Source organism: Metopolophium dirhodum, chromosome 1, assembly GCF_019925205.1.
Source record: "Metopolophium dirhodum isolate CAU chromosome 1, ASM1992520v1, whole genome shotgun sequence".
NCBI lineage: Eukaryota > Metazoa > Arthropoda > Insecta > Hemiptera > Aphididae > Metopolophium > Metopolophium dirhodum.
Genome location: NC_083560.1, coordinates 152,847,103 through 152,911,466, shown reverse-complemented (window position 1 = coordinate 152,911,466; position 64,364 = coordinate 152,847,103). Strand labels below are relative to the sequence as shown.

General features: G+C 28.4%; 4 protein-coding genes across 4 annotated transcripts; 2 read left to right on the top strand and 2 right to left on the bottom strand.

Annotated features, from left to right (window-relative positions):
• Positions 1-10,447: 10,447 nt before the first annotated feature.
• Positions 10,448-15,619, top strand: LOC132933774 (uncharacterized). The gene is made up of 2 exons (XM_061000053.1): positions 10,448-11,014; positions 15,563-15,619. The coding sequence occupies exons 1-2, from the start codon at positions 10,448-10,450 to the stop codon at positions 15,617-15,619; spliced, it is 624 nt and encodes a 207-aa protein (XP_060856036.1).
• A 5,719-nt stretch (positions 15,620-21,338) lies between these two features.
• Positions 21,339-23,727, bottom strand: LOC132933404 (uncharacterized). Its single transcript, XM_060999696.1, has 8 exons — positions 23,694-23,727; positions 22,404-22,475; positions 22,271-22,315; positions 22,103-22,198; positions 21,963-22,001; positions 21,714-21,770; positions 21,413-21,440; positions 21,339-21,342 (listed from the first exon to the last, which is right to left on the bottom strand). Exons 1-8 carry the CDS (start codon positions 23,725-23,727, stop codon positions 21,339-21,341), a joined length of 375 nt encoding a protein of 124 aa, XP_060855679.1.
• Positions 23,728-30,913: 7,186 nt separating this feature from the next.
• Positions 30,914-33,537, bottom strand: LOC132933403 (zinc finger MYM-type protein 1-like). The gene is made up of 8 exons (XM_060999695.1): positions 33,388-33,537; positions 32,739-32,931; positions 32,437-32,660; positions 32,155-32,316; positions 31,919-32,077; positions 31,653-31,839; positions 31,099-31,418; positions 30,914-31,027 (listed from the first exon to the last, which is right to left on the bottom strand). Exons 1-8 carry the CDS (start codon positions 33,535-33,537, stop codon positions 30,914-30,916), a joined length of 1,509 nt encoding a protein of 502 aa, XP_060855678.1.
• A 6,358-nt stretch (positions 33,538-39,895) lies between these two features.
• LOC132933402 (uncharacterized) lies at positions 39,896-56,215 on the top strand. The gene is made up of 7 exons (XM_060999694.1): positions 39,896-40,615; positions 40,893-41,099; positions 41,316-41,642; positions 41,736-41,868; positions 41,998-42,176; positions 42,253-42,693; positions 55,951-56,215. The coding sequence occupies exons 1-7, from the start codon at positions 40,257-40,259 to the stop codon at positions 56,213-56,215; spliced, it is 1,911 nt and encodes a 636-aa protein (XP_060855677.1). The 5' UTR covers positions 39,896-40,256.
• Positions 56,216-64,364: the final 8,149 nt, after the last annotated feature.

Genomic DNA, 64,364 nt, shown 5'->3' with positions numbered 1-64,364 from the left:
TATGAGTTATAAAAAAACCTATTATAAATCACATGAAGAAAATCCATTAATGTATTTAGATAAACAAATGTTTAGAAAGAGACCATTTTTTGTTGTTAACATGAGTAGACACCAAAGTCAAATTGCGATCTCCAACTGTACAGTAATTTTAAACGTAGATTTCAGTCAAAATTTACCTGATAACACAATTTGTTATATTTGTTTAATTTCTAGTTCAGTGTATACGTTTGATATTGAAAGAGGAATAGTTGATGAAATTTTATAAAAAAATCGTTCCATACTTTAATTTTTCAAGATATTTTATCTTGAAAAAAAACTTTTTATATCTATCTTTTGATTAGATCAAGAACACCAATAAATTCTTCATCAAAATTAACAATATTACCTTTCAAATCTAAAATATAAATGTCTATTTTTTGAATCCGATTTTTACTCACTGGTCTATATATCATTTTATGAGGTTTAATCAAAGCACTATTAGAATTATATTGAAATAAAAATAAAACTTCATCATAATGATATACCTCATCAATATTATGTGTAATAGATTCTTCAATTATATTATAATGTACTTCTAGTATTTTGTTGTTATTATTTTGATGAATTTTCTCCATAATGTGTATGTATTGTATCAATCACTCCTAAACTTAAATTTAAATCTTTATTAAATGAAAAATAATCTTTTGTTGTTATTTTAATGTAATCACCATTATTTTCAAACTTCATAATCGAATTGAATAAACTATTTAAATGTTCAATTGAATAATTTCCTTTTAATTCTGTTTTACTATTTTCATTAAAAATAATGTCATTTATTTCTTTTAAGAAACCTTGAGTGTAAAATGTTGAAGTTTATTCCTATTACCGTATAAACAATATCTGGTGGTGTATAGTCAACACCTAATTCTATTTCTTTCCCTTTAGGCCATGTTTTATTAATAGGGATCAGACGTTTTATAAAATTAAAGCCTAAACAATTTGATAAATATTCATCAAAGCACAGACAAATTGAAGCAGTTATTTTTAATAAATTTTTATTTATTTCAATATTTATTTCAGGAAAATTTTCCACAAATTTAGTTCCGAATGAATTAAATAAATTTTCAATTTCGCCTATTGAATAAATACCTATAAATATTGTACCTAGTGGGATTTGACCATTTCGACCTAATCTAAATTCACATTCTTTTTCAATATTTATATAATATTCACCATCAATAGAATAGTACATTTTTTTCTCTCTTGTCATTGAAAAATCTATATTACTATTAAAACCTAAATAATTTTTTAATTGTTCATCTAATTTATAATAACAAGGAGATTTAATTGTAATTCTATTAGTTTCGTCAGAAAATGATATAATAAGTGGTTCTATTTCTTTGTTGAATTGTTCAATACTATATCTACCCGTTTATATATGTATTATATTCTGTTTAATTTTTATACAACAGTTTGATTCAATATTAATAAAATTGTTGCCTTTCAAAACTATTGAATAGAGACCTAAAAAATGATCACCATCATCATTGTGAATAGGTTTGTTTAAATGAATACAACCCTTTTTAACTTTTATAAATACCATTTATAAAAGTAAATTTATTTTTTTATTTAAAATTAAAATCATGTCTTATTTTCCCATTCTTTAAAATTAAAATCATGTCTTGTTTTCCCATTCTTTAAAATGTTTTCACAATTATAAATAAGATTCAATCTTGTTTCCGAATTTGTATTATACCAAGTTATTTTGTTTTCTGTAAATTCATTTTTATATCAATCTGGTAAATTTAACATATATTCATCGTTTAATCTTTTTCCAAACTTTGTATCAATCATTATGAACTTATTTACTTTGTATGGTTTTCCTTGTTCCAAATCATTAAATTTTATAAATGAATATCCATTGTTCATTTTATTTAAAGCATCTTTAAAGTTTTCCATTTCCATTTCTTATTTATATTAGAAAATATAAATTTTTTTTTATTTTCAATAATTTTTTTAAAAAAATTTCTATTATAATAGTATTTATTTTACGCTAGTGTGTCACTTATATTTTGATTAAGTTTAAAAATTATTATAAATTATTACTATTATTTTAACTAGAATCCTATATTTATTTAATTAAATTATTATGACTATTAATTAATGAGTCAAAAAGAAATTAATGTTAACCTAACTGAAAGCGAAACCGAAAGTGTTCAATTAATAGATCAGGTTAAAGTTTCCGTAAGCACTGAAGTAACAAGTGATAGTGAATTAAATAAGGGAACTGACAAAGAAAAAGATACAACAAATAGCGATAATAAGGATTTATTAATCGATTTAAGTACAGACGAAGGGTATCAATATTCTGTAGATTTCGATAGGGAAAAATATTTAACAGCTATCAGGGAAAAGAATTTGTTGAATACAAGTATAACACCGATATTAGTTAGCATGTAGCAAGATGTAGGTGCATATGCACGACGCGTAGAACAACTATTTTACAATTTATGCATAGCTAGTACCAAAAATAAGAGTACAGAACAGGCAACTACCATTCGCGATCAGTTAAAAGATCAGACATTAGTAGTATTTATTAAGGGATTAGTACCTAGTTTAAAGAACATAGTAAAACCTCAAAAGCCACCCACTTTAGAATTAGCTATACAGGTTGCTAAGGACGAAGATATTGAACTTAAATCTGAATCGGAAGCATACCAGTACTACGGAGGTGATAACCCCCGTAGACAAGCAAATAGTTCTAATCACAATAATTTCAATAGGCAGAATAATTATTCTAACAATAATAATCGTAACCACAATAATAATTATAATCCACCAAATAATAATAATAATAGACCGAGTACTAATACATATAATAGGCCACAATATAATCAGAATCCGAATTTTAATAGGCCACAATACAATAGAAATCCGAATTTTTATAGACCCGATATAAATCACGGTAATAGAAACAATCAATACCAGCCTCGAAATAGTAACAATGGTTTTAATAATAATCAAGGTAGTAATTATCGAAATAATGCCATACAGTGTTACCAGTGTGGAGGTAACCATATCGCGCGAAATTGTAATCAAAATTCGCGTCCGTCCAACAATAATTTTACGCGACAACCTACTAATTATAACGCACCGGTAAACCTTATGTGTAAATATTGTAAAGTTCCTGGACACGACGTCACCAAATGCTTTAGAAAGCAGAATAATGATAGGCGTAATAATAATTCGGGAAACTTGCCAAGATCGGACGACAGGAGTGGCGCTCGACCGATAAACTTAATAGCCACAGTAGAGGAGGGTTACTAAAACGATGTCTACACATCATGTCAGTCATAAACAAAAACCATATTACTTGTCAGTCTGCCAATGTAAAAAAAGAGTTCATGGAACTATTAATTGACACTGGAAGCGACGTTAATTTAATAAAATTTAGTACTTTAACTGGAGACACACTAGTGCAGGAAGATAAAAATATATATTTAAAGGGTATTAACGATAAGATCGTGCCAACAGTAGGATTAATAAAAATAACCTTAAGATTTAATGATGTTAATATAGAAACAGAATTTCAAGTAGTACGTGATTCGTTCCCTATACCTAAGGATGGTATTTTGGGACAACAATTTTTAATGGATAATAAGGCAGTAATAGATGTAGCAAACAACACATTAGTAATAAATAATAAGATAGTTAATAAGATAATTAAGGATAAGTTATGTTTTAAGTTGGAACCAAGAACTGAAACAGTTGTGACCGTGCCAATTGCCGATCCGGCTATGGAAAATAAAGATGTTATAGTTCTTAAACAAGAATTAATTAAGGACGTATACTGTGCCAATGTGGTAGGAACAGTAAGGTCGGGAAAGGTTTTAGTCAGTATATTAAATGTTTCTGAAGTAACTAAAGAAATTAACGAAGGTATTATGAATCGAATATTGTATGATACCGCTACGACCTATAGTATACATGCGGTACATACTGAGATTAATGATGACAATCGAGTCAATAGAATTTTAAATTTAATACGAAGTGACCATATGAGTATTGATGAGAGACAGTCCATATTTGAAATATGTGAACAATATGCGGAAATATTTCATTTAGAAGGCGATCGATTAACTTTTACAAATGCAGCCGAGCATGTTATAAATTTGAACGTTAACCAACAACCCATTTATCAAAGACCCTATAGGTTGCCACATTCGCAACAAGCCGAGATTAAACAACAGTTGGATAAGATGCAACAGGATGGAATTATAGAACCATCTAGTTCACCTTGGAATGCTTGGAATGCACTTGTTAAGAAAAAGATAGATGCCAGTGGAAAAGAAAAGTTTCGTATCGTGATAGACTTAAGAGCTTTAAATCAAGTAACATTAAATGAATTTCATCCCTTACCTAATATCACGGAAATACTTGATAATTTAGGACAATGCAAATTGTTTAGCGTAATTGACCTCGCTTCAGGTTTTTACCAAATTCCGTTATCAGAATCTTCACGAGAGCTTACAGCTTTTTCAGCTAACAATGCACACTACCACTTTAAACGAATGGCGATGGGGATGAAGACTAGCCCCTTCACATTCCAGAGACTTATGGATAATGTAATGTCAGGAATTATTGGGATAAAATGTCTAGTATATCTTGACGACATAATAATCTATGGGAAAAATTTGGATGATCACAACAATAAGCAATTTCGACCTTATCTTTATGGAAGGAAATTTACTATCTTGAGCGACCACAGACCATTAGCGTGGATATTTAATTTAAAGGACCCCTTATCAAAGTTGGCTAGATGGCGAATACAATTAGAACAATACGAATACGTCATTAAATACAAACCTGGAATTCAGAATGCTAATGTAGATGCTTTGACACGAATGTATACTATACAGGATATAAAAGAGGAAAGCTATAATAATTTCCTTGTAAAATTCGAAGGCACATTGATAACCAATGGTAACGTTAAGGAGGTACATGGAGAATTGTTGGAGTCACCTCCTGAGTATCATATAGTTACTGAAATAGAAAAGTATTATAACTTCAGGTCAGGAACCAACTACGAAATAAAACAGAAATTTGGGGATACCGTTATCTTGAAATCCAACAAACAAGTAGGAGAAGTAACAAAGGTTAAACATAAAGATAGGTATATAATATTCTTAATAACCAAAAGTAAGTCTAAGCAGAACACTACGTATGAAAATCTATATACAGCTTTATTGAATTAAAAACATTTTAGTGAAAAGCATTCTTTAAAGAAACTCATAATGAATCAGTTAGGTCGAAAGGATGGATTAGAATGGGACAAGGTTAGAGCTATGATTAGATATATATTTCGAAACACAGGAATAGAAATTGTAGTTTGTTCAAAAATGGAATATACAGAGCTAGAGAAATCGATTATATTTAAACAGTTTCACGACTCAGTACTTGGAGGAAATGCAGGAATACACAAAACCATTAGGAAGATTAAACGTCAGTTTAATTGGCCAGGGCTAAAGTTAGATGTAAAAAACTATATTACGAATTGTGAGTCCTGCCAAAAGAATAAAGTTACGAATAGGAAAATTAAGCAACCCATGGTAATAACCACCACAAGTTCAAAACCATTTGAAAATATATTTTTGGATATAGTAGGACCCTTAGTCATTACCGCATCTGGAAATACTTATATTTTAACAATGCAAGATGATTTAACTAAATATTCATTGGGAGTACCATTACCAAACCACACAGCCAATACTGTAGCTGAAGCCTTTGTAGTACATTTCGTTTGTATTCATGGAATACCAGAGACCATATTAACTGACCAAGGGACAGATTTTCTAAGTAAAACATTCGCAGAAGTATGCAAACTTTTAAAGATTAACAAGATAAACACCAGCCCTTATCACCCACAAACTAATGGGGGGTTGGAAAGATCACATAGACCATTAGCTGAGTATCTTAGGCATTATGTAGACAAGGATTTAAATACTTGGGATCAACTATTACCTTATGCCTTATTCGTTTATAATTCGACTGAACATTCAGCCACAAATTATCAACCATATACATTATTGTATGGGAAGGAACTAAATATTCCAGTAAATTTGAAAAGTAACCCCGAGCCTATATACAACTACAATGATTATCTATATGACCTGAAACAAAAAATGCAGGAGTCTCATAAAATAGCAAGAGAAAGGTTAATAAAGAAAAAGATTAAATCAAAAGCGAATTATGATAAAAACGCTCATAGTGAAGAGTTGCATGTTAAAGATTCAATACTGTTACGAGATAATACACAAAAGAATAAGTTAACACCATTATGGAAGGGACCATACGAAATATTAGAGGTGTTAGATACTGAGTATATTGTTATTCAAAGGGGAAGAAGGAAGGTCACGGTACATAGAAATGATGTGAAAAAATATCATGAAAGTTCCAGTTAGAGAATTAAATAAGATAACTAAGATAGATATAGTTGTAAATTATTGAGTAAATAACGTAGGTGATAAGAAAAATAATTTAATTTTAGGGAAAAGCAGAAAAATTTCCTGTTGGAATTAGAACGGGCTATCGGAAGTGAAACCCACTATTATAGCATATTACGCCCAGATGAATTACCCAAATGTTTAATAAAACATATAAGCACAGCAAATCATAATTTAACTGAACCATTCTCGAGATCCAAATTAAAGGAATACACTAAGAATATAGCAAAATTTTTATATGATATGACAGAAAATAGGGGATGGTTAGATGAGTGTTGTTGTGACACATTGATAGATTTCATAGAATTTATACCTGAACCAGGCGATTTGCTGGAATATAAAAGATTAGAAGCTAACGAAATGATTGCTTTATAGATTAATTGGTTTACTGGAGATTCATGGTCAATCAGGGATTCCGGAAGAAGCAAAGAGGGAAACTGAAATATTGTTTAATGAAACTACACCACTAGGAGGGCTCATGGTACAAAGTGTAACAAGTATCCAGGATAATAGAAAAGTTTACCCGAGATCTATGAACACAGATGTAATTTACGATTTATACGTATAAAATGTAATGGAATGATTGACAGCGATAAGGTATTCCGACAAGGACAGATTTCATTATCTGTGTATGTGGGAAAACATTGTTCAATAAATTTGCTAGGACCAGAAGGAATAGAATCCGAAGGGATAGTTTCCACACAATTCGGTTTGACAGGAGATCACGTATTATTCGAACAAAGATTGCTTATAGAACCCATACCTCTTCAAGATTTTCAAAATAAAGATAACACAACTAGTGCAACAGAGGTAGAAAGAAAAGCTGAGATAAGATCCTTACCTGATATGTTAGAAACAACCACCAAGTTGAATACCACAGAATATCCAATAACATTATCAACAACCCACTTAGATGCAGATGTAATCACTAATAATTCAGTTAATACAACCGTACTTTAGGAAACCACCAAGGCCAGTAATCTAAGGGAAATCACCGAAACCAGTGAATCAATAGGAACCAATACTAAAACAAATAATCAAAAAGGAAAGGAATTAGAATTAAACTATATATATGTAATATGTGTCATAATGGGAATAGTTATAATAGCCATAATTATACTAGTAATTAATATAAGTCAACATTACGAATTGGTGGAAAGAAACCGATTCAATTACTTAAACTCAGTAAACCTTAAATCTTATACATGTGACGATATAGAGTTAGCAGAAACTAAAATGTAATCAAAAGTAAAGTAGATAATTAATAACGTAATATTGTATATTTAGTAAGATAATAAGATAAGTATATTAAATGATAGAAAATAATAAGAATTCAAAGAAGTAATTAATAGATATACTGAAAGGATACGAAGTTCCAATAGTCATTAATTTAAGATATTTAGTTAGTATTATTGAACCGTTATTATGATATTAAACACTTATCTGTGAACAGAACCGGAAACAGACCTGTGGGAATGGCGACTATGGTAACGAAATATACAGACCCACCGCAACTCACGGGAAGGGAGAATAAGAAGGAATTGATTGCCATGAGAAATTTAGCATTACGAGTGTTAGACTACGCAGACCATGCAAAGATAACGAAGAGCCCTTGGGAAGTCTTCATGGTTAGGTGTATGACGAGGATGACAAACAAGAAACGAGATTAATTAGAAAATGCCAGTTCAATTGTTGGTGTATTATAATTTAAATTTGAAACATATTTACTTGACCTTTAGTAAACTGTAACTTGTGACAAAAGTAAATTGTAAATTAACATTGGAAAGACAATAAACGTAGCAATGAAGTAATTTTGATGATTATGATCGATTTTGTTCTTTGTATAGGTTGTTATGCATTCCCATCATTCAAGGACAACTACCGAATTATAATGAAGAATTTAAAAATGAAACAGCTATATTTTTTGAAAATCAAGGTGAATTAAGAATTGTAGGAGCACAATGGGAACTAGTAACATACATACCGTTAGAGAATTATGATAATAGATATGGCGCTTTATTAAATGAAATTAATAATATGACAAACCATTGTAAGGATATATTATCTGATTATGAGATATGTTCAAGGTTCGCACATGTATTAAAAACAATGTTTATGGAAATAGCTTCACAAAGGGAACAAATGTATGAATCTATAGGTAGATATATAAATACCGATGATAAGGAAACAGTTATTAGAAAAAGAAGAGGGTTAATAAATATTGTAGGGACTGCGATGAAAACTTTATTCGGGGTGTGCGATGATGATTGCACCAAAGAAGCAAATAAAAATATCGAAAAAATGGAAACTAGTAATGTAAACATGTTACATATTTTAAAGAGCCAAACTACAGTAGTAAAATCAGTTGTACAAGGAATAGGGAACACGACCATAGAAATGAATAAGTTATATGTCGAGTTAGGAGAAAAACAGGGGGAAATATACAAAAAATTAAATGAAGCAGCAAATCATACTCATACGTTAGAAACCTTGATACTTAGCAATAGAATACACAGCATATTCACTGCATTAATTACACAATTTTCTTATGAAACCACCACTATAAGTGCTATAATAACAGCAGCTAGAACAGGGATTCTGCATCCAAGTCTAGTGACTCCAAGAGAATTAGGTAGGCAATTGACCCAGATTAAATTAAACTTACCAGTTAATTTGAATTTACCCATGGGAACTAAAGCAAATGAAATATATGAGTTAAGTAAAATAACTAAGATGGCCGTGTATTACAGTGGAAATCAGATAGTGTTCTTAATTAAAATACCATTGATAACAGAACTAGAACTAACATTATTCAAAATTATACCAATTCCACATAGATTTGACTACAGACATAGTGTAATATTAAAGCCAGAATTTCAGTATGTAGGAATAACTAAGAATAGGAGATAGTTTACAACCTTCACAGAAACACAATTGTTAAGCTGTATAGCTACCGAAATTTTCAATATATGTCCAGAATTTCAACCTATTCAACATGAATCCGTTAGACAACCATGCGAAATTTCATTATTTAAGAATCCTGATGTGTTACCAAGCAACTGCGAAGCAGGAATCATAGTGATAGCAAAGAATATTTATCATAAGTTAAAGTATGCAAATACACGGATTTATACCACTAACAATGATACATTAACCATAACATGTCAAGGGGAACAAGAGCCACATATAGTACAATTAAGGAATCAGGGTTTAGTCAACTTAAATCAAGAATGTAGGGCTTATGCTAGTGATATAGTTTTAAACCCCACGCGGGAAGTAAAATCCAAATATTATTTGAACTTTATACCTAAACTAGGAATAGGTAGTTTGAATCTTAATATTCTAAAACTAAACACATTAGCAATTCCTAAATATACCCAAGGTCATGATTTACTAAGGCTAGATAACGTTCACGAATTAGCTCATTCCCTGAATGAAATACAATCAATGGTCGAAAAAGAAGAAGATAGGCAGGGCGGAAAGGCCGACCAAGCTAAACATTATTTGACATATGTTTTAATAGGATTACTATCATGTTCTTTAATATTAATTTTATTGATATACGTAATGTATCTATACACTAGGACTCTAAAAAGAAATAATAATGCTATGGTGGTCAGAACAATTAAAAAACCACTTGGTAAAGGTAAGTTCTGTAAACAAACAATTTATGAACCAATGAGGAAAAATATATCATACAACGAGCATGGACCTATAGTAAACCGTAAGTTGTATGAGAGTAAAGAGGAATAAATTACAGGAAACCTCATTTTCAGATACTAATGACAGGAATATAGGTATCAATAATACTACTGCTAGTAATTTACCAGCAATAATAAGTAATTAAAAAAAAAAAAAAATTTTTATTAATTAATATAAAATAAATGTAATGTAGATATTATAGTATAAGTAAGGAACTAATTATTATATTTGTATATAGAGGAAATACCCACAAGTTCGTTATAATGGATTTCGAGTTTACTAACATTCATAGAACGAGTAAGGTCCTTATATCTGGAGCGATATCGAACAGTTTGGACCGGTTTAAGATAAGGAAGCTAGAAGGACGACCGTTATATCTGCCAGAAAACGGAGAAGTAAGACCGATGAAGGATCGAGAGGTACTAGTAGCACAAAAGGCATTAGCACGAATTTTTAAGGCAAAACCCGAACTCAGGGACCTATGTCTAGACCAACTGAATCAGAGTCTTAGAGCACCAGTAAATAGTTTGAATGCGACCTATATAAAAAACTATATACTGCGTGACAATAAGATTAATGTGATTGTGGTGTTTGGAGGTAGTTCCGACAGAGAAATTTTAAAGAGATTAGGAATTAATTTTCCATTATTAGATATGCGCTGTTACGATAAAAATTTAAACCGACAATTTTATTTACAATTAGAGGACGTATCAAACAAAAGAATTATTTTTGAAATAGAAGTAGGGTATTATGACAAATCGGGAAGGATATTAAACCTTACCGAGTCACACAATTTAATATGTAAAAAGAAACACAGTCGCTACGCGAATGTCGTCCGTTACACATGTACTTTATCTGTTGAACCTAAATCGTTTTCTTTCTTAAACCCGAGTTTACGGAAAAATTTGATTTTACTACAGCTGGATGCAGGTGGGAAATCTGATTCAACCCGAATTTTCCTCGTGTGAATATATCACTTCTCGACTAGAAATCTACAAAAAACTGGTAATTATAATTAATCTGCCACACACACACGGTTTCCCTGACTGTCACAGTCGGCGGCAGCCGTAATCTCTTCTCTTACGTAACCCGATAACGAACAATGTCTAAAATTGGTAATGCTAATCTTAATCGTAATAATAACAGTTCAAACCATACCAAATCCAATACATCTCGTATACAGAGTGCTTCAAGTGACGATGTATTTTCGAACTCCAACGAAAACAACATAAATATTTCTGAATATAAAATAGTACAGTCCAAAACTAAACGTAATCTATCCACTGATAGAGTTCATCGTCAAATTTAAATAAAAAAAATATCAAATCTATTTTTGCATCAACAAATAGATACGCTATTCTCGACAATGAAAATAATGAAAATAATAATACTGATTCAAATAAGACTAAATCTGATGAAAATTCCAATGCTAACATAGACATGGACGAAATAAAAATCAAACCACCCCCATCCATTTTCGTCCGCGGATTGTTGGACTTTGCCGCATTTCGTACTGTTTTAATCAAGTTAGTTGGAATCAACAACTTTTTTGTCAAATCAACTTCCAAAAACCTAAAGATACAATCCAGCAACTCTGACACTTACAGATTGATTATAAAATACTTAAAAGAGTCTAAAGCTGAATATCACACATTCCAAGCCCAGGAAGACAAATCATTCCGTATAGTTGTTAGAAATTTGCATCCGTCTACCCCAACAGTTGACATAGGTATTGCAATTCAGGAAATTGGATACACAGTTCGTAGTGTTACAAACGTTTTACACAAAACCACAAAAAGTAAACTTCCGATATTCTTCGTTGACTTAGAACCAACTGAGATCAACCAAGACATTTTTCATCTAAACTCGATACTTAACACAAAGATTAAAATAGAAAAACCATACAAAAGACGGGAGATTATCCAGTGTATAAACTGCCAAGAGTACGGTCACTCTAAAACTTATTGTGCATATCCCTCAAGATGTGTTCGCTGTAACTCCAACCACTCAACTTCAGCTTGTAACAAGACCAGCGATCAGCCACCTGTATGTGTACTCTGTGGTGGCGCTCATACTGCAAACTATCGTGGATGTCAAGTTCACAAGAACCTGCAGAAACTCCATCACAGCAAATCCAATTCAAACAATAAATTCAACAAAAAAAGTAATATTAACTATAGTAATATTGTAAAGGGGAGGGAAGGCGTTAAAAGTGATAGCACCCATATTTATCCTCCTGATTTAACAGACACCTCGTCATTCCCTCAATTAAGTCAAAAACCTCCTCAAATTAAATCCAAAAATAATACCTCTCAAAATAGCAATGAGAATTCACATGAATCTATAGCAATCCAATTATCCTCGTTCATTTCTGAATTTAAATTGATAATTAATCCTCTCATATCACTCCTCACAACAGTTATAGATAAACTCTTAAAATGATGGTCAGTCATCAACTTAACTCTAACGTAATTAAGGTATTACTTTGGAATGCCAATGGTATAAAACAAAATGAAGCAGAATTTTTAAATTTATTACAAGAAAAACAAATTGATTTAGCACTCATCTCGGAGACACACTGTAAACCATACACTTAACTATTTTTCCCGGCCTATACGGTTTATAGAACTGATCATCCTGATAAAACAGCTCATGCAGGATCTGCTATAATAATTTCATCTAAAATCAAGCACCTTCTTCTTCCGGCTAGCCAAACGCCTACTATACAAGTAACTAACATCCAAATATCGTTGAATCATATACCAATTAATATTTCATCTGTATATCTTCCTCCATATCCTGCTATTAACTCAAAACAATTAGAAGAATTTTTTAAATCCCTCGGTCAAAAGTTTTTGATTGGTGGTGACCTAAATGCCAAACACTCCCAGTGGGGCTGCATATCTAATAACTCAAGAGGTAAAATATTACAAAAAATAATTAACAATAACAATTATACACACATATCCCCAATTGGTCCCACCTACTGGCCCCAACACCTAAATAGACACCCAGACATTTTAGATTTCTTCATCTCAACATTACCCAGTTATATTAATTTCTCTGTCACCAACTTAAACGATCTTAACTCTGATCACACTCCTGTCCTGCTCCAACTAAATGTAGCTCCAGATCTAAACCCTATGCATCCTTCTTTATTACAAGGTCCAATAAAATGGAACGAGTTCGCTGAGATCATGCAAAATACCACCAATTTAAAAATCTCTCTTAAATCAAAAACTGACATAGAAAACGCTGCCCAAGTCCTCACAACCTCGATACAATCAGCTATATACAAATCATCACTCCCATATACTCCAAGGAGTATGAATCAAACAAATAATCAAATCTTACCCATCCACATAAGAACTTTAATCTCTGATAAACGTCGTGTTCGTTCTAGATGGCAAAAGTATCGATACCCATCTGATAAACAAATATTTAATCACTTGACAAACACCATCAAAAAATTAATATCAAAACATAAATCAGAGTTTTTTGAAAAAAAATATCAATCCCTTAACACAAATGACGGCTCACTATGGTAAACCACAAAAAACTTACTTAATATAAGACAGCAAATGCCGCCGATAATTGGCCCTAACAGATCCATAGCTATTTCTGATGATGAAAAAGCAAACCTTTTTGGCGAACATTTCTCTAACATTTTCAAACCTCATACTGATATACATCCCAGTAATGAACACCTTGAAAGAATCAACTAATTTATAGACAGTCCTCTTCCAATGTCACTTCCAGCAAAACATACCTCACCAAGTGAAATCAAATTTCTAATAAGTAAATTAAAAGAAAAAAAAGCACCCGGTTATGATCTTATTACCAACAAAATTCTAAATAATCTACCGAAAAAGACAATCATCCTTATAACTTACATATTTAATTCCATGTTACGGATTTCTTACATTCCATCGATATGGAAATTATCAACAATAATTGTTATTCCTAAGCCCAACAAACCCAAGAATGAAATCACGTCTTATAGACCTATAAGTTTACTGCCAACTCTTGCCAAATTATTTGAAAAAATCATAAGACTAAGAATAAGACCAATACTCCAAACCTTCAACATAATTCCACATTCCCAATTTGGCTTCAGAACGGGTCACTCCACTGTACACCAAATTCACAGACTAACTGATCAAATTTCATCCACATTTGAAAAAAAGCAATATTGCCCGGGAGTGTTTTTAGATGTAGCCCAGGCGTTCGACAGGGTATGGCACAAGGGTCTACTCTTTAAATTAAAAATGTTCTTACCTGCCCCGTACTTTTTGATAATATGTTCATATTTAGAAAACCGTACTTACACAGTCCGGTATGGTAACTCTGTCTCGTCATTCTATCCAATTGAAGCAGGAGTTCCCCAAGGTAGTGACCTTTCCCCTGATTTATTTAATGTCTACACGGCTGATATTCCTAAAACCCCAAATACTATTATGGCCACCTATGCTGACGACACTGCAATTCTCTCACCTGGTAATGATCCTGTAGAAACTGTACATTTTTTACAAACACATTTAGACTTAATAGACAAATGGTCATCCAACTGGAAAATCAAAATTAATCCTGACAAATCAATTTATGTTCCATTTACACTAAAAAAGTCCATACCCCTTCCCCTCTATTCTCAAGGAATACAAATCCCAATATCCTCAGAAGTAAAATACCTCGGCGTCCTAATTGACAAAAGACTGACCTGGGGTCCTCATATCAAGTCAAAAAGAAAAATTCTTAATAGTCGACTCCACTTACTTCGGCCAATTCTGAAATCAAAATTACCCTTCCACACAAAAATAATCATCTACAAATCCTTATTACGGCCTATCTGGGCTTATGCTATCCAAATCTGGGGATGCGCTAAACCATCTCAATTACGTACCCTCCAAGCCTTCCAATGTATCACTCTCCGAATTATCTCTTCCGCAACTTGGTACGTATCAAACTCCACTCTCCAAAATGACTTCCAAATAGAAACAGTAAATCAATTAGCAAAACATAACAAAACATTATAAAAAATTCCACTCTAAATTACAATGTCACTCTAACCCTTTAATCGCTGAACTTGCTTCCAACTCACTTCCTAGTAATCCTCCTCGTCGGCTAAAGAGAAATTAGTGTCGTGACTTATTAAATGATTGATGGCTCATACCATCTAAGTTTAATTTATTCATATTAAGTCAATAATTGATAAATAATTAAAATAACTTTGGGTTCTATCACTGGATGGCCTCCCTCCTCATGTGTTCATGTTGTAAAATAAAAAAAAAAATTGTATGTATGTGTTCAAATTTGCTTATTATGCCTATTGTAGCATAGATTGTAAATATTCTATTAAAATAAAAAAAAAAAAAAAAAAGAAACACAAAATAACTTATGCACATGATCCACGCACAGACGTCATATACACAAAATGAATATTTGACTATGCCATCAGGAACTACAGATACGAAAATTTGATTAAACATTTCACTTAAATTTACAAGTAATACGAATTTATAATTATAGGAACCACTAATCTAAAATGAATAGGAATGAACAACTATTGCAGGAAATAAACATAAATATAGCAATTGAAAAGCACACTAATACAGAACTCGGAGAATGGTATAATTTTACGGAATGTTTTGATTATCATATAGTTTCAGCCAATAATTCAATATTAGTACCTTACGAAAGTAGAGAAATTCTAGAAATAATTAAATGTGTAAAACGTTTCATGACAGATATGGTTGTAGAAAGAGATTTGGCAAATCCAATTTGTTTGGATTTGGCCAGATATATTAATATTGTACCTAGTGCAAAAGATTTACTGTTTTACGAAAGATAATTAATAATATAATATAATCCAATATAAACAAATTAAAATATACACTGGTCCCATATATACCAATGGAGATTTTAAATACTAATTATTATTTTATTGTAATCAAATATATATATGTATACTAACATAATTTAATATATTGTAATTGTATAATCATTGTACTATTATTTTAATCATCATTTTATCATTTTATCAATTACAAAATACATTATTCATACTATTTTAATCAAATTACTAATAACAATTTTTATTGTATTTAAATTATATAATATTATGTTAACTAACAAAAATATCAATCGAATCAATTGTAATACTCTATTCGAGTAATAATAAAAAAAAATATAATACAAAAAAAATATGTAACTAATAATGATTATCATGTAAATTATCGTAATAAGACAATAATTAACCATTTTATCTATATACTATTGAATTATGTAACTATGTATAATGTAAACAAATTGTAAACCTTATCAATGTAAGATGTATTGTCTGTGTAAAGTTTTCAAATTTTAAAGCTTTTTGTAGTTCTACAAATTGTAGCCCTACAAAAACCTTTGAAAGGGCGGTGAGGTGTAGCGAGCTGTGACATTTTAACTATTTATCTAAAAATAAAACCTACTAGGCGGTAGATCAAAGTAATCGTATATAGTAAGCACCGCGTAATAATTACGTTAATAATAAAACTAGCAGATGCGCTGCCATATTACCTAATATATAACACTAATTTAGGCGGTGTAAATGTGTATACATACAGTACGCATCACGAAAACGTGCGGATGACCGCCGCGCGCCCAGTGGCAATTTCTCGTTGGTGGTGGCCAAACTGTTTCGCGCCAAATATAAAATTTAAAACTCGTATTTTTATATTAATAAATTATGTGTATGTATTTAATGATATTAAAGTCAACAAAAGACAGGGACTGTTGGGTACACAACGATAATTCAAAAATTGCGCGGTCGTATGCGATAGGCATATGTTGCAATGTTGTCACCCTGCTGTGCCGCCACCGAAACACTGTGCGAGTGAACTTTGTACCTCCGAAGAAGGGGACGGTACCGTCGCGGTCAAGCCGACGGCCGCCAGCACCCGCCGCTATACTCGTCGTCGTTCTTTCCGAGCCGTCTAGGCAAGCTCATGTTCATGTTGCGATCCGGTGCGCCGCCGCCGTTAAAACGCCATCTTGGTTATTTTGTTCCGTGCACCCGAGCCTCGCTGCTCTTTAACTCGTCGCAAACGCCCGTTTTCGCGTTACGAGTATCGGCCCGTTTGCCGACACCACGGCTCCTTGTCTTTTGTCCGTCGCCCGCCCGATTCGATCGCTGCGCGACCCCGAGCCGTGGTCACCCACGTATCCACGTGTTTTGTCGTCAAAGCGGTTCGCGCTTTCGACGCTTTCGTGTCGCACCGCCCGATTGTGCACACGAATTTGTGTAATTCGATCTCCCGTGGTCAGTACACTTATCGCACATCGTCACCTACGCAGTGCGATTTTGCCGTGTTCCCACGTGTTCACGCGCCTGACCGTTCATCCGCCGGTTCCTTTGATTGTGTGCGCCGCATTTACGCCGCGTCGCCACCGAGGTATTGGTGCGATTCGAACCTCGCTATTTTGTCACCCGCTCGACGATCGCCGTGCGATTCGAGTTCCACTCGCCCACGCATCCACGTGTTTTCCCGTCCGCCCGCCCTACATCGTGCGAACGGGTCAGCCGTGACGTGGTCCAGTTTTGTCGTTTGTGCCGCGACAACGGGCACGTCCAGTGCCGATCGTAATTTGGCCCGCGCCGGCCTATTCGATCTTATTCCAACGCCTCCACACCATCGTCGACCACCGGCCGCCAATACGCGGTGTCGTATGATTCTTAATTTTTATATTATGTGCACTCTGCAGCAGCCTTCTACTGAAACATTAAGTTAAACTAAAATATAAAGTTGATTAAGTTAATAATCTTTTCCCAATAAAAAAAGCCTATTAATTATATTTATACAATTAATTAATCACCCAAGTACAAGAAATATAAATACTAAAATATCATAATTATACCTAACAAAAGTATATTATTGATTGATTTGTAAATTTATTAGATAAAAACACTAATTAGTAATAAAACATTTTAAAACATAATTTCTTTATTATCTGATTTATGTAAATAATAATAATATTAACATTAATAACAACAAAAGTAGTGATTAGATACTGACTTGTATCAAGATATAAAGGTAGATTAACAAAATATTGTTATAACATAGGTTAGTGGATATAATAAAAAAGTTAATAACAATAAAAACACTAAATAGTGACTAGATACTGACTTGTATCAATATAGAAAGATAGGTAGATTTATATAAATATAAAATATTGTTACAACATAGATAGATTAATAAAATATTGTTTTAACAGGATAGTGATTAGATACTGACTTGTATCGAGATCCATAAGTTAGTTAATAATAATATTATAATCACATATTTTTACAATTATTAGAAACTGATCAATTGCTATTTATTGATGGTAACTTTTTCCAGAATGGTTTTCGATTTTCTGGCAAAACCTGTTTTAATTGATCAAGGATATCTGTTTTCTTAGTGATCGGAATACCACATGGTTCATTTTTGTGTTCTGGCATGGCAGTCTTTTTAACAAATTATTTTGGAATGTTGGTAAAATCGTTTTAATTAAGTAATACAATAAAACAATTACCTAGTTTTTCTAACTGTACACTTTTTTTTGATATTGGTTTTGGTTCATCAACTGTTGTAAGAATTTGTATAGCATCATACTTTAATTTTCTTCTAGGCACGACTTTATTTAACATTTTTAAAACGCGTTGTCTAGAAGTCATTTTAGTTATTAAAATTTAAGCAATAAATCAGTCAATATATTATTTAAAACCAACTTCATTAGAAGATGTTCAGGAAGTGTGGAACTCGTGTAACGACGACTCGTCACTCGTGTTGTTTTGTTATCAACCGCCAAAACAGTGAGATAGTATCATATTTGTCAGTTGTTACTTGTTAGATTAGAAATAATCAATCTTATCTAATCAAATACAATATTATTATGAAGTATAACCATGGTTAGAACTTAGAATTATCTAAATTCAAAGATCCTGAAGCCTATGTTATGTCAAAAAGTTATTTTATGGAGTTACGGCAAAGAAGCCATTTGAACACACAATATTACTAAGACAATATACAGTAAGAGCATGTAAAACTTCTAGAAATCCGATTCCTAAGAAATTATGCAGTAAATCCATGGACTTGCTGCTTTTGTTCTTAGTATATGGCGTTACTGCACTTTTGCTTAGTATTTTACCTGAATTCCAGAATATCTTTGAAATAATAATCGATTTTCAAAGAGTTTATAGTGGTTTTTAGTGCATTTTACCTTAGTAAAAAAAAGACGCGGGATAGTTCAATTAATAAGAATATTATATAACCTCACTTTTCACAATTTTGGAGTTACTGCAATTCATGGTAGCAGGGCAGTACTGTATTCGTATATTATAGTACGCGCCGTAATAGTAATAGCGTCCGCGCTGCGTGTGTAGTAGTACAAACGAATAACGATCGCGCGACCATGAACGGCGTGCGTCAATCTATATACGACTACTTATATAAATAACTCGCATAAAATGTCCATATAAATCGTGAGAATAAAGCACCGCGCGTGTACAATAATAGCATATATATATGTTCAACTTCGTGCCGGGTGCGAGCGCGTGACGAGGCCACAGATGACCATATACGGTTATCCAGAATAAGTAATGACAGGGACAGACCCATCGAGGAGAGCTCATGGACAAGCGTTCATCAGACGAGCAACCGACGAGCTTAGGAACAGTCATCAGTACTATTGTCACATCTCGCTAGCTTCATTCATTATTTTTGGACTTAGAGTAATTTTGTTATAGTCAGACACAGTTGAATAAGTTAAATAAATCAAACATATTATACTAAAAACTCGAGATTTACATTTATTCCATCATCCTTCAATCCTATTGACTGGGGCACGTTACAGTACTCACAATATTTTTAATATTTTGTACACTGTATTTCGCTGAACTACTTGATTGATTTATATTGTATTAATGGTTGAGACATTACTTAATTTTATTAACGTATTGACATATTTTTATTAATTGATTTACTCATGATTGAGATTGTATTACTATTAGATTTTATTACTATTTACTTACTATATATAAATGTAGTTATTTCAATATTTATATAATTGACATTGTATTAATTGTTTTGCTCAGTAAAAGAGTATTTGTTTTGTGTTAAACACCATTTGTTCAATAATAATTTTTTTTAAATACACAGTAAATTCATAAATTAAATACTTTATTTTGATAACAAATGCTATAAGCACAACAGTTTTGTCCTATTTGGTACATGAGTAGAACCTAACCTAACCTAACTAATATAACTAAAATAACAATTTAAAAAACCATTGATACTGTACACACAAGTGGATATCTTAATAACAATATTTAATAGACAATAATGCATTATAATTTATTATTTAAGATAATGTGTAATGCAACATTTTGTACACGTTACAACACTGTGAATTGCTGTTGATAATTTTTTTTTATATTATTATTTCTGTTTTACATATTAAAACACCATTGATGATACTATTTTATTCACTAAAAACTATAATATTATGTAGTGTGCTACTACATACTAGGTCACCGTGAATTGATATAATTTATTTTGCCACTGGATCAATTGCTATGAAAAGTAACCCTCGGATGAGACGAAAACACATATATTATTTACTTTTTTAAGTACCATTCAATAGTTGTACATATAGTGACTTGGTACACTGCTAATTTATTTATTTTATTGGAGTAATGTAATTGTACAAATATTCAATTAGTTTTATATTATTATTACACATGAAATTAAATTACTTTAACAATGGAAATATTTATACAATTTAGGTTGTATTTGTTTTACTCATTATAGTATATTGATTCTAAAATCTTTAATTTTGTTACATGCAAATCTTTAGACATCCCATGTCATTAACTTCACTGACATCCTTACAACCATTATAACTATTTATAACTCTTGTTTGATCCACACACCACACATATAATTAATTATTGTGTTGTAATAGTATGAACTAAATTATGTATTGGTAACTAATAGAAATTTATAAAAATCCTTCATACTGTACCCAAAGTACACACATAGTAATTTAAAAATATCCAGTAGGAGAGGAAAAGGAAAATAAAATATAATTTTAAATGATATAGTCATGTTTTTGTCATAAATGTCATTATTTTATTGATCATCTGAAAAAAACATAACGAATAAACATAGAAAAATTTTTGTTGAGAAAAAATGTTCCTGTTAAAAACTCACTTCTTTTTTGGGTGTCTGCTATCGGTACCTGAAAATGATATGTTTGATTAGAATTATTAATTTCAAAAACTAAAGTATTTATATTATATCCTTACATCTTTTTGCCCCGGCAATATAGGAGACATCACTCATTTCCTGAAAATTATGTGTTCAATTAGAATTATCAATATCAAAAACTTAAATATATAAATATATCCTTACGACGTTTGGCGGTGGTGTCTCACTCGCAGTGACGTAGAGCTCCTGTAAATAATGTGTTTGATTAGACAAAACTTGAAGTTTTTTTAAATATATTATATACTAATATATCCCTTACGTTTGGCGGCTGCGGAGTTCCGGCGGTCGTCTGATTGAGGTCCTGAAAAATTTGTTTAATTAGATTTATAAATTTCAAAAACTTGATAATTATTTTTAATATATTAATATATCATTACGTTCGACGGCCTCCGAATTTCCGTCTGCCTACGGTCCTGAAAAATTTGTTTAATTAGATTTATCAATTTCGAAAACTTGAACGCTTTTTTTAAATATACTAAATATATATCCTTACCTTCTTCGGCCGCGGCGAGGCCGTCTTCATTAGACCGTCCTGAAAATAATTTGTTTAATTAGATTTTTTGATTTCGAAAACTTGAATGTCTTTTTAAATATACTAATATATCCTTACGCTTGACGACGGCCGCCGCCTACCACCATCACCACCCCTATTACCACCCCTCCGCCTACCACCATCACGACCCCTGCCACCGCCACCGCCCCTTTTGGACGGGCCACCTCTGGACTTGGCTACAATATAAATTACAATTATATACATAATATTAAGACTGTTATTAAGGAATATGTAAAGTAAACACTCACCGCAATCCCGGGACATATGCCCATGTTTTCCACAGTTATAACATTCTGAAACGGGTAGATATCATTTTAATCGTTTCTAATTGTATACAATATATATATATTAACCAATAATCTTATACAAATTTATGCTTACGTCGGTCGCGACCTCCACCGCTATCACCATCACCACCACCGGCCCCTTTCGATGGGCCACCTCTGGGCTTGGCTACAATATAAATTACAATTATATACATAATATACATAACAGTTATAACATTCTGAAACGGGTAGATAATATTTTAATCGTTTCTAATTTTATTATAAAATATAATATATATATTAACCAATGATCTTATACAAATTTATACTTACGTAGTTACGTCGAGCGCGGTCTTGCCCGTTGTCAATATAGACGGTGCAGCTCCGACTAATGTTGAAGACGCTCGTTCTAAATTTAAAAAGACAGTTGAAAAGAACAATTGATTGGTCTGCATTATTATGTTTGTGGCATTATAAAATATTCAGTTCGTCTAACGAAATGCATAATATGGTGCACACTAAAACTAAGCCAGGGTTCGAAAATTTATATGGTATAACAATATACATTACATTAATTGATAAATACGATCGGCGGTTACCGTGTTAAAGAACAATCTAAGAAATCTTAGAAAAATATTTAGTTTCACAGAAAGCATGTGTTGCAGACAAAACTAAGGCTCGATTTTCTTCGCAAATTTATATTATTATTTTATTATTAATTCATAAATACGATCCGCGTTGAGCGTGTTAAAAAACAATCTAATGTATCTTATTATACTCATTCGATTAAAGTCGATAAATAAAAAAAAAAATAGAGAATGTGTATAGTAAAACACTTATATTATTATTATAATAATATCAATTAATAAATTATTATATACGATTCGCGTTGAACGTGTTAAAAAAACAAGGCCCTGGTGTACGCTTGGCAATTGCCGTTAATGTTTTAGACTTTGTTACTCATTCTGAAGTTGACAAATAAAAAGCAATAAAGAAAGTGTATAGTAAAACAAACAATAAGTGATCTGTCGGTATTATTGTATATGTCGATGGTATGATAAAATATTAAATTCGTTGAACGGAAAGCATGTGTTACATTATATTGATTGATTCATACCTACGATCTGCGGTCAACGTTTCCAAAAGCAACAAATTAAATTAATAATACAATATTACATTGTATACTCACGTGTTTTCCGTTAGTCGATCACGGCTGTCGGATGTTTAATAACGGTTATAGTCGGACGTCGGCGCAGTCCATTGTCTTAGAACGGCGACAATAACAAGAGTCAAGGCAGGTAACCCACGTGGGTGACGATATCGCACGGCTGATTAATTAATTTATTGAATTAACATATTATATCGATATTTTATATTTTTATTATTCATTCGAACACAGCATTACACCTTACACTTTTGACCATCATTCTTTTTTTCATTTTTGCAAAAAATTTTCATATAGTCATAATAATGCCAGGGTAATATACGATTGCGAATGGAACGATTGCGAACGGATCTTTTCTGGTAACACGATTGCGAACGTTTTTACCTGCCTTTAATCATGCGGTGTTGTCAATAACAAATTTTTAAAATTTTTAAAATTTTAAAAATAATCATATAAGGATTTTCTGCTATTACGCCGGGCGATAAGATAGATAGGTACGATGTAGAATATCTATAATATTATATCTTTATTACCAACTGAATTCGTGTAGTCTGATAGTCGTGCAGTATTATTTGTAATTCAGTCGTATCGTGATCGTTTCGTTTCGTTCTCTTCAATATGGAAATTCAAATAATTATGTCCGAAAAAGGCAAGGAGTTGGTTCTCTTAAATAAATTTAAATACTGTTTTGTTAGAAAACGTAAAGATGGGTATATTAAATGGATCTGTACAAACAAAAATTGCACTGCAAATATTCTAACAACTGCAGATAAGAAGTCTCTACATCAGTCAACTGGTGAGCATAAACATTTAGTCAACAAAAAATTGAACGACAAATCTTGAGAGAGAATTGTAAGAGAAAAGCCGACGATAATATTTCTACCAGGCCATTAAAAATTATACGAAATGAATTAATTAAAAATAAGCCGACTGACATAATATATAGTGATATACAATCTGTGCGTAAAGCGATGTACGATAAGCGTCGTAAAATGTACCCTGTTTTTCCCATATCATTAAACGAAGCAATTTCTCAACTAAAACTGGTGGAATATAATTGTTGTTTATTTAACGGAGATCAATTTGTTTTTGTTCCGGAAAATGACGAATTTGTTTGTATAACTACAAAAGAAAATTTAAAATTTATGACAACACAAAATGAGTTTTTAGGAGATGGTACATTTGATTTCGCACCAAAATTTTTTTTACAACTTTATACCATACATTCTTACACAAATGGTTTTTATGTGCCTATTGTATATTTTTTTCTTGCAAATAAAACAAAAGAAACTTATTTGAATATGTGGAAATATCTTTTGGAACTATGTCAACGATTTTTTACTTTAACTTTCGATGTTCAAAAACTGCATTTGGATTTCGAATCTGGAGCTCATGAAGCTGCAAAAGAAATATTTCCGAACGTGATGATTGTAACATGCCGTTTTCATTTAGGCCAAGCTTGGTGGAGAAAGGTAATATTTAAAATCTAATCTTATTTATAAATTAATACTATTTACGACTTTGAAACATTTTTTTTAATAAAATAAAATATCTACAGATTAATGGAGATTCAAATTTGAGAAATGCATACAAAGATAAAAACAATGAATTAGGTCAATGGCTAAAATTATTTTTTGGCTTACCGTTTTTACCCAGTGACGAAATTGAAGATGCATTTTTAGCATTAATAGCCGAATGCCCCAGCCTAGAAGAAGGTCATGTTTTTACAGACTATTTAGTATCAACATATATTGAACCTGATTCATTATTTCCCCCATATCTTTGGGCACAACAACCCTCAGTAAATCCAAGGTATGATTTAAAAAAAATTTAAATTAAATTCTTGTTCCTTCCTACTTTAATTTTGAGTGTATTATTATGTATAATATTATTTTTTCATTCAGAACTCAGATCTATGTATGTATGTATTATTTTATTTATTTTTAAGTTTCTAACGTAAAATGAACACGTACATTTTGTAACAGTATTATTAATATTTATACAACGAAAACAGTTTTAATTAATCAACATTTTAAACATAACTTATTATTTTGTATAATTTTATTTTAGTTTGTAACGAAGAGTTGTTGTCTTAATTGTATTATTAATACCAATAGTTTATATTTAAAAAAAAAAAAATGTTTTAATTGAACTCCCGAACAAAACATATTCAGAAATATAAACTTGGCAACGTAGTCTATAAAAACGTTCGCAATCGTTCGTTTTTCGGCTAAAAAAACAAATTCTCTGATAAGCGTCATTCGTTCGCAATCGTGTTATAAAAAAGGTAAAACGTTCGCAATCGTGTTGTACCCATAATGCCATAGGATCATCACTCGAATTCATTGATACACACGCAAACATGGTTTTCAAACATTCCCGCCTTTGACAGAATACCGCAATAAGGGTTGGTCTTATCACCGACCGTTTATCTTCGGGTTGGGGGCAGTTGTCCGAAAAATGATAAGGCAGTATTCCTCTCGCTATCAGCGAATGACTTACAGTTGTAGGCGCAACTTTTAACAAGCCGACCCCGCATAACGTATCCCCAGATTACACGATACGGGAGACCTCGGGTCTAACATCATGTTGGTGCGCGGAAACGTTTATACATAATATTTCCAATATATAATACGCATGGAAATGTTTAATGTTTTTGTAGATCGTATTGGTTATTATAATATTATATGGGTTTGCTTATTATGTACCTAAAGTTTATTTACATATATACATGGTATACATAGTACCTATATACATTATACTGCATATATATAATTATCCGGATAACTGAGATGACTGACCTAGTGACCTGCTAGACACCCTAAAAAGATGGTGGCTATATGACTTGCATAGAAGCCCGAAATTTTTTAAATTTTTTTTCACGTAATTTATTACTTAATTTTGCGTTTTCTGCGACAGTAATGAACGCTGTCCACGATTCGACGCAGTCGGTATTGCATACCTGACGACGTGATCCGGCCGCCTCACATTGTCCGCTATCCGAGGAAGTTGGATAGCCTACCCTTATTACTACGGCGAACGTCAACCAAGGTAACTGACCTGCTAGACACTCAAAAAAAGACGGCGGCTGTATGATTTGCATGGACGCCCGAAATGTTTTTTATTTTTTATCACGTAATTTATTACTCAATTTAAAGTTTCTGCAGCACTAATGAACGTTGCATAGTGCATACCTGTTGCCGAGACATATAAGTCCAACGTCGAGGTAGGTGACTGACCTGCTAGACCCCAAATAAATCGAGGTGGATATACGATTAGTTGGACCGTCTGAATTATTTGAATTTTATTACTTAATTTGGCGTTATTGACGGCAGCTATCCGGTTAACTAATCCACCATCCTTATCAGTAATCCACTATTCTTATCATTAATCTAGAATCCTTATCAGTTATCAAAAATCCTTATCACTTATCCACCATCCTTGTCACAAATCCACTATTCTGATCATTAATCCAGAATCCTTATCCGTAATCAAAATTCCTTATCATTAATCCACTTTTCATATCAAAATCCACCGTTCTTATCATAAATCCAAAATCCTTACCTTTAATTTTTTTCACAGATCCTTATCCTTGAAAAAATCCATCATCATAATCACAAATCCACTTTTCTTATCATTATCCAAAATTCTTATCATTAATCCAACATCCTTATCATTAATCCACTTTTCTTATCAAAATTCACCGTTCTTATCATAAATCCAAAATCCTTATCACTAATTTTTTTGAAAATATAGATGATGGCAAATCTTGATATGTCAAAAACCAAAACTGATAAGTCATTATTTAAAAATAAACATGATGGCAAAACTTGATATGTTTACTACTACTACTAATATAGTTATTTGTTAGCTGATTTTAACTGTGTTAGTTTATTCTGTGGTGTTACTTTTTTTACAATGTTCAACTCAAGATCATCTTTTTTAAAATCTTTAAAAAGTGGGCACACAACAGAAACTAATGTAAACCCTGAAGTAAGTACAGCATAAATGAATCTATTTTAGTATTTTATAGTATAAATGAAAGTTAACAGTTAACATTATTAAAAATTTAATAATATTATAATATTATTGTAGAGATATTCCACTAGAAAAAAAGTAAAACCAGTATATTATAAAAATGATCATCACAAAGTGCATGAGTGGCTAAATTCCACACAAAATGAATTTCATCAGGTAAAATACAATTAATGCTGTTTTTTCATTTATTTGTAATAAGTTGTGTTAAAATTTTTTTTCAGAATAATTCATTACTAATTAATAGTAGTTCAGATGAGGATAATGATGATGATGTTTTGGACAAAACATATAACATCAATACAGAGCTGATATGCTCAGATTCAGAATCTGAACCTGGTACTGTTTGTTTTAAATAATATAAATAAATATAAATTATGCTGTATAAAATATTTTATTTTACCTATTTTAGTATGTCATAATACAAATGAATTTGAAGTGCACGATGACACAATATCTCCTGAAGAAGTACCAACCCTTTCTAATTTAGGTAAATATGATAAAATAGTATTAAAATATTTTTTCAAAAGTATATTATACTAATTTATACAATATTTTTTCATTATATTATTATAATTATTTATTTTTTACCATAAGATACTAATAACAGTCCCAAATCTGTAACTTTCAATAAAATTGATGATGACGATATTATTATAATATCTCCTGAAGATATACCAGCAGTTTTTAATTTAGGTAAATACATAATAATAAACTTTTTGAAAATAGATATTATATAATATTTAATTGTTTTCTTATGTTTTTAATTTTATTTTTACTATAAGAGAGCAATAATGGTCCTAACACTGAGAATACCTATGAAATAGATATCCATGATGAAAATATTATAACATTGTGTGAAGAACAACCACCAGTTTCTAATTTAGGTACACAAATAAAATTTCATTAAACTAATTAATTAAAAGTACATAATATTTTATTATTTTCTCTAGTTAATATTATTTATTTTTTAATTTATTGTATCACATAAAGGTAACAATGGTGTTAATACTGAAGTTATGGATGAAACAGACATACATGAACCACCAAAAAAGAAAAAAAGAATTGAACAGAAATATTTGAAAGATCATGGGATGGAGCATATCAATCGCAAAGGAGTAACAATTCCTCAAAATAAATTTAAGGAGTTAATTAATTGCTGTCGTAGAAAATGTGACAATATCTGTCCACCAGATAAACAAAAAATAATATTTGAAAGTTTTTATAAATTGGAAAAAGAAATTCAGTATCAAATTATGTCTTGTGGAATAACTTTGACTGACAAAAAAAGCACAAGACTAGGAAGAGGTGGTAAGTATGGAATAAGTCATGATCATTTAGTAACTGTTTTATATGTGATACAAATAGAAAATCAAAATATAACAGTATGTAAAAAGATGTTTCAAAGTGTGTATGGAGTAAATAGAGGTAAAATTGATTTACTGATACAGAAAAAAAAATTCAGTGATTCAGGTACATTACAACAGGTTGATAATCGTGGTCGCCATGAACCACATAATAAAATGACAGAAGAAAAAGAAGAAATGAGAAATCATATTGAAAAATATCCTAAATACCAGAGTCACTATTCTCGAAGGCACACAAATAAATTTTATCTTCAATGTCATTTAAATATTAAAAAGTTATATGAAGAATATAAACTAGAGAAAAATGGTAACAAATGTGGATCATATGATTTGTTTAAAGAAGTTTTTAATAAAACTGGTTATAAATTTAAAAAACCAAAACTGGATACATGTAAGACTTGTGATACTTTTGTACTACAGATTAAACAATGTAATGATAACCAACAAAAGATATTACTCCAACAACAACATGAATCCCATAAAAAACTCGCAGATTTAGGTTATATGCAAAAAAAAGAAGATAAAATTAATGCTTTAGCTTCTAACAATATTAGAGTTTTAGTATTTGATTTAGAACAAGTTCTAGATACTCCTGCTCTCTCTACAAATGTTTCATTCTACAAAAGGCTTTTGTCAACGTTTAACTTGACCATTAGAGATTGTTCTGAAAATGAAGGTACTGAATGTTATATGTGGCATGAGGCAATCGGAGGAAGAGGATCAAACGACATAGAATCTTGTCTTTACCAAAAAATATTAAATTTGCCCAATAATGTAACCCATATTATCACTTACTCTGACACATGTGGAGGACAAAACAGAAATATTAATATGGCTGCTATGTTAAGTCTAGTTACTGCAAGTTCTTCAACGTTGCAAATAATTGACCAAACATGTTTACTGCCAGGCCACACTCACTTGGAGTGTGATGTAGATCATGCGAAAATAGAAAGAGCGAAAAAATTTTCAGACATTCCTATAATGATACCAAGAGATTGGTATCAATTTGTTAGAACGGTAAAAGGAAAGAAACCATTTAAAGTAATTGAAATGAAACAAGAGCAGTTTTTTTCATTTTCAAATTTAGTAAGCACTTCACTGACTAAAAAAACAGTAGATACTGATGGGAATAAAGTAAATTGGTTTCATATAAGGTGGATTCGATATGAAAAAGTTTATGGTGAGTTGCAGTTTAAGTATAGCCTCGATCCAGAAGAACCATTTAGAGTGTTAGATCTTACACAACGTGGTAAAAGAGGAAGGCCAAAAAATATAACATCATTATATTCCATAGCGTTAACCAATTGTTATAAAAGTCCTTTACCTATCAACCCAAAAAAAAAAACAAGATTTGTTAAGTTTATTGCCGCTGATACATGAAGACTGCCATAGCTTCTACCAAAACTTAAAAACGTCCAAAGAAGCTGCTGAACTGCCTTCAATCAATAGTGATTTTTCATCAGATGAAGGCTAAAATTATAATAATATATTACTAATTAAAACCATAAGTTGTTTTATTTTTTACTTTTATTGTATTTTATTTAAAATTTTTAACTCATTGTTATTTTGTTAAGTTTTATAAAAGGCTAATTTCATTTTTTTTATTTATTGACCAAGATTTAAAAGATCAATTTTATGTTTTTACATTTATTTAATGAACTTTGTTGTTTTATTCTAAAATTGTTTTGAATGCTATAATGCTGTGTTTTAAAAAAGGTTACTTTTATAATTTTTATTTTGTTGATATGTTGAAAATTTAAAAAAATAAATGTTGGCAAAAAATGATATGTCTTTATTTTCTACTTAAAAACTTTTTGAACAATAATTTATTTATTATAGCTTAATATTTTAATTCATGAAAGGTTATTGATTACAATGATAAATGAATAAAGGCATTTCATATCAAATTGTATTTTTTATTCCATTCTAAACCTTTAAACTCGTTTTTCCGAAAGTTTACAAAATGTACATATCAGCTTCTGCCATAATACCACAGATTTATAAGACAATTTACAATTTTTGAGTATTTAATTATTTATTTATTGTGATAAAACATGATTATAAAACAAAATCTAATTTCCTAGGGGTAAGTGCCATTTCATCAATAATTGCATCCACGTTGATGGGTATGTCCCGATGAATGGACATCAATGCCAGTCCAATTAGCCTATCCTAAATACAAAACAAATTACAAATATAGTAATGTTATAACTTTTATAATAAATATTTCTTAAATACATTACTTCATTCATAGTTGATCTTAAATAACTTTTCAACCTTTTTAAGGTTGAAAATGATCTTTCTGGAGTGGCTGTAGATACTGGCAATGTACAAAATATTTTAATCAAAAAATGTATGTTTGGAAAATCTGTCTTCGAACAGTTCATAAGTGCTTCTAATCCAGTTTTGGTATTGACATCTCCGTTGCTTATTTTAACTTTCCATATTTTTAATTCTACAAAAGAATTATCCTTTTCAACTGGTTGTATATAAAACTCAACTAATTTCTCAAATGCCAATCTTTCTTCATCAGTAAAAGATGAACTAAACAAACATTCAAAACCTATAACATATAAAATAAAACATCTTCAATTCTTGTTTTAACATGAAAATATTTTTACGCTAGAGAAACTTCTAAAAATTATATATCCAATACATTATAGTTTAATTAATCATATTGTGTAATTATTTATTTATATAGTTTTCTGCTAGCCGCTAGGAACTAGATACTAAATACTGATTACTGATTACTGATTAGAGTTTTGAGATAAACTTAGATAACAAAAAATAGCTTTACCTTCAAAAACATTTTTATGATTTAAAAATCTAGAAGTTAGTTGGCAGATAAAATTATCTATAAACGGCACAAACACTGTAACTCTGTAATACTCTTCTACCGAAGATACTTGGGGATTTGCTCTATTTATTTGTTTTCCAGCAGTGCGTTTCTTTGATATTTCAGTGCCAATAACATCTGCCAAATTCTATTTCAATATTGTAAGTTTATTTATTATTATGTATACCCTACATTGAATTACTTTAATTAAAACTCAAATTACTTACTTTTACTTTTTCAAATAAAATTTGAAATTCTTTTTCAGCATTTTCTCTAATTTCTTTTAAAGACTGAAGTAATGTTTTTATAATATTTATAGTGTGCTTTAAATCTATTCGTTCTTTTTGTAATTGTTTGCATACAGGTAGTCCAAAGGCAAAAAAAATCTAAAATATGTTTATTATTTAGGTAATTAGGTGCAGAAGCAGTACATATTTATTTAAATTTTCAATTAAGAATGTACCTTAGTAACATATAATGAAATAAGGAACTCTGAATCCAATGCACTTTTTAATAGGACTTCAGCATCTACAGAAGACGGTACACCCCACGTAGAAGAAATGTTTTCAAGTGTTTTAATCACAAATGGTAATAATTCAACAAAATCATTCAATGATTCGTATTTCTGTACCCATCTTGTTGCACATTGCCTTTTCAGTGTCCTAGCGTTAGAACTAGGTATGGAGTCACTATTTTCAATTTTGTTGATGAATTCATTTTTTCTTATTGGTGTGTTGAAAAATACATAAAGCCGTTCAACGATTCCCAAACAATTTCTAACAGATTTTATATCACTGGATGTACATACTGCTAAATTGAAAGAATGTGCAGAGCAATGAATGTATAGTGCCTTTGGATAGCTATCTCTAATTACAGCTTGGACACCATTGAATTTCCCTGCCATGTTACTGGCCCCATCATAGCCTTGGCCATACAAGTGTTCACAATCAATACCGCAAGCATTTAAACCTGAAATAAAAATTAAAACATATCATAACTTTAAATAGTCAACAATGATTTATAATAATTTATACTACCAATAATTACCATCTAATATAGATGAAGCTAAACTTGAACCAGTCAAACTGTTTATTTCAAAAAATTGAAGAAAATCTTCATGTAATATATCATCATTATCCACATAACGCACGCTTATTGATAATTGTTCCTTCGTAGCTACATCAGTCGTTTCATCAGCTAAGATTGAGAAGCATTTTGAAGAATTTACTTTATCAACAATCTGTTTGAGAATAATTTTATTGCACGCCTCAATAATTTGGTTTTGAATTATAGGACTTGTATATTTGTTCCTTTTACCACAACCTTCCAACATATTTTTTAAATGTTCATCGCCTATTGCTCGATATTTTAAAATGGCACGAAATTTACCTTCTCTTGAATTTATATCTGTTGATTATTGAAATAAATCATCATGGGAGCAGCACCATGGACAGAATCTACATTTGTTTGGACTTCAATAATATCACATTCATTCTCATGTTCATTAGACAACTTGTCCCATGAAAATATATTTATAATAAAATGATACAGATGTGGTATTAATAAACATTAACAAATACAAATCTAAACTAACTACATGTTATAAAACCAAGGTTGGGTTTTGTGACCAGTCAATTGACATTATGCCTACACTAAATAAAACATTTAGATAAATAATAACAAAAGTAAAACTTACCAAATTTAACGAAGTAGTAGAGGTAATACTTTTTGACACAAAGCATAATTTTTTTTGATTCGGGTGGCTAGCTGATGCCTTTAACTCAGCATTTCTTTTGAGTCGAAGTTTCTCCGCTCCTCCCTTAACTTTTTTTTTGTTTGTATTCATTGTCAAAAATGAATAGATTTATGTTTTAAAACTATGATTTTCAAAACTAATAATTACTGTCATAAAAATAACTACACACACTAGTACACTACACAGGCACACAGCACAGAACTACCTACTCAGCTGACTGCTGAGTTTCAACTACACAAGGTAATTTACTAAGTCTTAGTCTATAGGCCGATAAATTATTTATTTTACATTAGCGGTGTTGCTGACTGTCTTTTAGGGAAAACCCGTGATTTTTATTTTTATAATAGACAACATGAACAGCTACGTATTACCACGAGCTGGTCATTACGGTTTATTTACAAACTGTCGGAGGCGACGGAGGCCATCGAATGAAGTAAAGGCCCGCATTATCTAAATTAAAATAAGTGATATACTGATATCTACAAAATTTATCGATTTGTAAAAATACATTTACTATTGTCTATACGACTATACTCTATCGTATATAAACCTAATGTTCTTGTCCAGTAACTTTTCTGTAATCTGTTACTATAAATACCGTATTATAAGTAAGGTATATTTAGTTTAAATTATAAGCGTGCTGTTTTTATCTTTCACCACTTACATAATATCCAAATAATCCAATAACAAAAAATATACAATAAATACACAGAGCGGCCCAGTGGGCATTTGCCCACCTGCCCACCGGCCCAGTCCGCCCCTGTCTATGACTAGACAATACAATTTGATTTGACTAGCAAATGTTTCATAACTGTACCAGTACACTGATATTTGATATTTATGTAAATTATTATGGAATCAAATATATTTCTGTAATATAATATAGTCTCTGAACAAACTACTCAATTAATTGTGTATGTATGAATATTTTGAATTATTAAATAAATACATTTTTTAAAATTATTTTATTTTATTTCCAGATTGTAAAGTTAATTTTTACGAATAGGGAAATATTAAGTCAGCCTACTTAAAGGTTATGTTATTAAATTGTAATACGATTCCTCATAAGTAGCATTATGAGGTTGTTAAAATAGAAAATTTTACATTTTTAAAAAAAATTAATCAGACATTTCCAATTTTTAATTAACTTATTTTCAAAAAATGTAAGATGAAAAATTAACTATGTTTGTACTAATTGTATTTGTTGTATTTGAAGTCCGTAGCCCTTAAATAAGTTTAAATGTAGAGTAGTTAATATATTATGTACATTTAATTTTTATAATTTTATCAAGTGTAGTGTGTGTGTCAAGTGTTAATATTTTTTGTTGGTTTATGACCTTACCCAAATTCTGCAAAAACTTGCATTACGGAAATTAGGCCATACTCCAGTAGAATTATTGATAACTAATGCACTTATTATTTTTGATAATTTAATATTAAATTAGTGTCCATTAGTGTGGCTTATTCACACACAAGATAGTTTTTACATTAAATGCATATTATGTGTATTAGGTTTTAATACAATAGCAATTATTTATTAAAAGCATACATTTCTTAAAAAATTATTTTATTTCATATTTTTAGTATTAATTATTATAATCACATTCTGTTTTGGAATATAAAATTCTTATGGATAAAAAATATTTAAAAACATGTTTTAATAAAAATGTTGTATTGTAAACGACTTGAAATAAATGTATGGCTGCTCTATTCTAAATACTGTTATGTAAAAAAAATGTTATTAATTTCTAGCTTCTCCCCTACAAACGGCCTTGTGTGTGATTTGACTTATAACTACTCTTAGAATTATGTTGGGTTATGGACTTTTAGACAAATGAATAAAATTATTTTATAACTTTTATTAAAATTTTTTAATGTAAACATTTATTCATAATTTTCAAAATGTCCTCCATTTCTCGCTACACATTTCTCATGCCTCGTCATAATGGAATTAGTTAGCAGTACCATATTCGCTATAAACTCTAATCGCCTCTCTGGGTCAGAAGGTTTTAAACCTTGTACATAGTGTATTTTATACGGGTGATACAAATTTGTCTTTAAAATACGGTGTACAGAGGTATGGCTTATGTTTGTTTGCCTGGATATTGACCTTGTAGAAGCATGCGGATCAACACTAAACGCAGCCAAGATACTAACCGAATGTCGCTCATCAGATGTGACATTATTTTTTGATTTATGAAGACCATTTGGAAAGCTACCTAGAGTTAAAAATAAGAGAATTTAATTTTTTTTAATGTTGATTGTGATTGTGTATGTACTATTGACTTATAATTTTGACAAATATATTTTTTAATTTTAAGTGTTATATTTTATATATTTATATTGCCAACGTCCAACGCTTAATAAGTTAGTGATGGCAACTTGTTATCAATTACGGCAACTGTTACAAACTGTTCTCAAAAAATAACAGTTAAAATCATAAATATTTATGGTGAAAATAACAGTTACCTACTGTTGTAGACTTATTAGTGTTATTAGAAAAGAACAAATAGAACAATTAAAAAATATCAATAACATGACCAGTAACAGCTAACAACAACGCAATACTATTGATAACAGGGTAACAGAGAATAACGCCAGTAACCTGTAACAGTTTATAACCAACGAACCAGTCGCTAATCAGTAAGACCAAATTATCAGAATAACCGTAACAGCTTGTTATTGTTACTAGTGTAGTACCTGTTATCAATCAATGTCCTTGATATTTTTTATCATCACTAAATAAGTGCAAGTGTACAAATACACAACAAGCGCCTCGTATAATTCAGTTTTTAATTGGGTATATTGGATCAACGACTGAATGAAAATAAAAAATTTAAACGCTGCAATCCTTAAAAATAATAATCTTAAAAAATGGAAATTCTGAATATGTTATAAAAATATTTAATTTAATTTAAATTTTTTTATTTTCAGTACTAAAAAATAAACAAAAGAAAAAATAAATTATATATGTAGCGCTAGGGTCTATAAATGATAAATAAAAAAAAAAATAAGAAAAAATTGATCAGAAAAAATGTTATTCCATAAATACCATAGTCCATCCAAATTCCACATATTATATAGTATACAATATAAGACATAAGTAAAAGCATTTAGCAAAATATACAACTATGGTCTATGAGGAAAGCAAATTAATAAAATTAATAAAATTTTACGTTTGTCATTCTTAACATACAATCCCATGCAAATCCTGGTGTTGTAAAATACCACATAGGATCTAATTTATAATTTTTTAAAGAAATATCTCTAAAATTTTCTATTATGTCTGTTAATAATAAAACATCGATCTTATTATATAAACTAGTGAATTCACGCATATTTTGTATATTAAACACTTTCCAAATTTTCTGTGAGTTTTCATATTCCTCTTTAGTTATATTTTTATCAGTGAGAGAACTATAAAATTTTTCAATAGGAGGTAAACATGTTTCATTAAATTTTTCTTCACAATCCATATACTCATAGGGATAAGCTAACTTTCTAGTAACTAAATCTAAATGTTCTTCAGGAAAATATTTACTAAGTTCTTTAAATTTATTTTTTAAATTTAATTTCGAATCATTTCTTAAATTATTTGTTAACTTGTCTAAAGAACTGGGTAAAAATTTGAATGAATCTATAAATCTTAATTCTGTAGATATTTTTATGTCTTTGCCATTCCTAGTTACTACACGTGGTATAATTTTTGAAAAAGAAATATATTTTTCCTCATTATTTGCGAGCATTTTTATTTGTTCATTATCGTTCCCAAATTCTTTTATAAATAGATGGGCATCATAACCTGAAAGATTATGAAAAACAATTGGAATAAAACGTGGATTTTGGTAGTTAAGATTACAGATAGAATGTGCTGCTCCTCTATATTCTCCAGTTAAGTGGTCATGATCCCGAACTTTTCTCATATTTTTATTTTTATTTTCTAATTCATTTTTAAGCTTATCTTCATACAATTTTAATTCTTTAACATCATCAGTATTTTTATAATATTTAATAGTGGCTTTAATTATTTTAAGATCATCTTCATGCAATTTTAATTTTTTAACATCATCAGTATTTTTATAATATTTAATAGTGTCTTTAATTATTTTAAGTTTATCTTCATGCAATTTTAATTTTTTAACATCATCAGTATTTTTATAATATTCAATATTATCATTAATTATTTTAAGATCATCTTCATACAATTTAATTTTTTTAACATCATCAGTATTTTTATAATATTCAATAGTGTTTTTATATATTTTAAATTTTTTCTCTAACATTGGAGGTATTTCACTTAAATATCTTTCACAAATATGACATTTATTAGATTTATTATAATAATTATTTAATTGTTCTGCATTCAATGATTTCATAGGAACTATTTTATCATATATTTCAGAAATACTTATTTCTTCATTTTTCATACATTCATAAAATACTTGAGCTACGTTTGGACCAGAATATGTTACAGGAGGCTTATAATCACCATTACTATATTTAATATAATAACAAATATTATTGGGTATATGTTTCTGATAACAATTAGTAAAAGACTCTGTATCATTTGGTTGACAAGTATATATTGGTTTAAGAGTACATTCATAGTCAGCAAAAACCACAAAAGGTACTCTTAAGGAATTATTATATTTTTCAAATACTAAAGTTTTATTATAGGGTTCTGGTAGAACTATTTTAGCAGCTTTATTATTAGCACAATAATGTTTATGTTCATTTAACTTATTTTCTGTATCAAAACTATTTAAACACATTTTACATAAAAATCTTTTATGACCATCTTTTGTCATTTGACTTCCACAAAGTTTCCATAAATCCTTAATCCAACAATAATGACCTTTATTCTCATTATCCTCTCTTAAATACAACAAATCTATATGATTTGTTTTTTCATTTGTAGTTACTTCTAATGATACAATTATATGATTATTTTTACTTTTTTCTTCTAGACAGTAAATATTAACAGATAAATTGTTAATTAATTTAACAAATTTTGGAACATCTTTGGTACTTACTGGAAATTCTATTTTAGATTTTTTAATTACATCATCATATTCATTTTCCCATTTTTTATATTTTGTAACTCTTTGTCCATCTTTTTTAGCAGGATGTAAAGCTGAGAGTATTGCCCAAAGAAAACATTTATCATCTTCATTTTTAACATTTATAATAGCATGTTTATCTCCAATGTTTTTAGGTAATTCAATATATGAAGAACCCTTAAAAGGAACATATTTATTTATATTTATTCCCAAACTTAAAATTTGATGAAGTCTCCATTGAGAATTTTTTATTATAAAATCTTCTTCTTCTTTTACAATTTTAATTTTTTCATTTGTATAATAAACATTTAAGTCAGAATTTGTAGTTAAAATTTTATTTGTTGTTTTAAAATTTTTTTCCTCATATTCCATATTTTCTTTATTAGTACCTCTCTTATATATAGCAAGAAACATAATATTAACTTTTAAATTTTGATTCTTTAATAAATGTTTAAGTCGTCCTATTACTGGTTTATCTAAACGATTTAAAAATGTTTGTATATCTTTAATACCCATATTATTTTTAATAATATAAGTTTTTAACAAAGCTGGGCACTAACTAGTTAGAAAGTTAAAATTAAGTTAGAAAGTTACTTTTTAAGTAACTTTCTAACTTAACTAGTTAGTTTTAAATCATATTAACTTTGTAACTTAACTAGTTGAATTTAATGTGTAAAATAGTCTTATCTAACTCGTTAGAAAAAAAAGTAACTAGTTATTATTATAATTTTTTTTTCATTCCAAAATTCCAAAAGCTGTTCATTAATCATAACATTACGGCTAGGTTATATAGATTATTGGCTCATATAATATAATATTATTAAATATTAGTATTTACTATTTATAATAATGTACGCACAGAAACCACGGTTTTTCCGCGTAGTCTGTAGAATGTAGATATCTACTAGATGTCTAGATATAAATAGTATCTATACGGGTGGCTTAACCAATTAGTATAGACACAATATCGTATAAATCGTATAATATCAAATAATATTTACGACTGTCGCGACGCGCGATTATTCTAGAATCCTACACACATGCACATGACGACTGAGAACCAAGACACTTTTGTGACACTTTACGATCGTGATTCATACGCGCTGTTGCCTGTTGTTGTTTTCTTTTTTTAAACAGTTTTCAGTACCAATACGTCTCGTGCCTACTTTCGTTGTTGTGCAAATTGTTCATTATAAAATTGAAATGAGTGTTATCGTTGCTGATTCGGCTGTTGCCGATAGTAATTATAATTTAAAATGGCCACAGTTACAACAGTTTTTTGAACAACAAGGAAAGATTGAGGATAAAAATATTGAATTTAAATGTGTATTATGTAAACCTAAACATAAAACATTATCCACTTCAAGTACAAAGTATTCAAACTTGAGAGCACATATTAAGGTAAATTTAATCTTGGAATATATTTAATTATTTTTAATAAATAAATTTTTTTCTTCTACTTACTGGCATGGTTGTATGGTTATTATTTGTCCAATTAAAGTATACATTTGCTGATTATTATTTAAAAAAATTAATAACATATACTTGAAAAATGAATAAATAATCACCCGCCTACCAGCAAATTAGTTACTATGACTAGATATGGCCTAAGCTATTTAGCCATTAAAATAAAAGGTGGTTCTTTATTATTTTTGTTAATGGTTAAATCTGAAAAATTACTAATTAATAATTATAGATTATATATTTATACTTGTCATTGTTTGATTTTTTTAGAGTACACATAAATCTATGTTAGATAAGTTTAATGATATGGTTAAAAAAAGATCACTTAATCAAGATAAACCGAGTACATTGAAACAATTAAATTTACATGAATTTAAAAAACAAAAAACTAAGTTGTCTCAAGCTACTTTTGATAGAGCCAACATGGAATTAATAATTAGTACGGTGTCCCCTTTTTCATTCATTGAACATCCTGCATTCCTCAAATATACTAATACTGTGGCACAAATGGTACCAGTATCTAGAAGAACATTGATGAGAAATATTAATTCAAGTTTTGAAGAAATGAAAAATTCAATTATCAAAAAGTTTAATGATTTGGAATATGTATGTGTTACTGCAGATTGCTGGACTGCATTCAGAAGGTAAATGTTTTAGTACATATAAAAATATTTCCTGTTTGATTTATCAGCTTTTTCTCTAGTTTTTACTATATTAATGCAACAGTTTTAAATAAAATTACTTTTTAATAATACCTACCTACCAGTCCTATCATCATGTCTTTTTTCAACTACTTAGGTACCTTCGTATTATAATATATATATATTTTAAATTAATCACAATCTATTCAAACTATTCACAAATCATTGTTACTTACACACTTCTAATGCTTGTAATTTATTTTATTTCATTATTTGGTAGGTCTTATATGGGCTTTACTGCACACTGGATTGATCCATTCACCTTTGAACGCAAGTCGAATGCCATTGCTTGTAGGCGTATAATTGGTAAACATACATATGATGTTCTAGCTGATATGATTGAACTTGTGTTGAATGAATACAAAATAAATACAAAAGTAACCTATATGGTTACAGATAATGCATCAAACTTTGCTAAGGCATTCAGGTATAATAAATATTTATTATTAAAAGAATAAAAGAAGAGAATCGGCTAACCATTTGTATTATTTGGTATTTTAATTTTTAAACAAATAGTGAACTGACATCTTCTAAATATTGTATTGTGAGACAATTGTTTTACTCATACCTACTTAAAGTAGTATTTTTCTTTTTACATGCCTACTTACTTATATCATAATTACAATTACAATTTTTTCATTAGACTTTATAGCACTACTGAAGATGAAATAGAAACTCCAGAAAATGATTCACTTATATATTCAACGGATATTTTTGAAATTTTAAGTGAAGGGGAAGAAAGACATTTTAGGCTGCCTAAACAACTGCGCTGTGCTTCGCATACATTCAATTTGCTGGCCACGAATGATGTGAATAAATTACAAATCAAAGATGGACCATATAAAACATTAAGTAGAAGGGCTTTTGGAAAGTGTAATGCACTTTTCAATAAACAAAATATGAGTACATTGGTGGCAGATAAAATTAAAAATCATCTAGGTCGATATTTAATCACACCAAATGATACACGGTATTTAAAATGACTAACTATCATAGTATACATCTATATAATTAATATCTTTATTTTGAATATGCCTATTAGTTATTCTTTTTGTTTTTGTAGTTGGAATGCTTTGTATGACTCTTTGAGTTTTATTATAAGCCACTTTGATGAAGTAGAGAATATTTGTACTGATATTCAGTTGCCTTGCCTAAGTAAACCACAAGAAACAGATTTTTTGACTGAATATTGCAAAGTAACTTTTAATTATAATATAAATGTTGATAGTATTATTAACCCCTAAAGCAGTAATGATTTAACCAATAGACAATCTCAATATGCTTTGATAAATAAACTATTATATTTTGATCTTTAATTTTTCTAGGTTATGAAACCTATTGCAAAAGCTTTAGATATACTGCAAGGAGAAAAATATATTTCTATTGGTTATCTTCTCCCTACATTAACAGCTGTAAAAAAATCATTAAATCAACTTATATTGCATGGAAACCTAAAATATTGCAAGCCATTAGTTGAAGTGCTGATCAGTGGATTAAAAAAACGGTGATTAATGATTTTGAAATTGATTAATGAAATTTTATTAATTTTAAATATAATTTATAAAATATTTCATTTATAGGTTTGATACAAATTTTGAATCTTCAGACATGAAATTAGCTGCTACTTTAGAACCAAAGTTTAAGTGGAATTGGGCTGAAGTAGAAATGGTCAATGAGTTGAAAGAATGTTTAAAAGCAAGATTGTCTGAGCTAATTGCAGAAAATACTAAATGTATTATGAATGATAAAACCAATGAAGTCACATATGATGATTTTTTACATTTCGATGCTTTAGAAAATCCAGAAACAGATAAACTTCAAAATTTATTTAATGAATATTCAAACTCTTCTCCTAAACTACCATTAAACACATTTTCTGAAGAAATACAAAAATTATATATTAAGTATAATACAAGTATTCCCTCTAGTGCTCACGTCGAGAGACTTTTTAGTGCAGGAGGCCAATTGTTCGATGAAAGGCGTGGATCTATGTCCGATGATACTTTTGAAATGTCACTTCTGTTAAAATTTAACAAATATTTTGAATAAAATATACTAGCATATAGTCATATAAATTATATTATGTATTATTATTAAATATTAACTTATTATTTACATTTTAACAAAAAATTTTTTTAATTTTTATAAACTAACTTCTAACTTCTACTCTAACTTAGTTACTATTTTCACCAAACTAACTTCTAACTAACTAAGTTAGAAATTTTTACAGTTTCAGAAACTAACTTATATTCTAACTTAGTTAGTTTTTTTATTGAAGTAACTTAACTTCAACTAGTTGAAAAAAATGACTAACTTGCCCAGCTTTGGTTTTTAATCTACTTTGAAATGCTGTTTCTTCATTTTTTAAAACAGGTCTAATCGTGTTGTTATTTTCAAACATTTTTGCATTAAAATTGAAAACTTTATGTGGTTTGGGTATTCTCTCTTGTATTGGTCTTATACCATTATTTTGATGACGAATAGACTGCAAATGTTTAGACCAACTGTTGTATTTAACTGTTACATTACAAATATCACAAGTTTTATCTGCAGATCTTTGTATTCTCTCTTGTTTTGTTCTTACATTTTTTGTTGTTGTACCTCTGTATGTTCCTCTACATCGAGGTATAATTGTTTGATCTGGATCATTGTTTTGGTGACGAATAGATTTCAAATGTCTAGACCAATTTTTGTAACTAACTGTTAAGTTACATTTTTCACAAGTTTTGTTAACCATTTTATTATTGTTAACATTTCCTTTAACTAAAGGTTCAATTTTTTTATTTTCCATTCTTTATTATAGAGAATATTATTTTTTTTTTACATTCAATATTTTAATAAAAATAATTTTTATTAAAAATAATATTTAAATAATATTAAGATCCCATACTAAATTCACACATTTTAATATTTCCTAAATCTTGAACAATCTTAATATTGTCTAGATAATAGTGATTATAATCACTTGTTGCAATAATTTGATCATTGGCTATATGACAAAGTTCTAACCAAGTTGGTGAATGTAATAGTTTAGAAATATAAGGATTTCCATTTCCAAAATCAACATCTCCTTGACTAATAATAAAAATATTTCCTTCAATTGGAATTTTATTTAGATTATATTTAATACTCTCAGAATTTTCATAGTATTCAAAAGCACAAAATTTCACATAACATTTATTTTTTTGTATACTTTTTTTTATTTCATTTCGCATTAATTTCAAAAAATTAAAATTTTTTAGTCTATATTGATTAATTGGTACACCATTATATTTTGTATTAACTCTACGAGGTAAAATTGTTTGATCTATATCATTTTTTTGATGACGAATAGTTTTCAAATGAGTAGACCAACTTTTGTAACCAATTGTTAAATTACATTTATCACAAGTTTTAGCAGGATATTTTTTTTTATTTAATACATCCATTTTATTATTGATATCAATTTCTTTAATTAAAGTTTCAATTTTATTTAATCCATCCATTCTTTATTATATTCTTTATTATTTTTTTACATTCATTTTTCAATAAAAATAATTTTTATTTAAAATTATATTTAAATAATAGAAGGATGTTTATATAGATATCACTTCCTTTAACTTAGGTCATATTATTAAAATATTGTGTCTTGTAACTCTTTGTTATAAAAACTCCCTATAATCTTTTTATTGTTTAAATCTATAATTTTATAGGTAATAGGAATTGTATTTAAAATTTCATTAACTATAAATATTTCTTCTGTCCAATTTTTACTATATTTATTACCAAATGTTTTTTTAAAAGCTGGTATTCTTACTCTATCACCTACACTAAATTTAATTTTTGGTTTAGGTTTGTTTTTTGTAGAATATAATTTGTGAAAAACATCTTCTTCGTTAGATTTATTTACTTCACAAGGTCTCGTACCAATAGATCGATGTATGTCTTCGAAATTATATTTATCTATTAAGGTTTGTAAACTTTTAATCCATTTTTTAGAATTTGTAAATTCAAAATGTAATCTCATTTTATTGTTTAATGTTCTGTTAAATCTTTCAATAATTGACGATTTTTCTTCATTTTGGGTGTGATACATTTCAATTCCATATACTTGCAAAACTTTTTTAAAATGTTTATTTTCAAATTCCAAACCTTTATCTGTGTGAAGTTTTTTTGGTGCATTATGATTTTGTGATATAGCTTGTTTTATTATTTTTTCAAATGCTTCTGAAACATTAATTCCATCTTTCTTTTTGAGTTCTAAAGCCCAAGAAAATTTTGAAAATGTATCTATAACAGTTAATATATAAGAATAACCCTCATTTTCATCAGAATAATTTCTCATTATAACTAAATCAGCAGCCCATAAATCATCAATACCTTTAGTAATTATTCTTCGTTTAAGAAATTTTTTTCTAACTGGTTTATGAAGTTCTTTAGCTAATATCATTTTATCTGTATCATTTAATTTTTTATTGGAAATATTATGTCCAATTGTAGGATTTTTTATAAATTTACTTTTATTTGTGTTACAGTTGAAACATTTTGATGAAATTCTCCATCTACCATTAACTGTTTGAATTTTAGTTGCATTAATATTTTTTGTTTGAATTTTACATTTAAGACAATATATAGTTTCGTTCATTTTTTATATTTATATTGAAAAAAATTTTTTAAATAGAAAATTTTTAAAAAAATTATTGAAAATAAAAAAATTTATATTTTCTAATATAAATAAGAAATGGAAATGGAAAACTTTAAAGATGCTTTAAATAAAATGAACAATGGATATACATTTATAAAATTTAATGATTTGGAACAAGGAAAACCATACACAGTAAATAAGTTCATAAAGATTGATACAAAGTTTGGAAAAAGAGTAAGTGTTGTATTAAACGATGAATATATGTTAAATTTACCAGAAAGATATAAGAATGAATTTACAGAAAACAAAATAACATGGTATAATACATGTTCGGAAACAAAATTGAATCTTATTTATAATTGTGAAAAAATTTTAAAGAATGGGAAAACAAGACATGATTTTAATTTTAAATAAAAAATAAATTTACTTTTATAAATGGTATTTATAAAAGTTAAAAAGGGTTGTATTAATTTAAACAAAACTATTCACAATGATGATGGTGATCATTTTTTAGGTCTCTATTCAATAGTTTTGAAAGGCAACAATTTTATTAATATTGAATCAGACTGTTGTATAAAAATTAAACAGAATATAATACATATAAAAACAGGTAGATATAGTATTGAACAATTGAATAAAGAAATAGAACCACTTATTATATCATTTTCTGATGAAACTAATAGAATTACAATTAAATCTCCTTGTTATTATAAATTAGATGAAAAATTAAAAAAATATTTAGGTTTCGAAAACAGTGAAATTGATTTTTCAATGACAAGTGAGAAAAAAATGTATCATCCTATTGATGGTGAATATTATATAAATATTGAAAAAGAATGTGAATTTAGATTAGGTCGAAATGGTCAAATCCCACTAGGTACAATATCTATAGGTATTTATTCAATAGGCGAAATTGAAAATTTATTTAATTCATTCGGAACTAAATTTGTGGCTAATTTTCCTAAAATAAATCTTGAAATAAATAACAATTTATTAAAAATAACTGCTTCAATCGGTCTGTGCTTTGATGAATATTTGTCAAATTGTTTAGGTTTTGATTTTATAAGACGTTTGTTCCCTATTAATAAAACATGGCCTAAATGGAAAGAAATAGAATCAGGTGTTGAGTATATACACCCAGATATTACTTATACGGTAATAGGAAAAAAAAATCCAAAATTTTACACTCAAGATTTCTTAAAAGAAATAAAAGGTATTATTTCTAATGAAAATAGTAAAATAGAATTAAAAGGAAATTATTCAATTAATCATTTAAATAGTTTATTCAATTCGATTATGAAGTTTGAAAATAATAGTGATTGTATTAAAATAACAACAAAAGATTATTTTTCATTTGATAAAGATTTAAATTTAAGTTTAGGATTGAATGATACAATACATACACATTATGGAGAAAATTCATCATTAAATAATAACAACAAAATATTAGAAGTACATTGTAATATAATTGAAGAATCTATTACACATCATATTGATGAGCTATCTCATTATGATGAAGTTTTATTTTTATTTCAATATAATTCTAATAGTGCTTTGATTAAACCTCATAAAATGATATATAGACCAGTGAGTAAAAATCGATTTCAAAAGATAAAAATTTATATTTTAGATTTGAAAGGTAATATTGTTAATTTTGATGAAGAATTTATTGGTGTTCTTGATCTAATCAAAAAATAAATATGAAAAGTTGGCCTCGGAAATTCCGAGGGCAACTTTTTTTTCAAGATAAAATATCTTGAAAAATTAAAGTATGGAACGATTTTTTTTAAAAACTTTCATCAACTATTCCTCTTTCAATATCAAACGTATACACTGCACTAGAAATTAAACAAACATAACAAATTGTGTTCTCAGGTAAATTTTTACTGAAATCTACGTTTAAAATTAGTGTACAGTTGGTGACCGCAATTTGACTTTGATGTCTACTCATGTTAACAACAAAAAATGGTCTCTTTTTAAACATTTGTTTATCTAAATACATTAATGGATTTTCTTCATGTGATTTATAATAGGTTTTTTTATAACTCATATGATCTTCATATGCTTGACAAAATTTCATATCATTAAAATCAAGATTTTGCAATTCATTAGGATATTTTTTTCCATTAACTTTAAAAGAATAATTTACAACATTACAATCATCAAAAAAAGCAGCATTACTATCTTGATTGTCTAGTTTATTTTTTTGAAAATAAACAACACCAAAAAATGGATGTTCATTATTCCGATAATTAGGTGATACATCGCATCTTATATTTTTTCCAGTAAGATTTCTTATTTCAATTAATTGCCATTTTTTAAAATCTAAAATAAATGGTTTCTTAATTAATTCATCAACTATTTGAATTTTTGTTATTTCATCATATTCTATTGTTTGCATTTGAACTTTTAATTCTAAAATATTAATTTTACCCTTTTTTGCTTTAATATTTTTTGTATCTGCTGTAGCTTCAGTGTTTGTTTCTAGAATCAATGCATCATCATCAGTATTTCTTGTAAAAATTATTTCAAATCTAGCATTGTAAATTTGTTTTATATCTTTCATTGACCCTAAACCTAAGTGTGATAAAGGAATGATGAGCTCGACACTTCCTCCCCCTTCAGATGTAGATTGAAAACCTGAATTTTGTGTAGGACCATTTCCATCAACAGCATAACTCATATAACCTTTTACTGTACTTAGTCTTCCAGTATTCTCACTTTCATCTATAATTTTATTATTTAATTTAATTGTAACTTTTTGAAACAAAAATGCTCCAGCATTATCAGATAACATAACATTCGATTTTGCTGGATATTTAGTACCATCTTCTTGTACATATTCAAGTAATAAATAAAGTTTTGAATTTTTAATATTCAGAAATTTATCTTTACCATCTACTATAACTATTGTATTTCGGTTTGGTTTATTTAATTCTGTTGTAATTTGAGGTATATAACTTTCATATTGGCTATTTATTATATAATTATCATATTTATTAAAAATATTTTCCATTTTCTTATTTATATTACCAAATATATATTTTTTTTTTTTTAAATAAATGGATAAAGTAAAAGTAAAATTTTTTATTGAAGATGAAAATAAAAAAAAATCTTTATTTGAATTACCTTCACGTGTTTTAATTATAGGACCATCTGGTTGTGGTAAAACAACCTTGTTGTATAATCTGATTATAGATTATTGGATTCCTTATTTAAATCTATATATTTTTACAAAAAATATTGAGCAACCCATCTATAAAGAAATAAAAAAAATATTTGATGATATACCTTCTATAAACACACATTTTTCTAATGATGAAATAATATCTGTAGATGATTGTGAACCAAATAGTTTAGTGATTTTTGATGATTTTCTAAAAGAAAAACAAGACATGATAATTGAATATTTTATAAGATCAAGATCAAAGAATATTAGTGTTATTTATTTAACACAAAGTTATACTTCAGTAGATATAAAAACAATAAGAAATAATTTGAATGTTTTAATTGTTTTTAATCAATCAAATTATTATATTGAAAAAATATGGTCCGATTTGATTAGTGAAGATGTACCTTTAAAAAAATTTAAAGAAATTAATAAAACTTATTGTAAAAAATATGATAAAAAAAGTAAAATAAAATCATATGGTTTCATAACAATAGACTTGATAAGAAATTTAATCTATGACAGTAAAGGTTATACGATTTTATACATAGATGAATGATTATGTTTTATTTTTATTTTGTATAATAAATGGATATTAAACAAATTCAAAAAGAATTAAAAAAAAAAATTAAAAAAAATGTTACATTTGAAGATCAAAAACAAAACAATTCCAAGGTAGGAAATAATTTAAAAAACACATCAGATGTAAAGATTCAGACAATAATTAATACTAAAAAAAAATTACAAAATAGATTTAAAGATAAATTTTTTAAACCTAATGAAAAAGAGACTGTTTTTATAAAAAAAGATGATGAAGATGAAGATGAAGATAATATTAAAAAAGAAAAAAAACAACATAACTCTACAGATGTAAATAAAATAATTAATGTTCAAAAAAATTTACATGATAGATTTAGAAATACAATTGTAAAACAAAAACATGTAATTGAAGAACAACAAAAAAAGTATGGACCAATAATAAACGCATTAACAAATGTTAATACAACAATGAATGCAGTTAAAGATGTTGCTATTAAAACTGAAGGAGACATTCAAAAATTAAATAAACCCTATTATTATGAACCTAGAAATCCAGAATTAAAAAGATTAACAAGTTCAGAAGAGACTTTTGGAACTCCAAAATTTTCTAGTCAAAAATCAACAAATAATTCTCCATTACCTACAAATATTATAAAGTTAGATTCTATTGCGGCAAAATATGTACCAACTATAAAAGAAACTAATTGTTTTGGAATATATTATAATGAAAAAGATAAAATTCATATGATTGGAAAAAATAAAATCGATTTTGATAAAAATGATAAAATTTTAAATGGAAATAGATATAATGGAACTCCAGGTTTGTGGAGATTATTAACTCATCAAATTATGACCAGTCCAAAATTTTATACAGAGGATGATTTTAATATTTATAAAAATATATTAATTGAAACTAATTCTATATATCAAAACAATGATCCTTCAACGAAAAGAGTTAAATCAAGTGGTGGTGACAAATATAATAATATGATTAAAAACATTTGGAGAGAAATGAATGTAAATAATGAAGAAACTCCTGATAAAAAAAAAAATAATAAAAAAATTAGTAAAAAGAAAGAAAATAATGAAGATAATGAAATTATTGAAAAGATAGAAAATAATGAAATATTAGCTGAAAATAATGAAATATTAGCTGAAGATAATCAAATAGGGAAGGGTTTAAAGAAATACACAGAAAATCGTATTGAATATCGTTATATTAGTAATGTAAACCAAGTTATAGATAATTTACAGTTTATTTCTGCAGAGGAAAGAGCTGGAAATAATAATTTTAAAAACGAAAAACTTGGTATTCTTCATTTGTTTAAAATAATTATGGAAAACCATATTGATACTCCTGAAGGTATTGAATATTTACTAAAATATGTAACTTGTTTACCAAAGGAAGTGAAAATATCAAAAGAAAAAATAACTAAACGTATACATTATATATCAATTGAAGAAAGTATAGGAAATAATATTTACCATGATGAAAAACTTGATATTCTTAATATTTGTATTAGAGAAATGGAAAAATTAATTGATATACCTATTATTGGTGCAGATTATTTATCATCATATGTTTCATGTTTACCAAAGAAAATTATTACAGGTTCAGGAATTGTTAATTTTCTTTTGAATTGTTCAAGTGTACCTCAAATACATTGGCCTGGTTATAATTATTTAGGACCGGGAACAAAGTTAGAAAAAAATAAAAAACCTATAAACAAATTAGATGAAGCTGCGAGAGAACATGATTATTTTTATAAAGATAATAAAGATACTAAAACAAGACATATTGCTGATAAAATTTTAGAACAAAAAGCAATGGAAAGATTTTATGATCCTCATAGTTCTATAGGTGAAAAAACTGCAGCCAAATTTACAGCAAATGTAATGAATGCTAAAAGACGATTTGGAATGAATTTAATTTAATTTATTTTTTTTTGTATTATAAAATGAATCTAAATTTAAATAAAAATCAATTAAAGAAAATATTCGAAGCTCATAAAAATAATAAAGATGTATCAATTCTAATTGAAAATAATCAAATTGATAGTGGAAAACATAAATTTATTCTTGAGTCAGAACAAATAAGAAAATTAAAAAACGCTAAAAAAAATAATACCAGATCAAGATTAGAACTTAAACATGTTCAAATTAAAAAAGGTGGATTTTTACCAATAGCTATTGCTGTGATTGAAGGTGTAAGTGCTTTGGCTGCAGGTGCAAGTGCAGTTTATACTGCAATAACTGATGCTAAACATAAAAAAAAATTGGAACAAGAAACAATTCGACATAATAAAGAGATGGAAAAAATTAGATCAGAAGGTTCTGGTTTGAAGAAAAAAAAAAAAATATTGAAAAAAAAATTAAAAAAATGAATAAATTTGAAATAAATACATTTAGAAATAATATTGAAAAATTTGAAGGTATTTATACACGGTTTTGGATTAAAGAAAATAATATAAAAATTGAACCTTTGAGTAATATAGATATAAATTATTTTGGAAATAAAATAAAAAATTATAGAGGGTGTTTTATGTTAAATGAATTACCTACAACACCATGGGAAAATGAATGTGGAGTATTTAATTTAAATGATTCTACTCAAAATGGTTCTCATTGGGTTGCATGGAAAAAAATAAACAATACATTTAAAATATATTTTGACCCATTTGGTCATATAGTTGGTGAGCCACCAAAAGAACTTTTAAAATATTTGGGTAAAGATAATCTTTTTTGTACTGTTTCCCAATTTCAATACTATAATGACCCACCTATATGTGGGCATTTATGTTTAGAATTTATTGAAAATTATAAAAAATTTATTTAAATATCATAATTTTTTTAATAGAAATATTTCTATTAAAAAATAACGAGTTAACGACTTAACGAGTTAACGAGTCGTTTTTTTTTTTACGTTTATGTTAACGAGTCGTTTTTTTTTTTTTTTTACGTTAACGTTAGGTTAGGTTAGGTTACGAGTCGTTTTTTTTATTTTTTTTTTACGTTTTTAAATATAGTATGTTATTTAGAAATTAATATAATTTTAAATACTGTTTAAAAAAAATTTTTTTTATTTTTTATAATAAATAAAAGAAATGGTAAATGAAAAATTGGAATTACTTTTAAAGTTGGTTGAACAACAACATAAAATATTACATATCTTAAATATGATTAATGAATACAATAACACTGACAGCGACAATGATAGTGATGATGGTTATGTTAAGAATTTTAAACGACTAGAAAGAATTAAATTTAAAAAACATAAATAATAATTATTTTTTATACATATAATACTTACGAAGTATTATATATTTATATATTTATTAATAATAATAATAATAATAATATATAGCTAGACTGATTATTTTTTAACATCCTGTTGTAGAATGTTATCAGCTGACTAGTATACAGTGTGAATATAATACTTCGTAAGTATTATATATTATAGTATACAATGTGATACAATTATACTAGCTTAACACTATTTAAATAATGTTTGTTATACTATTATACATGCCCGAGTGTCGTGGCGCAGTGGGGAAACGTTAGGCTTTGTATGCATACATAGTAGGTTCGATACTGGCTGAGGGGAATTTATTTGTGGTATTTTCAGCTCTACACGACACGTGGCTTGTTCGATTATATGATGAGTATAGTCGGATTTAAGTCACTAGTGTGACCTGTGATATCATATCTAGGTTCTCCTCACTGGTCCCTGGAGTCTACAAATAACGTCTCATCATTGTGCTATGATACGATGACGGCTATATATATATCTTAGTAGTCCTGTTGTACAGATGTCAACAAAAAAAAAAAAAATATAAAAAAATATAAAAAATAAAAAAATCGATGTCTGTACAATGGGGGACTACTTTTGCAAATTTTTTCTATTTTTTTTTTCGATTTAAATTATTATTAACACGGTCGTATAATTTGACCTTGTTAAATATTACAAGTCCTATATTTCATTTAATATTTGATATTATCATGTCGGATCAACACAGATGTGTTTTATATGCTTATCTACACTACATATTAAAAGTTTACCCCCCGCTTCATATTTTTCATTTAAGTATAACTCCGTTGCTATTTATGTTAGAATCTTCATTTTTACATTAAACATTTTTGATTTTAATTCTTTATAAGTCCCCCTCATAGTATCATAGTGTAAAATTGTTTTCAAAGATTTTTGGATTTTAATAACACGTGCCCAATTCGGGTGAGTGTTAAATATCATATTTTTTTTAATAAAACAATTCTATTAAAAATTAAATTAATTAAATTATTATATTCTAAGCATTTTGTGATCGGAATCTGTACCTCCCATACCAAGACAACATATTTTAATATTTCCTAAATCTTGAACAACACAAATATCATGAAGATATTTGAAAAAATAAGTACCAGTTGTATTTATTAAATCATTAGCAATTTTACAAATTTCAAGCCATGTTGGTGATTCTAGTATTTTAGAAGCATAAGGTTTTCCATTTCCAGAAATGTCCATGATCGACAATTAAAATATTTCCTTTAATTGGAATTTTATTTAGATTATATTTCATAATTTTAATATTTTTATTTTTATTAGTATTATAGTATTCAAATTTACAAAACTTAACAAAGATTTCATTATTTAATATTGAGTTTTCTATTTCGTTTTGCATTTCATTTTTTTGTAATTTATTAAAATCATTGATAGTTGTTTCCATTATTTTATTATTTATTATATTTTTAATTTTTAAATTAATTTTTTCAATTTCTTTTTAATACATTTTGCAATTAAATATGCTATTTCGATTTTTATTTTTGATAGAACAATTCTATTAAAAAATATTTTAATTATTATTGCATTTCGATTTTGAAAAAAATATTTTGGGGTGATTTTGCAAAAAATATTTTAATTATTATTGCATTTAGATTTTCTTAAAAATATTTTGGGGGGATCATGGCATTTCAATTTTTAATTATTAATAACATAAGTTTTGCGAAAAATATTTTAATTATTATTGCATTTCGATTTTTATTTTTAATAATTAAGTTTTGCGGAAAATATTTTAATTATTATTGCATTTCATAAGTTTTGCGAAAAATATTTTAATTATTATTGCATTTAGATTTTCTGATCTTTTTACACATTGTTTTCTTTGTGATATTTTATTGATATAATATGGACTGCGCCAGGAATGGTATATATATACTACTACTTATGGGTATTGAGTGTTTAGACTTAAAGATTTTTTTTCATAGATTATTTAAAATAAAAACATTAAAATAGAAGTAGTTGAAAGACGGTTTCTCAACTCTCACTTTTAGTCACTACTATAATATAAGCTGTTTTCTTTTTTTTGTTAAGTTATGATCAAGTAACAATAATACGTTATAATTACACCATAGAGTAATAATACTAAAATGAATTACACCACGTCCACAGTATAGAAGATAACTGATGTACCATACTATCATAGATTTACATAGATAAGATAGAACATCGGGCTTATCATTCATCAATAATATTGATAATTATTACCTAACCTCAAAAATCTTTAATAGTCAATCTCTTTCATGATAATAACTATAGATACCGTTATCTAGTAGTTGTTGCACGATACCTTGTTTTTATCAATGTTAAAATACTATAGCTGATTATAAATATTTGTTATAGATAACGTGATTGTTGTATTACACGTGTAATATTATCTTACGTAAAATGTTTTAATATAAAAAATTTTTTTTATTATATTAAAATATTCAATAATGTTTAATGACTGTATAAAATATATCCTAAAACGTATATTATATACATATATAAATTTAAATTATTTTTTCTATGTTTTTTTTATTGCTTTTACGTTAAGATTATTCGAAAGCTGCTATCGCACGTTGATAGTAAACACGTAGTTGCTTTCGTGACAACGTAATGCTACCGTACGAACTCTACAATAGTTACAATCGCCCTATCTACTATTAACTAACATATAAACTATCACGTTTTTTTCTATTATCGTGTGACGTAGCTTCACTAGCAACTAAAATTTTATTGTTTATGATATAAATGCTATATTGTCTAATTTTTAAAGTTTTTTTATTTAGCTTTGAATAATATAATTAGTTATTATTATATATACGTATATACGTACATTCGTTGTTTTATAAATAATCGCTTTAATAATTAGATTTATATAATATTTTATATTTTATACTAATGTATTTAGTCAAAAATTACAGATAATGAATTTTTGGCATTCATATGATTTTTGTAATGAACAAATTCAATATTATGGAGAACAAATTGTAACCTTAACGAAGATGATTGATGAAAATAAGATTAAAGAAAGATATGAATATAAAGATCTCAAAAAAAAAATTAAAAACCTGAAATTCATTATTTATTTAAGTAGAACAAACTCTAACCCAAATTTTTCTTATATAAAAGATTTAAACGCAAAATTAGTTTTATTAAGAGAAGAAAAATGGATATATGTAAAAAATATAGTGATTTATATGTTACAAATTTTCGTAAGCGAGAACACTGTTTCGGTAAAAGGTTAGATTTTATTACAAAAGCAGAATCTAAGCGTGAATGATTTAGATCAGGTTAAAATTTTTTTTTTTAAATTTGTTATGAATAATTAGTAATAATATTATAAGTTTATATTTATGTATATAGGTATTCAATGTAATTTTCTTTTTTTATAGTTTATAATATAGTATTGTTTTTTTCATTTACGTTATTATTAAATTATTCGTTAATTTCTGCAAACTAAATATAATCATTGAAAACTATAATTTATACACGATCTACCATCATAGTTAATTTTTATTTTGATATAAATGCTTATATTATACTTGGTTTCATAAAATAATATAAGCATTTATATGTGAACTAACCTAATAAAAAAACATTTATATAAATATATATATATATATATATAGGTCAGTCAGAGTGATTAATCATTACGCCAGAAAAATCGTAAGAGCTGATGAGGCCTGTGACAACGAACAAATATATGAATGTGTATACAAACTTTCGAAACTACCGATGACTATAGAACTTTTAGAAGCCACTGGAATTGGTCTAGTGGTCAACAAATTAAGAAGTAGAGGCGGAGTCGTAGGGAAATTAGCAGAAAGAGTAGTCTCTACTTGGAAATATGTTGTAAAAACAGAAATATTATTATTTTCTCAAGGAGAACCATAGCTTTTAAGTGTTAAACATGGTAGTAAATTATGATTAACACAATTTTTTCTTATATAAAAGAGTTAAATATAAAATAAAATAATAAATTATTATTATTATTGTACATTATTTTATTTCTATTCAATTTTTCTAGAATAAAAAAAAACAAAAAAAAAAAAAAATGGAGTCGTCACTTATCTTGGAAAAAATCAACTCCATATTACAACAACGTGACGAAAACAACCTCGGCATGGATGAAATCAAAGTCACTTTCAGAAAAAACTTGAGAGAAATAAATATAAAGATTCTGAAAGCGAGATTGAAAACGACAAGAGCAATATTAGAAGAAGAAAAACAAATGATGATAAATAATTATAAAAATTCAAATTATACAGCGTTTCTTTGTGAAAAAAATATACAGAAAGGTCTTAGTGAGTTGTATGAACAATTAGACAAATATTGATAATATTCAGTTTTTTCAAAAAATAAAATTTGTTTTTACAAATAAATTATTTTGTTATTATTTATTATTTTATATTATAAAAATATATCGAATGATATTGTAATAAATTATAAAATATATCATTCCTGTGTATATAATATCTGTTGAAGAATAATAAATGTTTTATATCATCAATTCTGGATAAGTTTGATAATCGTTCAAATAAAACTAATGTAATAAAAATGTTAGGAAAAGTGGTTTAGATTTAAAAAAACGTATCAATTAACAGTTAGTTTTGAAATTCTATGTAATTTTCAGAATCATGAACTCAGAAATAAACGTAGTTAAAAGCAGAATTCTAGAAGTAGAACAGCAGGTGCGTGACAATAAACGCTATTGTATCGAGAAACGGAAAGCATTTCAAAAAGTATTTACAAAAATTAATGATTGTATTAAGAAAAAAACAGTTTTTAAAAATAAATTGATAAATGAACATAATAGTTTCGAAAAATATTCAAGTGAATGTAAAGCAGATCTTCAGTGCCGGTTAACAGAACTAAACAATCGGTTAAGAGAATTAGAATCTGAGTAATTTCTTATTATATTAACCAATTCTTTTTTTCTTTGTAATAATTTAGAATTAATACTTTTATTATATTTTGAAAACAATATTCTGAATTGCTTGCATAAGATTTAAAAAAAAAGAAGTTGATGTTATAATAAATTTACAATATTATGATTGCTTTTACCTATGTTTTTTTTTTATTTAATCTATTTTTTCAGTTTCATAATGAAAAGAAAAACGGTTACAAAACACGAGCGGATGTCATCTTCTGATGAAGGTTTATTTGAAATCGAGAGATTTAAGAAATGTTCAAAAACATTTTTGATTAAGAATACTTTAAATTTTATAGACTACACGCTTTTTTTTAACTATGTTGTGACTGCTCGATCATGTTTGTCATGTTCTCGAGAGTCATGTGGCCGCCTCGAACATTTCACGGTCGCCAACCACGAACCGAGACCCGAAAGCCGGAGTGCCGTGGATTTTTTTTTATTATTTAAGAACGTGAATACATTTGACCCAGTAATAGGACAGGTGACCGACGGTGAAATAATAACACCTCAATTTGGGGAAAGATATATATATATGAGTTTATTTGAATAAATTTGTATTAAGTTGGTGCCGAGAAAGCCGAAGGCTTAAAACTCGGTCAAAGTAAAGCTATAAAGATAATAATAATACATTTTAATAATAATAATATAAAACATAAACACTACTCACCACACGGCTCCGACGGAGCGGTTTACCGGCGGGAGGACAACAATAATGTACCACAATAACAACAAGTACAATAATAATAATATAATAATAATAATAATATAATAATAATACCCTAAATAAGTACCGGCCACGGTGAGAATAGTAATAAAGATGTACCCAAAACGTTACCAGTAAATTAGTGTGGGTCCCGTGCCGCCCCTCGGCGCATCAGCGAAACGCGTGCTACTCGCTCATGGTACCGGGAGCTCAGACGGGAAAAAAGGTAGTGATGGCTTTTGCTGGTGTCGGTCAGTTCTTTGCGACCTTTGGTGGCACGGAACACGACAGGTGAGGGAGGGGGCACATACGTACAGATAACGTGAGTGGCCGGTACTCTGGGCCGTGGGTACTAGGAGGGGAGCGTGTGTACGACTGCCGGAACGGTGGTGCAGTACGGCGGAGACTGAGGCGCGGGGGATAGTATTTCTTATCTATCTCGTCGCATTTCGCGCTCTCCGGTACCTGCTAGTACAATTATAAACTATGGTAGTATCGTTTGCGTTGGACGTCACAATGTTAGAGATAAATTAATTTTAAAGTTAAAAGAATCATGTTTACAATCATCTATAAAATTTAATTTACATGTGGATAGCGTATACGAAAGAATACTCACTCAAGAAGTTCGGGACATAGCTTTCAAAACTTCTAATACACTTGCGTGTAATTCATCCAATTTCAATAAATTACTAAATGGAATGTTCAATAAATTATTATCTGAACAAGACCAGTTTTTAGCGAAAGGATCTGGGTGGTCCCTTAAAACTATAGATGTATTACAATTGAGGGGCCTCAATGCAAAACGTACTTTTTCCATTTTTATAATTTTTCAGTAGAGCAGGTTTTCTGTTTAGAGTATTTTTAATTGTCGTAGACCATCCCGGAGTATTTTAAAAACTTCTAAAAAATATTCTTATTTTGTTTATAAATTCATTTCTTGTCTGTTTAATTTATTTATTGCCTTTTCTTAATATATAAAAATATCGTTTTCTCCAAAATGGACCTTTTCCGGAATAAGTATATTTTGCATTAATTATGGAAAAAGTACGTATTGGAAAAAATATAAACAATTTTAAACAAAACGTACTATTTCCGGAAAACGAACATTTTGTAAAAAATCTATTAATTTAGTCCATTTTGCAAAAAAACTAATTAATTTTGATAAAATGGACTTTTACCGGAAAAAGTACATTTTGGAATAAATTTTAATTGATTTTTTATTTGAAAAAAATTAAAGAATTAAACTATAAATAATATTAAAGAGTTGGTAATAATATAATACAACATTTTTTAACTTAATTTACCCTTTTATTTTATTTACCGACCTTTGGTAAAAATATCATATAATAAAATAATAACAAATAATAACATTTTATAACAATACATAAAATATAAGAAGTAGTATAATGATACATTAATACATTAATATTTAGTAACATTTTTTAGTATCAAAAATTTTATTTATATAATCATTTATTTACCTACCTTGGTAAAATATCAAACAACTAAATTAGAATAATAATAATAAATAACATATTATAACTACAAAATATTATAGTATAACAATACATTTTATTAACATTTTAGAGTGTCAAATAAAATAACTTTTATAGACGAGAAATGAGTTATTATATAATAATTTATTTACCTACCTTGGTTAAATATCAAACAACATAATAATAATAAATAACATATTATAACAGAATATATAATATGTAGTATAACAATACATTTTAGTTATATTTTTGAGTATCAAAATATAAAATAATAAATTATCAACTAGAAATTAGTTATTTAAACATAGGTAGTAATTTATTAAAGTGTATCTTCTTCATATTCTTGGCAATCTTCTTCAGCTGATGTTTCAGTGACTTCATCATTTAAAATATCACTATAAAAATATTTAGCATCGGGTGGTATATTGAAATACTTTAACAGTCTTTTTACATCATCCCTTTTCTGTGGTTTTACATGACTAGTTTTAGGTACCTAATATATTGTTTTGGTATTTTAATGATATGTTGAAATTAAAATGTCAAAAGTACATAGGTTCTATTACAATAATTAGTTTAAATGATTAACATCAACTTACATAAATCTGGCAGTCTAATTGTTCCATATTTTCCAAGGTATTGTCCACAGTAATACAATTATTATTAGTTTCAAGCCAAGTTTGTACTTTATCCTGATTTTATAACACATTATAACAATATTATACATAATATCATATCATATTATAACTGCCTATAAATATTAAAATATAATATGAACAATATTATTACTTGCAGATAATCATTATTTGCTATAGACATAGTATTTGAATTTTCCATGCTACCACCATATGTTAAACGTTTAGGTTCAAATGCCTGAAATTATAATAAATTAACCCGTCGTTGGTACACATGTGAGCGCGTCGCTCACACAGATAGCATTTCGAGCGTTATTCGTACAAATATTATTGAATTAATCTGATACTATAAATACCTTCAAATAACATGTCTATAAATATTTATAAAAATAAATAATTACGCTATTTGTCATTGCCTATCAGTTATCGTTAGACAAAGTCGACAGTACCGATTAAGTGAGCGTCGCGCTAACACTGTACTAACCGCGCAATATTTTTACACCACCGCCGTAGTCGATTACGTACACGTGTTTTTATTATTTTTTAATTTATCATGGCCAATAAAGTTATTTCGTGGTTAGAAGAGACTGAAGAAGTTTTTTTAGATGACTCAGACGATACCGATGCTGATCCTAGTTATGGAGATCCCGTCGAATTACGTGAAAATGAGTCTGAAAGTGACATTTCTGAACCTACGCATAGATCAAATACTTCACAAACCTCTCGTTCAAGAAGTCGTAGTCCTATAGCACAGAATTCTTACTACTTAGGGAAAGATAAACAAACAAAATGGTATAAGGACGCTCCTCCTAGAAATGTACATACTCGACAACGTAACATTGTTTTACGTTTACCAGGCGTAAAACAAATAGGTCGCGATGCAAATTCTATTTTGGAGTGCTGGAACTTATTTTTTTCTAATTCCATTATTGACGATATAGTAAAATACACTAACATATATCTCGATAAAATTCGTTCAAAATATACACAACAACATATGGTACGCGAAACATCCAAATCCGAAATAAACGCGCTTTTTGGACTGTTATATTTGGCCGGTGTTCTACGTAGTAACCATCTCAACCTTGATGATTTATGGTCAAACGATGGCTTATCCCCCGAGTATTTTCGAGCAGTTATGCCAAAAGCATGATTTTATATTCTTCTAAGAGCAATGAGGTTTGACGATATAGGTACACGGGCCCAAAGAAAACAATTTGATAAGCTTGCGGCCATTCGTTCTGTATTTGAAGACTTTGTTCTACGCTGCGAGAACTGTTATACAGTGGGGGAAAATGTAACTATAGATGAAATGCTCGAAGGTTTTCGAGGCCGTTGTAGTTTCCGACAGTACATCCCAAGTAAGCCTAATAAATATGGTATAAAAATCCAGGCCTTAGCCGACTCTCGCACCTTTTATACGTCGAAAATGGAAGTGTACGTTGGGACAGCCAGATGGGCCTTATAAATGTGAAAATAACCCTGCAAGTGTCGTGAAAAGATTAATCGCCCCAATAACGAAAACAGGTCGTAATATCACCATGGACAACTGGTATAACTCTATACCTCTAGCGATTGATCTACTAAAAAATCACAATACAACTGTAGTTGGTACACTTCGTAAAAACAAACGTGAAATTCACCTTTGTTTTTTAGAAACTAAAAAAAGACAATTGAACTCTACGATGTTTGGTTATGACAAAGACATATTGCTTACATCATATGTACCAAAAAAAAATAAAAATGTATTGCTTATTTCCACTATGCACGAACAAGGTGTCATTGATCCGGAGTCTGAAGAAAGAAAACCAGAGTTGTTTACGTATTACAACAGTACAAAAGGTGGCGTGGATTGCGTGGATGAAGGGCGAATACTCTGTGGCTAGAATAAGTTGCAGGTGGCCACTGACCATTTTTTTCTCTTTAGTGAACATAGGAGGCATAAATAGCCAAATAATTTTTCGAGAAAATACAGGAATTTACCTAAGTCGTCGAGAATTTCTAAAAACCTTGGGAAAAGAACTTACAAAACCGTTTATGTTAGAACGATTGCAGATGCCTACTTTGCGTACAAGTATTCGACAAAGAATAATAAAATTAACTGGTTACACCAAGGCAGAAAATGAAGTCCCTGAACGTTCAAATATTGAACATCGTCCGAAGTGCGTATTTTGTCCAAAAAGAAAAAATCGAAAGACCATGGTGAGGAAATATTTTTATAAATACGTAATAATAATAATAATAATAATATTATATATATGTAATCATTATTTGTTTGAAATAATTTCGTAGACCAAGTGCGTAAAATGCAGCGTGCCAATACGTAAGGAGCATACGATGAGCACATGCGTATCCTGCTGTAACGATCACAACGAAACAAATTCTACAGAAAGTGAATAGACCAGTCATAAACTTAATAGTTTATAATTTTTAATTTATATTAAGGTTTTAATTAATTTGTATTTCTTTATATGAAAAAAAAAAAAATATTTTTTTTGGAATGAGATTGTAGTTTTTTATTTTTATTTTATAAATTATGAAATGTACATAAAAAGTATTTATATACTTTTTAGTGAAGGATAAAAATATACATAATTCTAGATATGGTTTGATGTTTTAAGATAATAGATCAATTAATAATAATAAAAAAGTGAAGTGTGAGCGCCGCGCTCACAGTGTAACAATAATGTTACAAACTATATGTGTACCAACGACGGGTTAAACAGCATTAAGTAAATCATACATTTTTGAAGTATTATGTAGAATACTTACTTAATAAATTTAAATTATAAAAAAATATAAAATTGTTTACTTACTGCTGTTGCTGCTTTAAACATTTTGTTTATTCGTGATCTTTTCATTGTATGACTAATACAGGTAATGAGGTAAATATAATAAAATATAACAAAGCAATTATTTTAAATATTAAAAAGAGAATTATAAACTAACAATTAACTAGTAACTTCTAACTATAATAACTATAATGATTAATGAGGAATGACACAAGTCGATCAAATTTCTAATCAGTAATACAATTTTGGAGGGAAATGGTAACATATCTCACATTGTAATGAAGTTAGTAACGTGATTGATATATTTTATGAAAATTTGAAATACACAGAATTTTAAATAAACGCATGGCATAAATATAATTATTAGCAATTAAATTAAATTAACTTAAATTAAAATTAATTTTCTTAAAATTATAATTAAAAATCAAAAAACCGTTTTGGGAAAAAAACATTTAATGACTCAATACAAATGCGTAGGAAAAGGAACGTTTTGTTTCATTATGGAAATAGACCTTTTTGACAAAATATGAAGGAAATAGTCAGTTGTGCAGTGAAATTCTATGTATAGTACACTATTAACATTGGAAAAGGTATATTTTGAAGTAAAATGGAAAAAGATTGTTTTGTATTGAAGGATATCTTTGAAAAGGAACGTTTTGCAGAAAACGCAGTTTTTCTATCATCGTTTACTAAAGGAAAAAGTCCGTTTTGGCTTATAATAATGTGACCATTCGAATCCCCATATAATTTATCATAAGAATCGATGTATAACTCAATTTTCTTAAAAATGGAAAAAGTACGTTTTGCATTGAGGCCCCTCAATTGAGAATTAATACAGTGAATCCTCTCAGAGGAGGAACGTATCTAGATCTACCTGAATATATAAAAGATAAAAGAGCAATTATAAATGTAAAAAATAACGATGCTAAATGTTTTAAATATTCAATACTATCTAAGTTTGATAATCGATCGAATAAAACTTATTTGAATAAGAAATATTTTAAAATGTTAGAAACAAAAAGTGGTTTAGATTTTAAATGTATTGATTTTCCAACACTAATCAGTCAGATGAAAAAATTTGAACGTACAAACGATGTATCAATTAATATTTATAGTTTAAATCATAAAAAACATATTTTTCCTTTGTATATTTGTAATACTGAAAGAAAAAAACATTTCGATCTTTTTCTGTTCAATAATGATGAAACATCACATTACTGTTATATAAAAATTTTTTCAAGATTCGTTAGAAGTCAGAAAACTAAAAATTGTACGAAGCTAATTATCTGTAAAAGATGTTTTACTACTTTTGGGAACAAACCGTGTAAAAGCAAACTTTGGGGTATGAAAGGATTGATTGAACATCAACATAATTGTAGAAAGAACCAATTAGGGAAACCTATAATGTTTGAAGAGGGAGATGATGATTTTATTTATTTTAAAAGTTATAAAAAAACTCAAAGGATACCAATTGTTATTTATGCAGA

Excerpts from the sequence above, each read along its gene's own strand:
- LOC132933402 (XM_060999694.1), top strand. The coding sequence starts at position 40,257 with ATGTTAGATAAGTTTAATGATATGGTTAAAAAAAGATCACTTAATCAA. Across the intron at positions 41,100-41,315 it reads AACTTTGCTAAGGCATTCAG|ACTTTATAGCACTACTGAAG; the intron begins GTATAATAAATA and ends TTTTTTCATTAG. Across the intron at positions 42,177-42,252 it reads ATCAGTGGATTAAAAAAACG|GTTTGATACAAATTTTGAAT; the intron begins GTGATTAATGAT and ends TTTCATTTATAG.
- LOC132933774 (XM_061000053.1), top strand. The coding sequence starts at position 10,448 with ATGGATTTCGAGTTTACTAACATTCATAGAACGAGTAAGGTCCTTATA. Across the intron at positions 11,015-15,562 it reads AACACAGTCGCTACGCGAAT|AAACACAAAATAACTTATGC; the intron begins GTCGTCCGTTAC and ends AAAAAAAAAAAG.
- LOC132933404 (XM_060999696.1), bottom strand. The coding sequence starts at position 23,727 with ATGAAAAAAAGAATGATGGTCAAAAGTGTAAGGT. Across the intron at positions 22,476-23,693 it reads GATGGTCAAAAGTGTAAGGT|CCAAGCCCAGAGGTGGCCCA; the intron begins GTAATGCTGTGT and ends TTTATATTGTAG. Across the intron at positions 22,199-22,270 it reads GCATATGTCCCGGGATTGCG|CCAAGTCCAGAGGTGGCCCG; the intron begins GTGAGTGTTTAC and ends TTTATATTGTAG.
- LOC132933403 (XM_060999695.1), bottom strand. The coding sequence starts at position 33,537 with ATGAATACAAACAAAAAAAAAGTTAAGGGAGGAGCGGAGAAACTTCGA. Across the intron at positions 32,317-32,436 it reads GAATCGTTGAACGGCTTTAT|AAATACGAATCATTGAATGA; the intron begins GTATTTTTCAAC and ends AGATGGGTACAG. Across the intron at positions 31,028-31,098 it reads TAAGATCAACTATGAATGAA|GATAGGCTAATTGGACTGGC; the intron begins GTAATGTATTTA and ends TTTTGTATTTAG.